The 70,917-nt window shown below is 43.5% G+C and overlaps 4 protein-coding genes, 1 long non-coding RNA gene and 1 pseudogene across 9 annotated transcripts in view; all 6 read left to right on the top strand.

Moving 5' to 3' along the window:
* The first annotated feature begins 11,087 nt into the window (after positions 1-11,087).
* CCR8 (C-C motif chemokine receptor 8) lies at positions 11,088-15,230 on the top strand. The gene is made up of 2 exons (XM_021934534.2): positions 11,088-11,428; positions 13,869-15,230. Exon 2 carries the CDS (start codon positions 13,883-13,885, stop codon positions 14,948-14,950), a length of 1,068 nt encoding a protein of 355 aa, XP_021790226.1. The 5' UTR covers positions 11,088-11,428; positions 13,869-13,882; the 3' UTR covers positions 14,951-15,230.
* A 1,186-nt stretch (positions 15,231-16,416) lies between these two features.
* LOC100997297 (heterogeneous nuclear ribonucleoprotein A1-like) lies at positions 16,417-18,358 on the top strand. Its single transcript, XM_003894647.5, has one exon. It carries the CDS (start codon positions 16,600-16,602, stop codon positions 17,563-17,565), a length of 966 nt encoding a protein of 321 aa, XP_003894696.1. The 5' UTR covers positions 16,417-16,599; the 3' UTR covers positions 17,566-18,358.
* An 8,632-nt stretch (positions 18,359-26,990) lies between these two features.
* LOC101026628 lies at positions 26,991-28,484 on the top strand (annotated as a pseudogene).
* An 11,355-nt stretch (positions 28,485-39,839) lies between these two features.
* On the top strand, positions 39,840-44,259 carry LOC103882124. The gene is made up of 2 exons (XR_004182192.1): positions 39,840-39,932; positions 44,034-44,259. It is a non-coding gene; the product is annotated as an uncharacterized LOC103882124 (long non-coding RNA).
* A 2,220-nt stretch (positions 44,260-46,479) lies between these two features.
* SLC25A38 (solute carrier family 25 member 38) lies at positions 46,480-60,937 on the top strand. 4 transcript variants are annotated; one of them, XM_009201148.4, is made up of 8 exons: positions 49,679-51,598; positions 52,541-52,568; positions 52,674-52,795; positions 53,709-53,793; positions 54,734-54,913; positions 55,147-55,315; positions 57,699-57,865; positions 60,002-60,937. In XM_009201148.4, exons 2-8 carry the CDS (start codon positions 52,554-52,556, stop codon positions 60,122-60,124), a joined length of 861 nt encoding a protein of 286 aa, XP_009199412.1. In that variant the 5' UTR covers positions 49,679-51,598; positions 52,541-52,553; the 3' UTR covers positions 60,125-60,937. The 4 variants fall into 4 exon arrangements, with proteins under 4 accessions (XP_003894691.1, XP_009199411.1, XP_009199412.1 ...); XM_003894642.5 differs by lacking the exons at positions 49,679-51,598; positions 52,541-52,568 and adding an exon at positions 46,480-46,910; XM_009201147.2 differs by lacking the exons at positions 49,679-51,598; positions 52,541-52,568 and adding an exon at positions 46,717-46,910 and having other exon boundaries at positions 55,147-55,331.
* Positions 60,938-70,288: 9,351 nt separating this feature from the next.
* The window catches only part of RPSA (ribosomal protein SA), a 6,059-nt gene continuing 5,430 nt past the window's right edge, over positions 70,289-70,917 (top strand). Inside the window, exon 1 of one of the 2 annotated variants that reach the window (XM_003894643.4) lies at positions 70,289-70,416. The gene's annotated coding sequence lies outside the window, so the exon portion shown is untranslated. The remainder of the gene's footprint in view (positions 70,417-70,917) is intronic. The other variant, XM_009201145.3, reaches the window with a different exon arrangement.

The raw sequence follows: 70,917 nt of genomic DNA, 5'->3' as shown, positions 1-70,917 counted from the left end.
TCATCTTAGAGCCATACAAATAACATATTCAATTCAGTAATGTTCATATATATAAAGAGTTCTTACATATCAATAAGAAAAAGATAACTAAGGCCGGGCGCGGTGGCTCAAGCCTGTAATCCCAGCACTTTGGGAGGCCGAGATGGGCGGATCACGAGGTCAGGAGATCGAGACCATCCTGGCTAACACAGTGAAACCCCGTCTCTACTAAAAATACAAAAAAATAGCCGGGCGTAGTGGCGGCGCCTGTAGTCCCAGCTACTCGGGAAGCTGAGGCAGGAGAATGGCGTAAACCCGGGAGGCGGAGCTTGCAGTGAGCCGAGATCGCGCCACTGCACTCCAGCCTGGGGGCGACAGAGCGAGACTCCGCCTCAAAAAAAAAAAAAAAAAAAAAAGATAACTAAATGGAAAAGTGGGCAAAAGATATGTCAGAAGAAATAGACCAGAATTATAGCTATATACACAGTTTTCCAATATGTAATATTCAAATAGATAGAAAATAAAACAATGATGTAATTGGTTGTTTCTGGTATATAGGAACCAAATAAATGTTGGCATATTTGCTTATTTTTATTTTATTTTGAGATAATCATACATTCACATGGAGTTACAAGTAGTAATTCAAAGAGATCCCATGTATTCTTTACCTAATTTCCACCAATAGAAATCTTCTATAAAACTGTAGTACAATATCACAACCAGGATGTTGACATTGATATAGTCAAGATACAGAACAGTTCAATCACCACAATGATTGTCTCATGTTGTCTTTTTATAGCCACATCCAAGAGTGTTACATAAATGAAATATGAGATTTTGAAATATGAACTTTTGAGACTGAATTTTTTTCACTCAGTCTAATTCTCTAGAAATTCATCTCACTTACTCAAGCTGAATGATGAGGAGCTCCCCTGGAAAAAAAAAAAAAAGAAAAAGAAAGAAAAAAAGTAAAAAGAGAAAGAAAGAAAAACAAAAAGAGATTCATCCCTGTTGTGATCTGTCTCAAAAGTTTGTTCCTTTTTATCTCTTTATTACTGGATAATACTGGTTGGTATGGAATTACCATAGTCTGTTTAACCATTCACCCATTGAAGAATAATTAGGTTGTTTATAGTTTTTGACTATTACAAATACAGCCACTGTGAACATTCCCATTCAGGTTTTTGTGTGAATGTAAGTTTTTATTTCGCTGGAATAAATGCCCAGAGGAACAATTGCTGGGTTATATAGTAGTTGCACATTTAACTTTTTAAAAGAAACTACCAAATTATTTTTCAGAGTGGCTGTATCATTTTACATTTTTATCAGCAGCATATAAATGACCCAGTTTCTCTGTATCCTTGCCAGTATTTTAAAACTGTAGCCATTTTAACAGGCATTATAGTAGTATCTCATTGTGGTTTTAATTTGCATTTCTTAATGGCTAGTAATGTTGACCATATTTTCTTGTGCTTATTTGCTATTTATTTTCTTTGGTGACATGTATCTTCCTGTCTTTTGTTGACTTTCTAGTTGGATTGTTTGTTTTTTCACTGTTGAGTCTTGAGAGTTCTTTTTGATTTCTCGATACTATCCTTTTGTTGGATATAGGATTTGCAATCTTTTCATTCGTTCTGTAGCATATCGTTTTTTTTTCCTCTTAACAGTATCTTTCACAGAACAAAAGTTTCTTATTTGAATAAAGTCCTGTTTATCAATTTTTCCTTTTTTATATTGTGCTTTTGGTATCATGTCTAAAAACTTCTTGCCTAATCATTAAATACTGAAGTTTTTCTCTGTTGTTTTTCCCTAAAAGTATTATAATTTTGAGTTTTACATTTACATTTGTGATTCTTGAGTTAATTTTTCATAAAGTATGAGGTTTAGGTGGGGTTTACTTTTTGCTATGGATGTTCAATTGCTCCAGCCCTATTTGTTGAAAAGGTTACCCTTTCTCCATTGAATTATTTCTGCATCTGTGTAAAAAATCAGCTGTGTATATGTAAGTGGCTCTATTTCTTGGTTATCTAGTTTGTTCCATTGACCTATTTGTCTATTCCTCCTCAGTACCACACAGTTTTCATTACTGTAGCTCTATTATAAGCTTTCAAATCATGTAGAGTTATTCTTCCCATTTTATTCTCTTTTTAAAAATTGTTTTAATTATCCTTATTCCTTTGTTTATCCACGTAAAGTTTAGAATATCAGAGTTATATAGGCTTCATAAAATGAATTGGGGAGTGTTTCCTCCCATAATCTGGAGGAGATTGTTTAGAATTGATGTTAATTCTTCTTTAAACATTTGGTAGAATTCTCCAGTGAAACCATCAGATTTCTTAGTTGAGAGTTTTTAAATTATTAATTTAATTTGCTTAATATTATATGACTATTTATTTTGGGTGACTAATATTGGGTGAGTTATGATAGTTTGTACTTTCTAGGAATTAGTCCATATCATCTAAACTGTCAAATTTATGTGTTTAGAATGGTTTGTAGTATTGTTATATTATCTTTTTGATGTCTTCAGTGTCTGTAGTGATATTCTCCATTTCATTTCTGATACTGGGAATTTGTGTACTCTCTTTTGCGGTTAGCCTAAGTAGAGGGTTGTCAATTTCATTCATCTTTTGAAAGAACGAGATTTTCTCCTTGATTTTATCTACTGTTTTTCTGTTTTCAGTATCACTGATTTCTGTTCATATCTTTATTTTTTTCCTTCTGCTTGCTTTGGGTTTATTTTGCTTTATTTTTCTAGGTTCCTGAGATGAGAACCTAGATTATTGACCCGAGACTTTTCCTCTTTTCTAACATAAACATTTATTACTTTAAATTTTCCTGGCTGGGCACAATGGCTCATTCCTATAATCCTAGCACTTTGGGAGGCTGAGGCAGAGAGATTACTTGAATCCAGGAGTCTGAGACTGTAACTGTCCAGTGGGTTCCCCCATCTCCACTGCTTGGACAGAGCTGATTTATCAGGACAGGGGAATTGCAATAGAGAAAGAGTAATTCACACAGAGCTGGCTGTGCAGAACACTGGAGTTTTATTATTACTCAAATCAGTCTACTGAAGGATTCGAGAATCAGAGATTTTTTTTTTTTTTTTTTTGAGACAAGAGTTTTGCTCTTTAGCCCAGGCTGGAATGCAGTGGTGTGATCTCAGCTCACTGCAATTTCTGCTTTCCAGTTTTCAAGTGATTCTCCTGCCTCAGCTTCCTGAGTAGCTGGGATTACAGGCACCCACCACCACACCTGGCTAATTTTTGTATTTTTAGTAGACACGGGTTTCACCATGTTGGCCAGGCTGGTCTCAAACTCCTGACCTCATGATCTGCCCGCCTTGGCCTCCCAAAGGAGGATCAGAGTTTTTAAGGACAACTTGGTGGCCAGTGAGCCAGGAGTGCTGATTGGCTAGGTCGGAGATGAAATCATGGGAAGTTGAAACTGTCCTGTTGTGCTGAGTCAGTTCCTGGGTAGGGGCCACAAGATCACATGAGCCAGTTTATCCACCTAGATGGTGCCAGCTAATCATCAAGTGCCGGTATGCAAAATATCTCAAGCACTGATCTTAGGAACAGTTTAGGGAGGATAAGAATCTTGTAGCCTCCAACTGCATGACTCCTAAACTATAATTTCTAATCTTGTGGCTAATTTGTTAGTCCTACAAAAGCAGTTTAGTCCCCAGGCAAGAAGGAGGTTTGCTTTGGGAAAGCACTATTATCGTCTTTGTTTTAAGCTATAAACTAAGTTCCTCCCAAAGTTACTTCAGCCTACATCCAGGAAGGAGCAAGAACAGTTTAAAGGTTAGAACCAAGATGGAGTCGGTGGGCCTGGTGGGTGGCTCATGCCTGTAATCCCAGCACTTTGGGAGGCCGAGGCGGGCAGATCACCTGAGGTCAGAAGTTCGATACTAGCCTGGCCAACATGGCAAAACCTCATCTCTACTAAAAATACAAAAATTAGCTGGGCGTGGTGGCAGGAGCCGGTAATCCCAGCTACTTAGGAGGCTGAGGCCGGAGGATCACTTGAACCTGGGAGGCAGAGGTTGCAGTGTGCCGAGATCATGCCACTGCACTCCAGCCTGGGCAACAGAGTGAGATTCTGTCTAAAAAAAAAAAAAAAAAAAAAGGAGTCTGTTAGGTTAGATTTATTTTACTGTTTCAGTCAGTCATAATTTTGCAAAGATGGTTTCAAGGCCAGCCTGGGCAACATGGACAACCTTGTCTCCATAAAAAGAATACAAAAAATTAGCCAGGTATTGTGGTACACAGCTGTAGTCCCAGTTACTAGGCTAAGGTGGGAGGATCACCTGAGCCTGAGAGGTCAAGGCTCCAGTGAACTGAGATCACACCACTGTACTTCAGTCTGGGTAACAGAGTAAGACCCTGTCACAAAAAAAATAATAGAAATAAAAAATATTTTCCTTTTGGCACTGCTTTAGTTGCATCCCACAAATTTTGACAGTTTGTACTTTCATCTTCAGCTCAGTTCAACTGTGTGTGTGTGTGTGTGTTAAATTTCCTGTAAGGAGGAAAAATAATTTTCTTTCTATTCTTCATAGTTCTTAGTGGAAACAAACTCCTGTACAAAAGATAAATTAGTAAGAGGAAAGCAAATAGAAGTTTTAATAATGTGTGTACCTCATGAATACCTGGAGATACCTAGGGAAAATGAGTACATCTCAAAGAAGTGACTTTGAGTTCATGTTTAACTATGATCTTCAAGTGAAACAAATAAAGAAAGGTGTTGGGGAGGTCAGTAATAGGGAGTTGGCCAGCAAAAATATAGTAAACAAGGGTAAGGTTTGCTATGGAAATTTATGCTAGAGTCTTCTCCATTGATAAGACTGTAGTAATTTAGAGTCATCTTCACTTCCTGGTACACAGAGCAGACACCCTTGCAAATGGAGATTTCCTTTATCTATTGAAACTTCTCTTGCAAAAAGAGCAATTTCTACTCTTGTTTTCAGAGCTTCTCCTGTTTGCCAAAATAATCATCTCAAAATTAATCTTTATGCCAAAAAAGGTACATTTGGAGTGGCATGTTCTGGTCTCCTTCAGTCATATTTTGGGGTGCCATGTCCTGACCTTCATCATTCCCTTGAGACCACCTCCTTGGGCCAAGACTGTACTACTGCACTCCAGCCTGGGCAACAGAATACGACTCCATCTCAAAAAATTTTTTAAAATTAAAAAGTGAAGAAAATTATCAGAAGAGCCCATCTCTGTATTTGGAAAGTGTGTGTGTCTTTGTTCTCTTGCAGGACTTCCTGTTTCTGCAGATTCTTCTTCCACCCCATGAGCTTTGGAAGCCGCTGGACACTCATGCACATCTGTTAGCTATCACAGAGCATTCTTGTTTTGTTCTCTTCTTCTCCAGAGAAGTTGCCTTTGAGACTGCTGTGTCCTGCTGGCACAGCTGACATTTCTCATAGGCTCAGCTGCGAAATTTTCTGGTGTGGCCATTGTCTTCAGGTATCCAGCAGTGGAGATATAGGGGATTCCCACTTTCATTTTATTGGACAGGCCTTCAAATATACCATCTCCACAGTAACAATTCATTATATTTTTAGGAGCAACACATTTTCCTAAGCATGTTTACACATATTATCTCATTAAATCACAATGTCCTCATGAAGGCTTCTTCTTTTTTTTGTTGTTGAGACAGGGTCTCACTCTGTTGCCCAGGCTGGAGTGCAGTGGTACGATCATGGCTCACTGCAGCTTTGATCTCCTTGGGCTTAGGTGACTCTTCCGCCTCAGCCTCCCGAACACCTAGGACTACAGGTACATGCCACCATGCCCAGCTAATTTTTTGTATTTTTTGTTGAGACAGAGTTTCACCATGTTGGCCAGGTTGGTCTCAAACTCCTGGGCTTAAGCAATTCTCCCACCTTGGCCTCCCAAAGTGCTGGGATTACAGGTGTGAGCCACTGTGCCCAACCCTCATGAAGGCTTTATTCCCGTTTTACACACGAAGATCCTAATGCCTTGTCAAAATGTGACCAGCCACACTGGCATCACCTGGGAGCTTGCTAGACTTGCAGAATCTCAGGCTCAGACCTGCTGAGTCACAATCTGCTGCTTAACATGAGTCCCAGGTGATTTGGATGCACAATAAAGTTTGAGAAGCACTGGACTAAAACTCAGAAAGATTTAGTGGCTTTCCCAGGTTTCCAGAGCAATATGGTAGCCCAGTTGGGACAAGGCTCTGGAGACTCAGAGAAATGCTTTTCTCAATGCTTCACTCCCGGCTGGAAGGCACATTCATTCTTTAGGGCCTGCTCCCTGATCTCCTCCACATTCTTACCCTGAAGACCCAGGAAGAAGAATCAGGAGTCCCTTTTACTCCTGAAGCCCTTCATGTATTCCCGTGTCACAGTAATGAATGCATTTGGCCTTGTCTCAAGACGGAGAATAAATGGGGGAATAAAACAATATTTCACAAACCCCTCTTCTATGCAGGGGAACAGGGTGAATATTATCAGAAGTGAAGAATTGACATTCTACTTTTACCCTTAACTTGGGAGCGTTTTTCCTGGGCAGGGACAAACTCTTCCAAGTTTCCTCTTAAGAGTTTTTCATGTGGCCCAGGTATTGAACATAAGATAGACTTGGAGAGGCCATTAGTTCTGGAGGCTTCACACTACTTGGCCTCATAGGTTTTTTTTTTCTTCTCCCCAACTTCATAATGATAAACTAAGGTTTCCTTTGTGTACCACTTTCGCAGTGCAGGTGCTTTTTGCAAGTCAATGGGAGAGAATTACACGTGTGGCTTATTAAATTGATCTACAATTTAATCAATAAATCATTCACAACATGAAAATGTCTTTGCTTTGAATTTGTGCTTGATAGCAATTTTCTATTTCCTAAAAACTTGTAACTGAAATGACAGCATGCCTTTATTAAGGAGAAATTTAAGAATAAAAAGAAATAACCTAATATAAGATTGTTTTAATTTCTGCCTATTTCATTCTGGATGTACCCACACTCATCCATGCTTCGCAAAGAGACAGTCACAGTATACATGCCACCTTAATCATAAAGATTTATCTGGGTTTCTACATGGTTTTCACAGTGATACTTTTTCCTTTCATTATTCATCATTCTTCAGAGAACCATCACCTCCTGGGACTCCTGTGATGCAAGTGCCATGATTGTTAAGCTCTTTAAGTGAGGAAATCATATAATTTCATTTTTTTATCCTTTCTATGGCAAAAGCAGTTCTGAGAATATGCTAGGCACTTTAGTGCTTGTAGCCTTGGAAAAAGGTGGTGAACATTTTTGTAGAAGATACATTCTGGGAACAAAGCACCATCAAAAGGCTAAGAGATTTAGCTGGGCATGGTGCAATGCACCTGTAGTCCCAGCCACTCTGGAGGCTGAGGCAGGAGAGTCGCTTGAACCTGGGAGGTGGAGGCTATAGTGAGTCGAGATCATGTCACTGCAGTCCAGCCTGGGCGACAGAGGAAGACTCTGTCTCAAAAAAAAAAAAAAAAAAAGGCTAGGCACAGTGGCTCACGCCTGTAATCCCAGCACTTTGGGAGGCTGAGGTGGGTGGATTACCTGAGGTCAGAAGTTGGAGACCAGCCTGGCCAACACGGCAAAACCCCGTTTCTACTAAAAATACCAAAAATTAGCTGGGTGTAGTGGCGGGCGCCTATAAATCCCAGCTACTCGGGAGGCTGAGACGGGAGAATCACTTGAACCCAGGAGGCAGAGGTTGCAGTGAGCCGAGATCGCACCATTTTACTCCAGCCTGGGCAACAAGAGCAAAACTCCGTCTCAAACAAAACAAAACAAACTGCTAAGAGATCTAATCAATTCTTCTGGCACACAAAGTAATATGAATTTCCTGAAAATGGAACTAAAAATATATTAACCACATTTCTCCATATTCAACCCTTCAAACCAAAATTGTGATGATACCTTTTTTGTATGCTGACAATTGTCATGATTACTCTTATGAAGGAAATAGTAGTAAAAAAAAATCTGTTTCTTGTTACTCTTTTTCTGTAATCCATATGGAAAATTAAATTATATAGACAGCAAAAACTTTCCTGATAAACTGGCTTTACCATTAATAACACACAAGCTTTTCTTAAACTCTGGCTTTGTCTAACACTTTTTGTTAAGCAAATGGGTTTTTACCCTCCAAACCACTGAGGGACTGATTTATAGTTGAAAACTACAGAAAATACAGAAAGACTTCCTCTAGTCTTATCCACAACTCTTTATAATGTTATTGCATGAGAATTTTTAATGCAGTGCAGTAAGAAAAGCACCCTCAGCTGTGCCTCGGAAGACCTAAGCTCTGGCTCTGGCTCTACTACCAAATTGCTGTGTGATTTTGGGAGAGTCACTTTGCCTCTCTGGACTTCAATATTACCACTTTGAAAGAGAGGGGGAGAGACATCAGCTGGATGACCTGAGGCCATTTTCTGCCCTAATACTCTATGACAAGTATCCGTAATAGAGGTAATTTCTACATTTACACTTAGGGTTTATTTAAATACAGTCTTTTCTTTCTCTTTATTTTGAGGGAAAGGAGGTCAAATACGCTGCTAGTCTGTTTTTCCTTCTGAAGTGAAATGCAGTCTTTTGAACTTTTGGAGCGACCCAGTGGAATTGAATTGAATCCCCAATGGATCTGATCCAGCATTTTCAGAACCCATTGAATGTGCAGCAGGAGGTAGACTTGGAGAGGCTATTGGCTCTGGAGGTGTCACACTACTTTGGCCTTGTAGTTTGGTTTTTGCTGCCTTCCCATAGAATGCCTGAATCCCTGCTGTAGGCCCAAAGGTGAGGAACCAAGGTTTGTCAGTTAACTATGTCAGTTTGCCTGTCTTCAGAGTCAGGATGTTGTGGGTTGAATAATGGTCAACCAAAGAGACAAAGTCTTAATTCCTAGAACTTGTAAACGTTACTTTACTTGGGAGAAGAGCTTCTGCAGATGTGATTAAGTCAAGGATTTTGAGATAGGGAGACTATCATGGATTACCTGGTTGGATCCTAAATCCAATCATGAGTGTCCGCATAAATTAGAAGTGGGTGAGATCTGATGCAGACACACAGTGTAGAAGGAGATGTGAAGATGGTAGAGATTAAAGTGATGTGGCCACAAGCCCCAGATTTGCTGGGGCAGCCACCAAGAGCCAGAAGTGGCAAGGAACAATTCACCCTTCAAGCACCCAGGAGGAGGCAGCCCTGCTGGATTATTGCCATCTGGCCTCCAGAACCGGGGGAGAATACACATCTGCTGCTCTAAGCCACTAAGTTGGTGGTAATTTGTTACAGCAGCCACAGAAAACAAATACACAGGTGACAGCAGGCGAGTGTCCAGTCCTGCAGGGGCCCACACCAGCCCCCAGATCTGGCCCCGGAAACACAGAAAGAGGAGCATCCTTCCATTCTGGCTGTTCAGTCCTTTCTTCCAACTCTTCACCAGACTCCCACATCTCCACCTTGCCTCATTTTGCCTGTTTAACTATTTATTAAGAAGTTGCTGTGCACCAAGCACTGTGCCAGGTATGGAGAAGCAGCTGATAAAACAATCCTCAGGAACTGAAAATAGAGACGGTTTGGGGTTTAGATCAGCTTGCACTAGAAACTGGGCTTGGGGGGAATTCCACCTTAGTCCCTCAGGCCTTGCTTAACTGGGCTTTGGAGGGGAAGGTGGCTTCCCCCACACCTGCCCACACTGATGAGGCGGTCCCATAGTTCCCACCATCATGACATGGACTAGTCATACCTGAGTTCTCCATTGGCTCACCATTGATCTTTGCTTATCACATACAAAACTCATAAAGGAACTGGGTTTTCCCCAAACTGTGTCAAAACATGAATGATGGTGAGGTGAATTTCCGAGGTATGAATTCAGGTACCAGCAGATATTTCCTTTTATTTCTTCTTTAGAGACAGGTCAGTGGCTCAATCATAGCTCACCTCAAACTGCTGGACTCAAGTGATCCTCCCACTTTAGCTTCCCAAGTAGCTAGGACTACAAGCGCATGCCACCACGCCTGGCTAATTTTATTTAAACAATTTGTAGAGATGATGTATTAGTCTGTTGTCACACTGCTATAAAGAAAGACCGAGATTGGATAATTTATAAAGGAAAGAGGTTCAATTGACTCACAGTTCTGCATTGGTGGGGAGGCCTCAAGAAACTTACAATCATGGTGGAAGGTAAAGGAGAAGCAGGCACATTTTTCACAGGTCGGCAGGATGGAGTGAGTGCAAGCAGGGAAAATGCCAGGTGTTTATAAAACCATCAGATCAGATCTGTTGAGACTCACTCACTATCACGAGAACAGCATGGGGGAAACTGCCCCATGATGCAATTAACTCCACCTGGTCCCACCCTTGACACATGTGGATTATGAGGATTATAATTCAAGATGAGATTTGGTTAGGAACACAGAGCCAAATCATGAGCTGGGGTCTTGCTATGTTGACCAGTCTGGTCTTGAACTCCTAGGCTCATGCAATCCTCTTGCCTCAGCCTCCCAAAGTGCTGGAATTATAGATGTGAGCCACCGTACCTGGCATCCAGCAGATATTTCTACTGCATTTCTCCAGGAATGAGTGGGTTGGAGATGAGGAGATTCTGGAACTTCTGTCGTTTCCTCCCAACAATTCTGGGACTCATGTTCACTCTCCTGGGATAGGGGAAATTGACTTAAAGTGATTTTCAAAGGGCATTCCTGTTGAAATAGTTAATATATGTACATGCTATGTACATGCATACCAAATACACACACATTTGTGTACGCTACATACCATGGAGGAAAGCCAGTCTTGGTATAAATTTTACAACTTCAAAATAATAATGGAATTATGATTTCATTTTAATACCATTTTCAATTTAAAATTTTAATAGACTTTTTTAGAGGTTTTAAGTTTACAGAAAATCTAGGTAGACAACACAGAAAATTCCCATTAACCCCTGTATTCGTCTGCTAGGACTTCCATAGCAAAATACTACAGGCTGAGCAGCTTAAACAACAGAAATTTGTTTTCCCACAGTTCTGGAGGCTAGAAGACCAAGGTGCCCACAAGTTTGGTTTCTGGTGATGCCTATTTACCTTCCTTGCAGATGGCCACCTTCTCCCTGTGTCCTCACATGGCCTTTCCTCTGAGCACTTGGAGGCCAGAGAGTGAGCTCTGGTGTGTATTCCTCTACCGAGGAGACACCAGTCTTACTGAATTAGGGCCTCAGCCTTATGATCTCATTTAACCCTCACTGCCTCCCTAAAGCCTTTAGGTGACTAGATGTGAGGGTGGAGCCCTCAAGAGACTGCACTGCCTTCTTTCTGTCTGCTCTTGTAGTGGGAGGACACCTCCAGAGGAGCTGCTGTTCATTGAGCTGCACTCACACATGAAGATACAGACTTTGTGAAGAAGGAATTGGCAACACTGAAACCACCAGAACAAAGGCTATCACTAAGGTATGTGCTATAAGCATCCTTGGGGAAGAAGGGCATGAGTAGGCAGGGGCATTTTTATATCTTTAGAGGATAGGCAAAGGGAAGACCACAATTTCAGAGATCTAGCACAAGAGGTAAATTTTTTTTTTTTAATCTTTGCATTTCCTCAGAGCCCACAAACATGCATGTGTATTAGTGGCTGCCCATGCTCTGGCTGAGGGGAGCAAGCCATGCCATTTTCTCTGCAGGCCTTTAGGAGAGAGTGAAAACTCCTAGAAGAGTGGGAAGGTAGACAAGAAAAGATCCTTTATAATACCGGGCATCTGGGAAGATCTGTCCTTGTGCTGGGTACAGGGCTTCTATCAGGTAACTGAAGGACACCTGGGTACTGTTCTTAAGGAAGGAAGCCAGCAAGCAAACTTTCATATAACTAAAGATGTTGCTGGTGGGTGCCTGTAGTCCCAGCTACTCAAGAGCCTGGGGCAGAAGGACTGATTGCGCCCAGGAGTTAGGGGCTGCAGTACACTGTGATCACACCTGTGTATAACCACTGCACTCCAGCTTGGGCAACATAGTGAGACCCTGTCTCTATAAAAAATAAATAAATTGCTGCTTGCTTGTGCTTTCAAATCATAGAAAGGTAGCAGAGTGCATAGGGATGTCTGAATGTAATGCAAACAAATTCCTTGGAAAAATATGTCTGGATTGAAATTGCATTGAATGTATATATCAATTTGAGAAGAATTGTCAAGTTTTATAATTTTTATGTAACTGAATTGCATTTTTATTAGGTTTATTCCTAGTAATGCTAGTAATTTTCATTGCTAGTATAATTGGGATCATTTTTCTATTGCATTTATAAAATTATTTTTTTTGGTGCTTAGGAAAGCAATTAAAAGAATAAACTGATGAATATCATGCAGATATATCTCTAAAACAGTAAGGAAAATACAAAATGAGAAACAATATATCATTTATGTAAGTTAAAAGTAAACACACAAAAATATATATTGTTTATGGATGTATATAAATATGTAAAAGTACAGGGGGAATTTGTTTGCAATGACACATACCAAATTGGTTTTAGTTGTTTATGTTATGGGGATAAGTTGTGTAGTTAAAGGGAACATTAGCTTCATCTCTATTGCATCAGAAATAAAAAAAAAGAAGAGGGATGGAAGGAAGAGAGGGTATGAGGGAGGGAGAAAATAAGGGAGAAAAAAAGGAGGAAGGAAGGAAAAAAAAGAATCCAAAGTATTGTGAGAATATGTTAACAGCTGCTAATTCTAGGTGATGGAACTACAGGTATTTACATTTTCATTGTAAGTTTTGGCTTTTCTCATCTCGGCTGACTCCCCTGTACTAGCTTGGGTTTAGATAACAAAATACAATAGACTGAGTGGCTTAAACAACAGAAAGTGTTGTTTAACATACTTCTAAAGGCTGGAAGTCCAAGATCAAACTGCCAATGCAGCTGATTTCTGGTGAGGCTTCTCTACCTGGCTTGCTGATTTCAGCCTTCTTGCTGTGTCCTCACATGGTCTTTACTCCATGCACAAGAGGAGCGAAATTTCTTGTGTCTCTTTCTCTTCTATTAAGGACATTAGTTCTATCAGATTAGGGCCCTGCCTTTTTTGGTTTCGTTTCTGTTTTCTTTCTTTTTTTTTTGAGACAGAGTCTCACTTTGTCACCCAGGCTGGAGTACAGTGGTGTGATCTTGACCCATTGCAATCCCCATTTCCTGGGTTCAAGCAATTCTCGTGCCTCAGCCTCCAAGCTAGCTTGGATTACAGGCGTGTGGCACCATACCCGGCTAATTTTTGTAATTTTAGTAGAGACAGGGTTCTGCAGTGTTGGCCAGGCTTGTCTTGAACTCTTGGCCTCAAGCGATCCGCCTACCTCGGCCTTCCATAGTGCTGGGATAAAGGTGTGAGGCACTGTGAGAGCTAGGGCCCTGCCTTTATAACCTCATCCTTTTTTTGTTTTTGTTTTTTTTGAGACAGAGTCTTACTCTGTCACCCAGGCTGGAGTACAGTGGTGCGATCTCGGCTCACGGCAACCTCCGCCTCTTGGGTTCAAGTGATTCTCCTGCCTCAGCCTCCTGAGTAGCTAGGATTACAGGCATGCACCTGCTGCGCCTGGCTAATTTTTGTATTTTTTAGTAGAGACATGGTTTCGCCATGTTTGTCAGGCTGGTCTTGAACCCCTGGCCTCAGGTGATCCGCCCACCTCGGTCTCCCAAAGTACAAGGATTACAGGCATGAGCCACAGCTCCCAGCCTATCATTTAACCTTAATTACCTCTTTAAATACCCTATCTCTAAATAGTCACACCCACACCAGGGGTTGAGCACTTCAACGTGTGAATTTGTGCAGGACACAATTCAGTCCATAACATCCCCCTAATTTTTAAAAAATAAAAATGTTTTTAAGGAGTGTCTTTTATGTGTCTCTGTGACCAGGTCCCGCTGCCTTGATGGATTATACACTTGACCCCAGCATGACAACAATGACCGACTACTACTACCCTGATAGCCTCTCAAGCCCCTGTGATGGAGAACTTATCCAGAGAAACGACAAGTTGCTCCTTGCTGTCTTTTATTGCCTCCTGTTTGTATTCAGTCTTCTGGGAAACAGCCTGGTCATCCTGGTCCTTGTGGTCTGCAAGAAGCTGAGGAACATCACAGACATATACCTCTTGAACCTGGCCCTGTCTGACCTGCTTTTTGTCTTCTCCTTCCCCTTTCAGACCTACTATCAGCTGGATCAGTGGGTGTTTGGGACTGTAATGTGCAAAGTGGTGTCTGGCTTTTATTACATTGGCTTCTACAGCAGCATGTTTTTCATCACCCTCATGAGTGTGGACAGGTACCTGGCTGTTGTCCATGCCGTGTATGCCATAAAAGTGAGGACGATCAGGATGGGCACAACCCTGAGCCTGGCAGTATGGCTAACCGCCATTATGGCTACCATCCCATTGCTAGTGTTTTACCAAGTGGCCTCTGAAGATGGTGTTCTACAGTGTTATTCATTTTACAATCAACAGACTTTGAAGTGGAAGATCTTCACCAACTTTGAAATGAACATTTTAGGCTTGTTGATCCCATTCACCATCTTTATGTTCTGCTACATTAAAATCCTGCACCAGCTGAAGAGATGTCAAAACCACAACAAGACCAAGGCCATCAGGTTGGTGCTCATTGTGGTCATTGCATCTTTACTTTTCTGGGTCCCATTCAATGTGGTTCTTTTCCTCACTTCCTTGCACAGTATGCACATCTTGGATGGATGTAGCATAAGTCAACAACTGATTTATGCCACCCATGTCACAGAAATCATTTCCTTTACTCACTGCTGTGTGAACCCTGTTATCTATGCTTTTGTAGGGGAGAAGTTCAAGAAACACCTCTCAGAAATATTTCAGAAAAGTTGCAGCCATATCTTCATCTACCTAGGAAGACAAATGCCTAGGGAGAGCTGTGAAAAGTCATCATCCTGCCAGCAGCACTCCTTCCGTTCCTCCAGCATAGACTACATTTTGTGAGGATCAATGAAGACTAAATATAAACACATTTTCTTGAATGGCATGCTAGTAGCAGTGAGCAGAGGTGTGGGTGTGAAAGGTTTCCAAAAAAAGTTCAGCATGAAGAATGCCATATATGTTGTTGCCAACACTTGGAACACAATGACTAAAGACATCGTTGTGCATGCCTGGCACAACCTCAAGCCTGTGATTGTGTTTATTGATGATGCTGAACAAGTGGTAACTTTAAAGGATTCTGTGTGCCAAGTGAAAAGAAAAGATGTCTGACCTCCTTACATATGCAAAAATATACCTCCAGAGCCTGTCGGTAGGCTGGAAGAAGTGGATATTGAAGTTTCCAGTTGTCTATTCATTGACTGATGGTGAAACAGCGGAAGTGATTCTGAATCAAGGTGATTGTGATTATAGTGACAATGAAGATGATGCTGTTAATACTGCATAAAAAGTGCCTGTCGATGACATGGTGAAAATATTTGACAGGCTTATGGAAGGACTAGAGCAGCATGCATTCATAACAGAACAAGAAATTATGTCAGCTTATAAAATCAAACAGAGACTTCTAGACAAAAACCATTGTTGATGATGCCTCTAGAGGAGACGTTTAAAAGCCATCAAACAGAATGCCTTCCCTGGAGGACCCACTTCCTCATTCCTAAACTGTGTCTGATGTTTCTTCTCATGTAAGAAATAAAAAATAAAAATAAAATAAAATATATTGGTATGTAACTACAGGAAAAAAATAAAAAATATATAGTGGATGGTAACCTTTCAATAAAAACTCAGTATCATAAGTAGAGACTGAAAGCTTACCGTTGTTGCTATTGTTTAACAGCTGATACAGGTATTCTGCTGATGCTACTGCTGCTTAGTTACCATGAACACGTTGTTTTTTCACTATTAATGGTGTGTCATGTTTTTTACTTTTAAGTACTTATGTGTGAGTAAGTGTAAGAAAATGATTGCTTATCAGTAGTATCAACGATTTACTCAATATCTGAATCACCTTGATTCAGAACCATTTCAGCCATTTCACCATCAGTCAATGAATATCAGTCTCATTATTGATGTCAAAAACTTCAATATCCATTTCTTTCAGCCTACTGCAGACTCTGGAAGTATATTTTTTTGCATATGTAAGGAGGTCAGACTTTTTTTTTTCACTTGACATACAGAATCCTTCAAAGTTACCACTAGTTCAACATCATCAGTAGACACAATCACAGGGCAGAGGTTGTGCCAGGCATGCACAACTACGTCTTTAGATTTTGTGTTCCAAGTGTTGGCAACAACATATATGGCATACTTCAGATAAGTTCAGAGTCAGGAAAGATGATGGTGCCAAACCGCCACAAATATTCTATTTGTGGGTGGCTGAGACAGTGACATCTTTGCTTTCTGATGATTCAACATACACAAACTTTGTTGCATGCACAAAAATTATTAAAAATTTTGGCTGGGCATGGTGGCTCACCCCTGTAATCCCAGCACTTTGGGAGACCAAGGCGGGTAGATCACTTGAGGTCAGGAGTTCAAGACCAACCTGGCCAATATGGTGAAATTCCATCTCTACTAAAAATACAAAAATTAGCCTTTCTGCCTGTAAATGCCACCGAAGAAGCACTGTTAGAGTCTCTCTTCTCACTGCCATCATGTCTAAGTCAGAGTCTCCTAAAGAACCTGAACAGCTGAGGAAGATCTTCATTGGAGGGTTGAGCTTTGAAACAACCGATGAGAGCCTGAGGAGCCATTTTGAGCAACGGGGAATGCTCACGGACTGTGTGGTAATGAGAGATCCAAACACCAAGCGCTCCAGGGGCTTTGGGTTTGTCACATATGCCACTGTGGAGGAGGTGGATGCAGCCATGAATGCAAGGCCACGCAAGGTAGATGGAAGAACTGTGAAACCAAAGAGAGCTGTCTCAAGAGAAGATTCTCAAAGATCAGGTGCACACTTAACTGTGAAAAAGAAATTTGTTGGTGGCATTAAAGAAGACACAGAAGAACATCACCTAAGAGATTATTTTGAACAGTATGGGAAAATTGAAGTGATTGAAATCATGACTGACCGAGGCAGTGGCAAGAAAAGGGACTTTGCCTTTATAACCTTTGACAACCATGACTCTGTGGATAAGACTGTCATTCAGAAATACCACACTGTGAATGGCCATAACTATGAAGCTAGGAAAGCTTTGTCAAAGCAAGAGATGGCTAGTGCTTCATCCAGCCAAAGAGGTCGAAGTGGTTCTGGAAACTTTGGTGGTGGTTGTGGAGGTGATTTTGGTGGGAATGGCAACTTTAGTGGTGGAGGAAACTTCAGTGGTTATGGTGGCTTTGGTGGCAGCTGTGGTGGTGGTGGATATGGTGGCAGCGGGGATGGCCATAATGGATTTGGTAATGATGGAAGCAATTTTGGAGGTGGTGGAAGCTACAATGATTTTGTCAATTATGACAATCAGTCTTCACATTTTGGACCCATGAAGGGAGGAAACTTTGGAGGCGGAAGCTCTGGCCCCTATGGTAGTGGAGGCCAATACTTGGCCAAACTACGAAACCAAGGTGGCTATGACAGTTCCAGCAGCAGCAGCAGTAGCTATGGTAGTGGCAGAAGATTTTAATTAGGAAACAAAGCTTAGCAGGAAAGGAGAGCCAGAGAAGTGATAGGGAAGCTACAGGTTACAACAGATTTGTGAACTCAACCAAGCACAGTGGTGGCAGGGCCTAGCTGCTACAAAGAAGATATGTTTTAGACAAATACTCATGTTTATGAGCAAAATATCTCGAGGACTGTATTTGTGACTAATTGTATAATGGTTATTTTAGTTTCTGTTCTGTGGAAAGTGTAAAGCATTCCAACAAAAGGTCTTAATGTAGAATTTTTTTCTTTTTTTTTTTTTTGCGCACCCATGCTGTTGGTTGCTAAATGTAATAGTCTGATCATGACGCTGGATAAATGTCTTTTATTTTTCTAATGTGCTGTGTAAAATTAGTCTACTCTGAAACCATCTTGGTAAATTTCCCCCAGCAGTGTGAAGTTAGAATTCTTTCAGGGTGATGCCAGGTTCTATTTGGAATTTATATACAACCTGCTTGGGTGGAGAAGCCATTGTCTTCAGAAACCCTAGTATAGTTGAACTGACAGTTATTATGACCTAAAGCTCACCATTGAAAGGGATTACCCAAGCAAAATCATGGAATTATTGTTTATAAAAATGATTGTTGGCACATCCTATGCAATATATCTAAATTGAATAATGGTACCAGGTAAAATTATAGATGGGAATGAAGCTTGTGTATCATCCATTATCATGTGTAATCAATAAATGATTTAATTGTTTTGAAAAATAAAAATACAAATACAAAAATTAGCAAGGTGTGGTGGTTTGTGCCTATAGTCCTGGCTACTTGGGAGGCTGAGGCAGGAGAATCACTTGAACCTGGGAGGCAGAGGTTGCAGTGAGCAGAGATCTTGCCCCTGCTCTTCAGCCTGGGCAACAGAATGAGACTCCGTCTCAATAAATAAATAAATAAAATGAAATTCATAAAACTACTGTGATGATTAATACTGAGTGTCAACTTGATTGGATTGAAGGATACAAAGTATTGATCCTGGGTGTGTCTGTGAGGGTGTTGCCAAAAGATATTAACATTTGAGTCCTTGGTCTGGGAAAGGCAGACCCACCCTTAACCTGGATGGGAACCATCTAACCAGCTGCCAGCATGGCCAGAATATAAGCAGGCAGAAAAATGTGAAAAGAGAGACTGGCCTAACCTCCCAGCTGACATCTTTCTTCCGTGCTGGATGCTACCCGCCCTTGAACATCAGACTCAAGTTCTTCAGTTTTGGAACTCGGACTGGCTCTCCTTGCTCCTCAGCCTGCAGATGGCCTACTGTGGGACCTTGGGATCATGTGAGTTAATACTTAATAAACTCATATATATATATATATATTCCATTAGTTCTGTTCCTCTAGAGAACCCTGACTAATACAACTACCTTCAGGCTATGTGTATAAGGTATATATAAAACATAAATGAATTCTGTGTTTAGACCTGGGTCCCATCCCCAAAATATCTCATTATGTATACACAAATATTCCAAAATCTAAAAAAAAAAAAAAAAAAAAAAATCTGAAACACTTCTGATCCCAAGCATTTAGGATAAGGGATATTCAACGTGTATGTTAAAATATTTAACTATGATTGGAAGTTTGTCTATTTTTCATTTTAATTATTTTAATTTTTGCAGTATATATCTTGAAGCTATGCTATTAGGTGAATGCATAAATAGTTTTGTTATGACTTTTTATTGAATTGACTCTTTTAGCATTATGAAATGCCTCTTTCTCTCCGGTAATACTTCTTGTCTTAATATCTACTATGCTTAGCATTAATATAGCCACACTGGTTTTTCTTTTGATTAGGGCATATGTTGTATAAGGACTTTGTTTAAGTTAATAAATGGAATCCAACCTCTCTAGAACCCATATAGGATAGGCCCCATATTGTAATCATGTCTACTCCCACTGCCGTTAAAGTTGCAGGCGTCACACTTTCAATTCACCATAGCTGGCTGAAACCAGCGGCAGCAGTAACTCCTAACGACGACCAGTGGATTAACAAAAAATACCCAGATCGCTCCACCCGCATAGTCCTATGGCAAAATCCATCCACTGGTAAGAAGGACAACTGCCCTACACTGACCACACCGGAAGCTGGTCAGTCTATGCATGGCTAAAGCTTGAGGATCCCGCAAGCTCTGCTCTAGTCACATCCCAGAAGCTGACTAGTCTATGACAGTCAAAGCTAAGAGGACCATCTCTGGAAAAGTAAATATAAATACAATTTATAAGCCTAGTTATAATTCTGTCAATACTGATTGTTCTGTTGTCATGTTATTACTGCAAATGCTGCAAATGTCTATGCCCAGAGGAAGGTTTGCCATGCCCATGTATAGTGTAAGCATTTTTCTATTACATACACTAATGTTCTTACCATTTCTGCCTATAGTAAAAAAGGAGAAATCTTTAGAAAGATGCCCACATTGTGTACACACTACCTGGGTAAGAAATACCATAGTTAAAACTCTACTGTACCATACCTACTATAAATGTACAGAAACCAAGTTAGGAACCTGCACATACAACCAGGCCACCTATTCAGTCTGTGACCCAGGAAATAATCAGCTATATGTATGTTATAACCCTAAACTCTTACCCTGTGAATTCTGGTTTGAGGTACCCAATAAATCAGAGGAAAAAAAAAAAAAAGGAGAGGTTATAGCTTGAACCAAAGAAACCCCTCCCTCCTATAAAAGACCTGTTTACTTGTATTTGGATGCCTGCCATGCCGCATATGTTCATAATCTTAAAAAAACCAGAAGCAGTCTGCAATGGTTTAACACAAGAGAGGCTTAGCAGCAACAGTCCTAAACATCTGTACAGAAAACCACAAATCAGATGCCCACACTGTAACATTCAGTGGTCTATGCTAACACAGCTCCAACATTTATATTCACGAAGGACTGCTCTACTAAGGAGTATGTCAACCAAACCAAATTGTAAGACAAGGACATGCAATCCTTTAAATTTTACTATCTTAAAGCTAGAGCTACCTTTTTGGTCTACAGGACAGACAGCACTATTACGAGTTGATAGACAAGAAGCAGGCCTTGAAGTTCCACTACCGATTGTCAAAAAGACTAGGAGGACTCAAATGCATCCAACCCTCCAATTGCAGGTCCACAAGTCATTCTACAAGCATTTTGATCAGCCAGTGCCTAAGCTTCCCCCATTAACCAAAAACTTATTTGCTCAACTAGCTGAAAACACAGCTGGCAGCTGAAGAATTTCCTCATGCTATGTATGTAAAAAAACTAATATGGGGAACCAGTGGCCATGGGAGGCAAAGGAATTAAAGCCATGAGATAACTTCACTTTGCCTAACCCTGCCAGTAAACCAACAGCCTCAGCCAGTGTTTGATTGTTAAAAACCTCCATAATTAAAAAGTACCGTATCGCCCAATGGGGAAAGGCTTTCACAGAAGCAATAAGAGAAACAACCTGCCCAGGGCAACAGTATTATGATAAGATCAAAAACAAAACTCTATAGAGAAACGCCCAGAATGACTCCTACTTACCAGATCCAAACCCTTTCTCTCAATTCTCTACTCTAAACCACTCTTGATATCAGCAAGAGTCTCCAAATGCTTGGAAAGCACCCTCTGGCCTATATTGAATCTGTACAACATGGGCATATCAGCAACTGCTAGCTAAATGGACAGTGGCAAGTGTGTTAGGAACAATCAAGCCATCCTTTCTAATTCCTCCAAAGCAAGGGGAACTCTTAAGATATTCAGTTTATGATAAAAATTTTTAAAAACTAGAAGCATAATCACAAAAATAGATACAGATGTTAAAAAGATGTGGACATAGAAGACTGAAAAGATAATGAATGGCCTCCTGAAAGAATCATTAAATATTATAGGCCAGCTACCTAGGTACAAGATGGGTCATGGAGATACCGCACCCCAATCTATATGCTCAACCACATTATAAAGTTGCACGTAGTCCTTGAAATTATAACCAATGAAAGATCAAGGGCATTAGATTTATTGGCAATACAAGCAACACAAATAAGAAATGCTATATATCAAAATAGATTAGCTTTAGATTAACTCTTAGCTTCAAAAAGAAGAGTATGCGGAAAATTTAATTTAACCAACTGTTGCCTAGAAATCAATGATATAATAGCCAAGCTATCATGGAAATACAGCTAGAATGCGTGAGTTGGCCCATGTTCCAGTTCAGACTTAGTCCAGGTGCTCCCCAGATTCCTTGTTAGGAAAATGGTTCTCAACTTTTAAAAGATTCAAAACCCTCATTGGTAGGTTGTTGCTTATTCTTGGCATCTGCCTCATCCTTCCTTGCCTTTTACCTCTGTTTATCAAGAGTAATTAATCAACTATAAACGCAATAGTAACCCGACACACTACGGCATAGTCAATGGCATTAACCAAATATCAGCCGCTGCCAGCAAAAGAAAAAGCTCAGCTCCACAAAGAGGTGGCAAAAAGTGATGCTTTCTATTAACACTTTTGTTATAAAAAGCACCAAGGAGAGGAATGGAGCAGGAATTAAAAGAAATTAAAGAAATTGTAAGCAGAAACTCAGTTGTATGTAGGGAAAACCCAATTCCCCCTGAGAAAAAGAAAAAACTGGAGTCCTTTAAAAATTAACTGCCTGTTTTTCTGTGGCTAGTGAGCCTTATCTCTCCTCCTTCACCAGGCATTATGAAGACCCTGTTTCTCTAGCTGTGCAGCTGCAAGGTCACTAGACAGATAAACTCAAGTCGTAAAACACGTTTTTCCTTGAAAAGAAAGAAATGATATAATGCATGGCTCAATTAATTGAATAATTGTCTCTGTTTCTCACTTCTGTAATATGCTTCCCCCTGCACAGATCTCTCCCCACCCCATTAAATGCTTAAAAGGTAACTTAACTCTTTGTTCACGGCTCAGTCCTTTGGATGTTAATCCAACTGGGCTGGTGTACCCAAATAATAAATACCCTCCTGAACTCCATCAGTCTCTCTGATTCCTTATCAATCCCACTACAGTAGGACCTCCATCTGATATCAACAAAATTAGAGTAAGGTGTCAGAAATGTGGGGAGAAAAGGGAGCTGACAGAATTTAGAACACCTAAAAATCTTAATTCAGTCCTGGATCCTCTCCTACATTCCCTCAAGATCACATCAGATGCTGGTGTGTGGGAGTTGTTGTCTCACTGGCTCCAGAATACGCAGACCTCTTGTCTTCACTAGTTCCTTCTCCCCCTCCACAGAGGGCATTCTCATTGTAGACTGGAAAAATCATTCCTACTGTCCATTTCTTTAAGATTCTTCCCTTGTAAGTTTGGAGTTGTATAAAACAAAACTCAGAAATATTTTTAGGGTCTTTCTATTTTTCTGCTCTGCAATATTCTCATGATACAGCATAAAAAGATAAAGAGTAAATTTCACTGTGTGTAAATTATAACTTAATTTTAAAATGCAACCCTTCTTACAGATCACTTGAGGTCAGGAGTTCGAGGCCAGTCTGGCCAACACGGTGAAACCCTGTCTTTACCAAAAAATAACAAAAATTAGGCAGGTGTAGTGGCACATGCCTGTAGTCCCAGCTACTGGAGAGGCTGAGGCAGGACAATCACTTGAATCCAGGAGTCAGAGGTTGCAGTGAGCCAAGATCGCACCACCGCACTCCAGCCTGGGTGACGGAGTGAGACCCTGTCTCAAAAAAATAAAACAAAAATAAATAGAAACAAACAAAAAAAATAAAATGCGACCCTCCTCTAGAAACAAAAATAAACATAAAAACTCTTCAACACAGAATATAAAACCATACAGAGCCAGCTCTGTACACCATTCCTCTTCACATTATCCCACTCCTCTCATTACCTGCATTACTTGTGACATTCCAGCCACTCTGGCTTTTCTTTAACCCTGAGAGATCTCCATTCTTTATTCAAATAGTTCTTCCTTTCCATTTCTTTCTCTCTCTGTCTCTCTCTCTCTCTTTTTCCTTGAACTTTAGTTATCTGGGTGTTAGCACTTTTACTCTCTCAACCTAAATAATAAACAGAGAGGCTCTCTAAAGGAAGATATTTATTCAGAAATAGAGCATTGCAATAGAAATACATGTGTCATAGCAAACTATGTGCATGTGCATATTCAGGGAAGTAAAGAAAGACAAAGGTTTTTAAAGGAAACATGAGGAGGATTATATAACTGTTCTGAGATAATTATCCTTGGCTACAATAATCAATAACAAGGTGATGCTAGTTTGAGGTTAAACAGGCAGTTGCTGTGCAGATATACTCAAAGACATATTTTTTGTGTGTAAAGATGTGATGGCCTTGGTGCAAGCTTGTGGTTTCTGCAGAATCTTTTGTGATAGTTTGTGATAGTTCTTTTTATCAGGGATTTATGCATGAGAACCCTCCCTTCATATTTGGCATTATTTTTCAGGGTTTTTTTTTTTTTTTTTTCTAACACAAGTGACTGCATTTTGATTCTGACAACTTTTACATTTCCCTCTTTTGATCAAGGTCTTTCTTTAAAACCATCATTGATCAATCATCCTGTAGTTAGGTTTTGATTGCCCCTTGATCCTGGAATGGATGTATCTTGGTTTGGACTGGTCTAGTGCAGTAAGCAAAGATTGCATCACTGCTCTCCAGCCTGGGTGACAGAATGAGACTCTGTCTCAAAAAAGTAAAATAAATAAATAAATAAAAATAGCGAACTGAATTCAACAATACACTAAAAAGATCATTCACCAGGATCAAGTGGTGTTTATTCCAGGGATGCAAGAATGTTTCAATGTATGTAAATAAATAAATGTGATACACCAAATTTACAGAACCAAGAACAAAAACCATATGATCATTTCAATAGATGCTGAAAAAGCATTTGCTAGAATTCAACATCCCTTTATGATAAAAACCCTCAGCAAACTGGGTATAGGAGGAACATACCTGAAACTAAAGAAGACCATATGACAAGCCCACAGCCAACATTGAACTGAACATGAGAAAATTGAAAGCCTTTCCTTTAAAATCTGGAACAGGACAAGGATGGCCACTTTCACCACTTTTATTCAACATAATACTTGAAGTCCTGGCCAGAGCTTTCAGGAAAGAGAGAGAAATAAAAGGCATCCAAATTGGAAAGGAAGATGTCAAATTAGCCTTGTACTCAGAGGGCATGATCTTATATTTAGAAAAACATAAAGACTCCAAAATTTTTTAGAACTAATACATCAATTCAGTAAAGTTGCAAAATACAAAATCATAAAATGCAGTATGAGGTGGGGTGCTGAAGTTCCTACAATTACTGTATTGCAGCCTATCTCTCCCTTTAGATCTATTAATATTTGCTTTATATACATAGGTACTCCAGTTTTGGGTGCATACATATTTATAATTGTTACATTCTCTTGCTGAATTTACCTCATTATCATTATAGCATTTATATATGGCAACAGCAATCTGAAAAAAAAATCAAGAAAGCAATCCCATTTATAATAGCTATAAAGAATAAAGCATACTATGGCCGGGCGCAGTGGCTTAAGCTGTAATCCCAGCACTTTGGGAGGCCGAGGCATGCGGATCACAAGGTCAGGAGATTGAGACCATCCTGGCTAACACGGTGAAACCCCGTCTCTACTAAAAATACAAAAAAATTAGCTGGGCGTGGCGGCGGGCGCCTGTAGTCCCAGCTACTGGGGAGGCTGAGGCAGGAGAATGGTGTGAACCCGGGGGGCGGAGCTTGCAGTGAGCAGAGATCATGCCACTGCACTCCAGCCTGGGTGACAGAGCAAGACTCCGTCTCAAAAAAAAAAAAAAAAAAAGAGTAAAGCATACTTATAAATCAATTTAACCAAAAAAATGAAAGAAAATTTTTTGCTCAGGATTGCTTTGGTGATTTGGCATCTTTTGTGGTTCCATACAAATTTTAGCACTGTTTTTTCTATTTCTGTGAAGAATATCACTGGTAATTTGATAGGGATAGCATTGAATGTGTGAATTTTCTTCTATATAAACAATTATAAAATGCTGATGAAAGAAATTGAAGAAGACACAAAAAATGAAAGGATATTCCATGTTCATGAATTGGAGGAAGAATTCATATTGTTAAAATGACAATTCTACCCCAAATGATTTACAGATTCAATGCTACCCATATCAAAATACCAGTGATTTTCTTCACAGAAAGAGAAAAAACAATGCTAAAATTTATATGGAACCACAAAAGATGTCAAATAGCCAAAGCAATCCTGAACAAAAAGAACAAAGCTGGAAGCATCACACTATCTGACTTTAAAATACACAACAACACTGTATCAGCAAGATGCTGGCTAAAAACAGATGCATAGGCCAACGGAAAAGAATGGAGAATCCAGATATAAAGCCACACACTTACAGCCAACTCATTTTTGACAAAGGCACCAAAAACATACAATGGGAAAAGGACAGTCTCTTCAATAAATGGTGCTGGGAAAACTGAATGTGCAGAAGAATGAAACTGGACCCTTATCTCTTACCATATACTGAAATCAACTCCAGATGGATTGAAAACTTAAATGTAAGACCTGAAATTATAAACCCACTACAGGGAAATATAAGAGAAACACTTGAGGACAGTTGTGTAGGCAGAGATTTTACAGTTAAGACCTCAAAAGCACCGCCAACAAAAACAAAAACAGATAAATGGAACTATATTAAACTAAAAAGTTTCTGCGCAGCAAAGGAAACAATCAACAAACGGAAGGGACAACCCACAGAATGGGAGAAAATATATGTGAACTATCCCTCAGACAAGGAATTAATAACCAAAATATATAACAAGCTCAAACAACTTAATAGGAAAAAAGCAAATAATTACATTTTAAAATGGGCAATAATCCTAGCACTTTGGGATTCTGAAGCAGAGGGATCATTTGTGCCCAGAATTTCAAGGTTACGGTGAACTATGATCATGCCACTGCCCTCAAGCCTGGGCACCAGAGTGAGACCCCATCTCTAAAAAAAAGGGGAGGAAGGCAAAAGATCTGAATAGACATTTCTCAAAAGAAGACATACAAATGGCCAAGAGGTATAGTTTTAAAATGCTGAGCATCACTAATCATGAGAGATTTGCAAATCAAAACTGCAATGAGGCTGGGCCCAGTGGCTCATGTCTGTAATCCCAGCAGTTTAGGAGGCCAAGGCAGGCGGACCACTTGAGGTTATGAGTTTAAGACCAGCCTGGCCAACATGGCGAAAGCCAGTCTCTACTAAAAATACAGAAAATACCCGGGCATGGTGGCATTCACCTGTAATCCCAGCTACTAGGGAGGCTGAGGCAGGAGAATCACTTGAATTCAGGAGGCAGAAGTTGCAGTGAGTTGAGATCACATCACTGTACTCCAGCCTTAGCAGCAGAGCAAGACTTCGGCTCAAAAAAAAAAAAAAAAAAGACAAAAAAAAAACCGTACAGTGAGATATCATCTCACCACAGTTAAAATGGCTTTTATCAAAAAGAAAGGAGCTTTTTCACACCGGATCTGCCACCAGAACACAGGTGTCATGAAAACTACCCCTAAAAGCAAAAATGGAAAAGGAGAAGACTCATATCAACATTGTTGTCATTGGACACGTAGATTTGGGCAACTCCACCACTACTGGTCATCTGATCTACAAATGTGGTGGCATCGACAAAAGAACCATTGAAAAATTTGAGAAGGAGGCTGCTGAGATGGAAAAGGCTCCGTCAAGTATGCTCGGTTCTTGGATAAGCTGAAAGCCGAGCGTGAACATGGTATCACTATTGATATCTCCTTGTGGAAATTTGATACAAGCAAGTAATATGTGACTATCATTGATGCCCCAGGACACAGAGACTTCATCAAAAACTTGATTACAGGGATGTCTCAGGCTGATTGTGCTGTCCTGATTGTTACTGCTGATGTTGGTGAATTTGAAACTGGTATCTCCAAGAACTGGCAGACCCAAGAGCCTGCCCTTCTGTCTTACACACTGGGTGTGAAACAATTAATTGTTGGTGTTAACAAAATGGATTCCACCGAGCCACCCTACAGCCAGAAGAGATATGAGAAATCATTAAGGAAGTCAGCACTTACATTAAGAAAATTGGCTACACCCCTGACACAGTAACATTTGTGCCAATTTCTAATTGGAATAGTGACAACATGCTGGAGCCAAGTAATAACATGCCTTAGTTCAAGAGATGGAAAGTCACCCAGAAGGATGGCAATGCCAGTGGAACCACGCTGCTTGAGGTTCTGGACTGCATCCTACCACCAACTCATCCAACTGACAAGCCCTCGTGCCTGCCCCTCCAGGATGTCCACAAAATTGGTGGTATTGGTACTGTTCCTGTTGGCCGAGTGGAGACTGGTGTTCTCAAACCTGGTATGGTGATCACTTTGCTCCAGTCAACGTTACAACAGAAATAAAATCTGTCAAAATGCACCATGAAGCTTTGAGTGAAGCTCTTCCTGGGCACAACGTGGGCTTCAATGCCAAGAATGTGTCTGTCAAGGATGTTCATCATGGCAACGTTGCTGGTGACAGCAAAAACGACCCACCAATGGAAGCAGCTGGCTTCACTGCTGAGGTGATTATCCTAAACCATCCAGGCCAAGTCAGCGCTGGCTATACCCCTGTGCTGGATTGCCACATGGCCCACATTGCATGCAAGATTGCTGAGCTGAAGGAAAAGATTGATCGCTGTTCTGGTAAAAAGCCAGAAGATGGCCCTAAATTCTTGAAGTCTGATGATGCTGCCATCATTGATATGGCTCCTGGCAAGCCCATGTGTGTCAAGAGCTTCTCAGACTAAACACCTCTGGGTCGCTTTGCTGTTCGTGATGTGAGACAGACAGTTGCCGTGGGTGTCATCAAAGCAGTGGACAAGAAGGCTGCTGGAACTGGCAAGGTCACCAAGTTGCCCAGAAAGCTCAGAAGGGTAAGTGAATATTATCCCTAATACCTGCCACCCGGTCTTAATCAGTGGTGGAAGAATGGTCTCAGAACTGTTTGTTTCAATTGGCTATTTAAGTTTAGCACTAAGAGACTGGTTAATGACAATAATGCATCATAAAACCTTCAGACAGAAAGGAGAATGTTGTGTGGACCACTTTGATTTTCTTTTTTGTGTGTGGCAGTTTTAAATTATTAGTTTTTAAAATCAGTACTTTTTAATGGAAACAACTTGACCAAAAATCCGTCACAGAATTTTGAGACTCATTAAAAGGTTTAATGAGGAAAAAAAAAAAAAAAAAAAGGAAGGAAGTAACAGATATTGGCATGGATGTGGAGAAAGAGGAACCCTCATACACTGTTGATGGGAAGATAAATTAGTAGAGCATTATGGAAAACTTTGTGGAGTTTCCTCAAAAAAACTAAAAAATAGACCAGGCATGGTGGCTCATGCCTGTAATCCCAGAACTTTGGGAGGCCGAGGCAGGTGGATCATCTGAGGTCAGGAGTTCAAGACCAGCCTGGCCAGCATGGTGAAACCCTGTCTCTACAAAAACTACAAAAAATTGGCTGGGCATTGTGGCAGGTGCCTGTAATCCCAGCTACTTGGGAGGCTGAGGCATGAGAATCACTTGAACCCAGCATGTGGATATTGCAGTGAGTCGAGATGGCACCATTGCACTCCATCCTGGGTGACAGAGCAAGACTCCATCTCAAAAAAGAAAAAGTAAAACAAAAACAAAAACATAGAACTACCATATGATCCAGCAATTTCACTATTGGGTATATAGCCAAAAGAAAGGAAATCAACACATCAAAGAGGTATCTGCATTCCCATGTTTATTGCAGCACCTTTCACAACAGTCAAAATATGGAATTGATCTAAGTGCTCCTTAGTGGAAAATATATATATACACACACACACACACACACACACACAATGAATCATTATTCAGCTATTAAAAAAAATGAAATCCTGTCATTTGCATCAACATGTTAAGTAAAATAAGCCAAGCACAGAAAGACATATATCACATATTCTCACTCACATGTGGGAGCTATAAAAGTGGATTTTATGCAGATAGAAAGTTGGCTGGTGGTTACCAGAGGCTGGGAAAGGTATGGTTACAGGGGGAATGAAGACAGGTTAATTAATGGATACAAATATACAGTTAGATAGAAGTAAGATGGTAGTCAATAGATCAGTGGGCGACTATAGTTAACATTAATCAATTGAACATTTCAAAATAGCTGGAAAACAATAATTTGAATGTTCATAGTAAAAAGAAAAGATAAATATTTAAGATGATAGATATCCAAGGATTCCTACAGGTAGCTGGAAAGAGACCACAGACATTGAGGGAAGCTCACTCAGGATCTGCTCCTCACCCTGTCTCTCTGGCAAAGTAGTAAGTGAGGTGCTGAGCAGAATGAGCTACTTTGTGGTTTCCACTGTGAGCAGCCCTGTCCCTTACTCAGTGGCTTGTCCTGCAGTGGTGATGGCCAAATAGAAGCAGCTGTGGCCCACAGCACTCACAGAGGTAAGGAAAGCTGCAAGTGGATACAGCACCTTCAACTGAAATATCCAGGTTCTCACAATGGGACTGACTAGACAATCAACTTGAACAGCTGAGTCGACTGAACTGTAGATATGGAAGCTGTCCCTGCCCCCTGCCCTGCCTCCACCAAGCTCCCTCCCAGGGAGAGATCAGGTCTTTATAAGCCTGGCTGGAGTAACTGAAGGCTCCCTACAGGAAGGCCCCACCCAGTGAGGAGGACTTGATCGCGGTCTGCTTAAAGAGAATTCTTAAGAATGAAGAAAAGCAGGTTGGGGAAATGGCCCACCCGGGGGGGAGCACAAAGCCAAAGAAACCCCCACCCCCAGCCAAAGGAAGTGGTGAATGATCATGCAACCCTGCCCAGGAAACCATGCTTCTCCCACAGATCTTTGCAACCCACAGATCAGGAGATCCCCTCATGAGCCCATATCTCTAGGGCCTTGGGTCCTATACAGAGAGCTGTGTGGAGTCTTGGCAGAGTAGCCACTCAGGCACTCACAGAGACCCAAGACTTTTACATACTCTAGCCCCCAAATCCCTGGTGAGGCAGCAGATCTGTTCATACATTCCCCTAGGAAGGGGGCTGAATCCAGGGAGCCAAGAAGTATCATTCTGCAGGCCTCTCTTCCACAGCACCTCACAAGTTAAGACACACTGACTTGAAATTCCAGCCAGCCAGGGGCAACAGGCTGAGCCTGCCTGAGATAGGAAGGAGTTTCCCCGGGAAGGGTGGGCACTATTTCTGTAGTGCGGTCAACTCAGTATTCCAGCCTGCCACCTCTGGAGAGTGCAGGTGGTCAGGGCAAGGAGGGGACCCCCTAATGCAGCACATTTGCCTAGCCAGATTGTGCCCAGACTGCCTCTTTAACCAGACACCAATCAAGTCCTCCTCACTGGGTGGGGCCTTCCTATGGGGACTCTGCAGTTACTCCAGCCAGGCTTATAAAGACCTGATCTCTCCCTGGAAGGGAGCTTGACTGGGGCAAGGTAAGGGGCAGGGATGGCTTCCATATCTGCAGTTCAGTCGACTCAGCTGTCCAAGCCTGCCAGCTCTGGAGAGTCTAGGCATCTGGACAAAGAGTACTCCTGCCAACACAGCAAACCTGCTCTACCAAAAAGCAGCCAGACTGCTTCTGTAAGTGTGTCCTGAATTATATTCCCCCTACTGAGTGAGACCTCCCAAAAGGGGTCTCCAAACACCTCCTACAAGAGTGTTCAGGCCAGGGAAAGGTCAGTACTGCTCTGGGATAGAGCTTTCAGAGGAAACAGCAGGCTGGCATCTTTGCTGTTTCACAGACTTCACTGATGATACTTCCAGGTACAGGAAAAGCTGAGGCAACTAGGGTCTGGAGTGGACCCCCAGAAAACCACAGCAGGCCTACGGTTGCTAAGTCAGTGCCCTGTTAAGAGAAAAACAAACAAACGGAAAACTACAACATCAACCAAAAATACCCCACAAAAAGCCCACTCAAAGGTCAGCAACCTCAAAAGTTGCAGGTAGATAAGCCCACAAAGATGACACTGAATCAATAAAACAATTCTGAAAACTCAAAAAGGTGGAGTGCCTCTTCTCCAAATGACTGCAATAACTCTACAGCAAGGGGACAGAACTGGGCAGAGTCTGAGATGGCTGAATTGACAGAAGTAGGCTTCAGAAGATGGGTAATAACAAATTTTACTGAGCTAAAGGAGCATGTTGTAACCAAACGCAAAGAAGCTAAGAATCACAATAAAAAATACAGGAGCTACTAACTAGAATAGCCAGTTTAGAGAGGAAGATAACTGACCTGATGGAGCTGAAAAACACAACATGAGAACTTCACAATGCAATCACAAGTATCAATAGCAGGATAGACCAAGCAGAGAAAAGAATCTCAGAGGTTGAACACTATCTTTCTGAAATAAGACAGACCAACAAGAATGAAGAAAAAATAATAACAAAGGATTAACAAACGATTTGAGAAATATGGGATTATGTAAAAAGACTGAATCTAGGACTGATTGTGGTACCTGAAAGAGACAGGGAGAACAGAACCAAGTTGGAAAATATACTTCAGGACATCATCCAGAAAAACTTCCCCAACCTAGCAAGACAGGCCAACATTCAAATACAGGAAACCCAGAGAACCCAGTAAGATACTCCATGAGAAGATCAACCCTAAGATATATAATCATCAAATTCTTCAAGGTCAAAATAAAGGAAAAAATGTTAAGGGCAGTCAGAGAAAAAGGCCATGTCACCTAAAAATGGAAGCCCATCAGAGTAACAGTGGGCCTCTCAGTGGAAACCCTATAAGCCAGAAGAGATTGGAGGCCAATATTTAACATTCTTTTTTTTTTTTTGAGACGAGTCTCGCTTTGTCACCCAGGCTGGAGTGCAGTGACGCAATCTCGGCTCACTGCAAGCTCTGCCTCCCGGGTTCACGCCATTCTCCTGCCTCAGCCTCCAAGTAGCTGGGACTACAGGCAAGCACCACCATGCCCGGCTAATTTTTTGTATTTTTAGTAGAGATGGGGTTTCACTGTGTTAGCCACGATCGTCTCAATCTCTTGACCTTGTGATCCGCCCACCTCGGCCTCCCAAAGTGCTGGGATTACAGGCATGAGCCACCATGCCCGGCCTAATATTTAACATTCTTAAAGAAAAGAATTACCAACCCAGAATTTAATATCTGGCCATACTAAGCTTCATAAGAGAAGGAAAAATGAGATCCTTTTCAGACAAGCAAATGCTAAGGGAATTTGTCACCACTGGGCCTGCCTTGCAAGAGCTCCTCCTGAAGGAAGCACTAAACATGAAAAGGAAAAACTGTTACCAGCCACTACAAAAACACACTAAAGGACACAGACTAGTGACACTGTGAAGCAACTACATAACTGAAATATGCAAAATAACTGAAATCATAACAGTCTCTCAGACCACAGTGAAATCAAATTAGAACTCAAGATGAAGAAATTCACTCGAAACCACACAACTACATTGAACAACCTGTTCCTGAATGACTACTGGGTAAATAATAAAATTAAGGCAGAAATCCAGAAGTTCTTTGAAACTAATGAGAACCAAGAAACAATGTACTAGAATCACAGGGATGCAGCCAAAGCAGTGTTAAGAGGGAAATTTATAGCACTATAAATAATAAACAAGTCTGTAAAATAACCAGCAGACATCATGATGACAGGATCAAATTCACACATAACAATATTAACCTTAAATGTAAATGGGCTAAATAAATGCCCCATTTAAAAGACACCGAGTGACAAGCTGGCTAAAGAGGAGACCCATTGGTATGCTGTCTTCAAGGGACCCATCTCACATGCAGACGCACATAGGCTCAAAAGAAAGGGGTGGAGGAAAATTTACCAAGCAAATGGAAAACGGAAAAAATCTGGGGCTGTAATCTTAGTTTCTGACAAAACAGACATTAAACCAAAGATCAAAAAAGACAAAGAAGGGCATCACACAATGGTAAAGGGTTTGATTCAACAAGAAGAGATAACTATCCTAAATATATATGCACCCAATACAGGAGCATCCAGATTCAATTCACAAAGCAAGTTCTTAGAGTCCTACAAAGAGATCTTGACTCCCACACAGTAATAGTGGCAAATTTTAACACCTCACTGTCAATATTAGGCAGATAATCAGGACAGAAAACTAACAAAGATATTCAGGACCCGAACTCAGCTCTGGATCAAGTGAACCTGATAAATATCTACAGAACTCTCCACCCCAAAACAACAGAATATACATTCTTCTCATTGCCACGTGGCACTCACTCTAAAATTTATCACATAATCAGAAGTAAAACATTCAGCAAATGCAAAATGACTGAAATCATAACAGTCTCTCAGACCACAGCGAAATCAAATTAGAACTTAAGATCAAGAAATTCACTTGAAACCACACAACTACATTGAACAACCTGTTCCTGAATGACTACTGGGTAAATAATAAAATTAAGGTAGAAATCAAGAAGTTCTTTGAAACTAATGAGAACCAAGAAACAATGTACCAGAATCTCAGGGATGCAGCTAAAGCAGTGTTAAGAGGGAAATTTATAGCACTAAATGCCCACATCAAAAAACTAGAAAGATATCTAATTAACAACCTAACATCACAACTAAAGAACTAGAGAACCAAGAGCAAACAAACCCTAAAGCTAGCAGAAGACAAGAAATAACTAAGATCAGAGCTGAACTGAAGGAAATAGAGACACGAAAAACTCTTCAAAAAAATCAATGAATCCAGGAGGTGTTTTTTAAAAAAATTAATCAAATAGATAGGCTGTTACCTAGACTTATAAAGAAGAAAAGAGAAAATAATCAAATAAACACAATCAGAAACAATAAGGGGGATATTACCACTGACCCCACAGAAATATAAACAAACATGGGAGAATACTATAATCACCTCTATGCACATAAACTAGAAAATCTAGAAGAAACTGATAAACACCCTCCCAAGACTGAATCAGGAAGAAATTGAATCCCTGAATAGATCAATAATGAGTTCTGAAATTGAGGCAATAATAAATAGTCTACCAACCAAAAAAAGCCCAGGACCAGATGAATTCACAGCTGAATTCTACCAGAGGTACAAAGAAGAGCTGGTACCATTTCTACTGAAACTATTTTAAACAATTAAAAAGGAGGCACTCCTTCCTCATTTATGAGGCTAGTGTCATCCTGATATCAAAACCTGGCAGAGATACCATAAAAAAAGAAAACTTCAGGCCAATATCCCTGAAGAACATTGATGCAAAAATCCTCAATAAAATACTGGCAAACCAAATCCAGACATTTATACAGTCAATAAACATATGAAAAAAAAAAAAGCTCAACATCACTGATCATTAGAGAAATGCAAATCAAAACCACATTGAGATACCATCCTATGACAGTCAGAATGGCAATTATTAAAAAGCCAAAAACAACAGATGCTGGTGAGGTTGTAGAGAAACAGAAACACATTTGTACTGTCAGTGGGAGTATAAATTAGTTCAACCATTGTTGAAGACCGTGTGGCAACTCCTCAAATATCTAGAGGTAGAAGTACCATTTGACCCAGCAATCCCTTTACTGGGTATGTACCCAAAAGGAATGTAAATCATTCTATAATAAAGATACATGCATGCATATGTTCACTCCAGCACTATTCCCAATAGCAAAGACATGGAATCAGCCCAAATGCCCATCAATGATAGACTAAGGAAAATTTAGTACAAACACACCATGGAATACTATGCAGCCATAAAAAGGAACAAGATCATGTCTTTTGCAAGGACATGGATGGAGCTGGAAGCTGTTATCTTCAGCAAACTAACACAGGAACAGAAAACCAAATACCACATGTCCTCACTTATAAGTGGGAGCTGAATGATAAGAAGACAAGGACACATGGGGGGAACAACACCTACTAGGGCCCATTGGGGGTGGGAGGTGGGGGAGGGAGAAGATCAGGAAGAATAGCTAATGGACGCTGGGCTTAACACCTAGGTGATGAGATGATCTGTGCAGCAAACCGCCATGGCACACGTTTACCTATGTAACAAACCTGCACATCCTGCACATGTACCCCGAACTTCAAATAAAGTTGAAGAAAAAAAAAGATTATAGATATCCCATCAACCTTGATTCGATTCTGTGAATGTATCAAATTATCGCACATACTCCAAAAATATGTACATCTATTATGTATCAATAAAACAAATACTGAGTTGAAACGATGAGAGTAGGAGGAATATGTGGAAAGGAAGAAAGGAACACTCACATTTTTAGACACCTACTGTGAGCTAGGCACCTATTCAGCATTTTCTCACTTAATCTTGAAAGAATCTTTCCAGATTATTATTGTTAACCCAGGAGGCTGTCAAATTAGAAATGAATCTGCGCCTCAAAAGTTAACAAAACCAGTAACTTATAGAAATAATTGAGTTTGCAGGATGGCAGATAAGAAAAGAAATAATTTGTTGTTAACACTGAAACTCTCTCTGCTTATGAGATAAAGTAACTGACTAACATCAGTTGGAATCAATATGGCCAGTGCAAGTCTATGCAGAACCAGCTTGCTAACATCACCAGCCTGAATTTACATGACATGTTTCATACTAACTCCCCTCGAATTTTCACATGTGATCCACGAGGTATCATGAAGAGACAACTGCGCATGCCCAGAGACTTTTCAGCCCTCCACTTTTCTTCCACCAATCACCTAATCTCAAAATCCACCCCCTGAACCTTTTCTAATAAAAATACTGCTTTGAAGCCAGCACAGAGAGACAGATTTGAGCCTCACACTCCTGTCACCTTGCGAGTTAACTTCCAATAAGAAGGCTTTCTTCTCTCAAAATCTGGTATCATAGTATTGGCTTGTAGTGCATTGGGCAGCAAGCTCCCTTTAGCTTGATAACAGAGTCTCAGAGTAGAATGTCTTTCAAATCATCTCTACCCTGCCTCCTGCATCAGCCAGCTAGTCCATGCTTACACATGTCCTCTGCTTTCTCAGCTTTGCTGATCCACTGCCTGGCCTACAGCAGTCCATGCCCTGGAAGATTCAATTCTGAGGGCAGCCAGCCCTGTGAGAGGGCCCACCATACTGGGCACAACAGGATTGGATCAGCTCTGTGGCTGGGGTGAGATTTGAAGAGAGGTCTCCTCCACCTTTTGCCAGACTGCTGCCTGTCAGGACTCTCCTCTCTCTGACCCTAGCAAAGACTATTTGGAATAGCCAACACTTGTGAAGTGGAACATATTGCTGGATCTTGAATCATTCCAAGTTTTCCTTAGGGGACACTGCAAGGGATATATTGGAAGACCTGTCCTGGACCCTGCTCCTTTACTTACAAGCCAGCCTGAACTAACCTCATTGAGGTTAGTCATTGGTAAGATAGGGATGATGAGGATGGTGATGATATGCCATCTCTCCTGTCTATTCTATAGAATGGCCTGATATCCAATCTGTAACCCGCAAAACCCTTTGCACACATACAAAGGTAATTAATAAAATAAACAGCATGTAGCCTTCTACTGGTAGTATAACTTTGGGAAACTTATTTAAACTTTTCTGGGCTTCAGTTTCCTTACATGTAAAATTGGGATAGTAATAATGTATTCCTCTGGTCTATGTGTTCAGGGTTATGAAGTGGTGTTCTAACATTACCTACTATTCACTGGCTAGCAGTACCACTACTTGCCTACAGTAGAACAGAAAGAATTGGAGTTCATTCCTGTGTGTATCTGTGTGTATATATACATGGTATGTTATGAATATGTCTGTCAAAGAAAGGCTAAAAGCACTGGTCCAGATTAAAGGAAACTAAAAAGGCATGATATCTCACTGAAATATTAATATGTAATTCTAAATTGGATTCTGGATTGGGGAGAAAATGCTATGAAGGACAGTTTGAGGACAATTGGTGAAATTCAAATTTGGACTGTATATGAGATCTTATAAGTATTAAAAGAAATAAAGCAGAAACATTTGTAACAGTACCTGGGGTGTAGAAACCACAACAATTAGTCATTACCTACAGGATGTAAGCCCTGTTTTGTTCACTACCATATCCCCAGAACCTAGAGCACATAATATGTGCTTAACTAATATTTTTTGAATGAATGAAGAAACTGGGCTCCTACAAGACAGAGCTAAGAACTAGGGTGAGGTGCCCAGGGCCAACTGCCCTTACACACAGGGACTGATTGTCCTTGTTGGTTCCTAGACATTGTTGGTTACCTTAGTGACCCTTGGCATGGAAAACATTCTAAGATTGATCCAATTATTCCAAGTACCTGGTTAACACAACCAAAATTCCTGGCAGCTCTACACATCGAATGCATTTGTAATTTACTAACTTACGATTGCTTAGTGTTTTGCCTGGCAAGGGAAGTGGGGTGGATTTTGCTGCTGTCCCCTGCTTCTCAGGAGACAAAGACAGGCTCTGCTTGGCTGAGGAAGAACGTCAGGCCAATGCTCATCTAATAGGAGGGAAGCTAGCCTTTGTGAGGAGGTTCAGTAGGCAGATCTCAGCTGGACGTCGTGCTGCAGAGCGGTCTCAGATGGCTGGTGGGGCGCCGACATGCAGCACCCCTTCTCCAAGCTCTGGCTGGCTAGCACCTGCCACCTAGATCAGCCTGGATGCTGGTCCAGCTCATCACTGTGAGTATCCTCATCGCCAGATGCTGGGCAGCCGAGGCTGGTCATAGAGCCCAGAATGAGAGAGCTGATACCTTAGATAGTATTCGATCTGCTGCTCTCCTTTGACAGATGAGGAAACAAAGGCCTGGAAATGCAAGTTGGCCTGCCCAAGGCCACAGCAGATATTGGTAAAATGAAGACTTAGGGCCAAGGCTCCTGATTCTTAGAAGATGCTCATTACACTTGGCTCTGTTAGCCTATTTTGAGGAGTAAGGCTCTCAAACTGAGGCCACCAAGGGCTAAGAGACAGTACCTAGAGGTCCCTTCACTCTTACTGACTCTGTAGCCATCCTCTAGTTTCTCTTGAACATTTCTGATGTGGGAAAGTTGAATTGCCAAACCCTAGTGTGGGTAGAATTGGGGAAAGCAAATCTGAGCAGTAGCACCTGGGGGGAAAGCAGCAGTTACATTTTAATAAGATATTTTCTAGGCCGGGCACAGTGGCTCATGCCTGTAATCCCAGTACTTTGGGAGGCTGAGGCAGGCAGATGACCTGAGGTCAGGAGTTCAAGACCAGCCTGGTTAACACGGTGAAACTCCATCTCTACAAAAATACAAAAATTAGCCGGGCATGATGGCAGGTGTCTGTAATCCCAGCTACTCGGGAGGCTGAAGCTGGAGAATTGCTTGAACTCAGGAGGTGGAGGTTGCAGTGAGCCAAGATCACGCCACTGCGCTCCAGTGTGGGGAACAAGAGCGAGACTCATCCCGTAAAAGAAGAAAAAAGATATTTGGATGGAAAAAAAAAAAGTAGGCACTTAAAAAGGAATTAGGTGAATTTTAAGTGCTATGGCACAACAACCGGATGCCAACCTTTTCATTTCTTTTTTTTGAGACAGTTCTTGTGCTCATCACCAGCTTTGAGGCCCCATCTCAAGCCCACGTGTTTTGGCCTCCTGGGTTCACTTTACTCCTCCTGCCTCCCAGCCCAGTAGTTTGACTACAGGCGCTCTCGCCACCCGCCCCGCTAATTTTTGTATTTTGGTGAGATTTAGCTCAATCAAGAATTTCTAGATTGTCCCTCCTGATCTCGGATCCCACCTGCTCCCACCCAGCTGGATTTGGTAGGGCTGGAGTCACTGCTGTCATGACATGAGTAACTTCATCCCAAAAAAGATTTCAGTCCAGGCTTCGTTAATATAATCATTGCTAAAAAAATTCTTTGGGCTCAAACTGGAGAAGTTTTGTTGATCAGATGAACAAGTGATCTTAATGCTTGCCTGGCAGGTATTGAGCCAGTGGTCCTATCTCATATTTAACTGAGAAACAGTTGTCTCCCTGCAGTTTGCACAGCAATCTGCAGGGAGGGTGGTGTTGCCTCGAATTTACATTCTAGAAACATTTGATATTCTAGAGATGGTTATGATACAGTGAAAGTGGGTGATATTATCAGAAAAAAGTTTTAAGAGACTGACCAAATACCCTACCGTATCCACTTACTAGTTCTACAGAATCCTGTAGAATGGCAATGACCTGGCCGATCATTCTTCACCCTTTAATCCTCATTCTTTGGTGAGCTTGTCTGTTTATGCGGCACTTAAGAAGTTTTTCATGTTTTTCCATCTTCATGCTGTAGGAAGATATGGCAGAGGAATTGTGAGTGCTGATTAATGCACCAGAAAAAGTAGAAACTGTACCAGGAACAGGAAGGACGGATTGGCACCAGTGAATTCAAACAATAACCAGGTAGAAGATAAAAAACAAGGTGTTGTCATATAATGGATTATCCAAAATTCCCAGTGGGGAGGGCTAGCTATCTGGACTCAATCATCTACTCTGTCTCCCAGAAAAGGGAGTCTCTGGTTGAGCCTTCTGATTGTAATAGGAAAGTAAGTAGATAAAATAAACCACATAGTCAAACAAGGTGAACCATCTTAGAAGCAGAACCTGAAGGACCTGGGGAGCAGGAGAGGGAGGCATAGAGGAGCTGGAAGCTGAAAGGAAACAGGCAGGGGAAAGAATGTGACTTTGAATTGTATATTAGCAAGGCTCCTCCTTGACCAGTTTGTAACTTCCCGTGTGCAGAAATCCTTCTAACATGCCAAACTGACCCTTTCATTCTCCTGCTTAAACCTCTTCGCATAAAGCCTACATACTCCTACATGGTTGATGGAGGGCCCCAGGCTCTCCCTCTGGCCTCCTCCCTTCCATTCCTTCCCTCCTACTAGACATTTCCACATTTACAGTTCTAGGAATCTGACATGCTCTCTCTTACCTCTGGGCATTTGTACCTGCTCTGAGAGATGAAAACAGACTCATCTATTAGGTAAATGCTTGAATGAATGAGTCAAATTGGAATACCGGGGACAGTCCACCACCTCTTTTGGACTTATCAGGTCTCAAGCAGTAGCCACCTCCAGTCTGATACAAAGGATTACTCCCTCCTCAATGCCAGCTAGAGCCCCATCATGGTGAGGCTATATAATGAGTTTATGGAGAAGACTGTGGATGGGTCATGGACAAGACTTCCAGGTTGTTGGTGCTCTGTGCAATTCCTTAAAGAAGCAGACCTTGCTAAGATTGCTAAAGCTGTCCCTGGTATGTTGAAACCCCCTACATCAGTAGTGTTTAACTGGGCTTGCAGGGGTGCTCTAAAGAATACAGAACTGTTGGCAAAACTTTGTTTATGCATATGCATTTTCCTCAATGCAATCTGTGCCCCAGTCTATCTCCTATATCTCCTCTGTGGCTTGCATTAGCCTGAAAGTCAGGACCAAGGGAGTCTGGAGATCATGATCTCAGATTCATATGATATTAGCCCAGAAAAGGAACTTGGAGTCACTTAGTTCAAGGCCCTCATCTTACACATGAGAAAGCTGAGGCCTAGAGAGGTGACAATGATTTTTTTGTCAAGATATTGGACAATCATCAGAAACTCCTGACTTTTAGTTCAGTGTTCTCTCCACTTCTATCTGAAGCCACTCCTGGCATCTCCTTATACTTTCCCATCACAGCTGGTCTCCTGTATAGACCAGACAGATAAAGCATAACTGAGAAACTGGAAAGGGGCAGCATCTGGGACTAAGGAACAGTGCCTTCACCCTGGTATGCCCAAGGCCAGTAGCTCAGTGACAATGCCAGTGGGACTATCAGGTAATTTATAGACAACTGAGGCCAGGACCCAGAACCCTGTTGGGGACAGGACACATGTTCCCTCTAGTGGTCAGTTTGAGCGAAGCTTCTGACTGGGTGAAAGAGAGTGGATGGGAAAGAATGGCAGATGATGGAGTGCCACGCATTAAGAGACAAAGGGGCTAGCGGGAAGACTTCTAATTTACATACCTAATCTGTCATTAGAAATCCTGCTTTGAGATTTTTCGTAAAAATGCAGATGTTTGGTAAGTATGTGGAATTAAAAAAAAAAAAAAAAAAACAGACACAGGGTCTTGCTGTGTCACCCAGCCTGGAGTGCAGTCAAGAGTTTGCTGCAGCCTGGAACTCCTGGGTTCAAGAGACTGTCCTGCCTCCACCTTCTGAGTAGCTGGGACTACAGGCTCATTCCACCATACCCGGCTACTATTTTTATTTTTGTAGAGATAAGGTCTTGTTACGTTGCCCAAGCTGGTCTTGAACTCCTGGGCTCAAGAGATCCTCCTGCCTCATCCTCCCAAAATGCTGGGATTACAAGCCTGAGCCACTGAATCTACCCTAAATATTTAATTTTATATATGGGAGGCTTCACTTTTGACCTCTAATGAAGGCCCATAAACTGGCCAGGCACAGTGGCTCACATCTGTAATCCCAGCACTTTGGGAGGCCAAGGCAGGCAATCACCTGAGGTCAGGAGTTCGAGACCAGCCTGGAGAACATGGTGAAACCCCATCTCTAACTAAAAATACAAAAATTAGCTGGGCGTGGTGGCGTGCACCTGTAATCCCAGCTACTCAGGAGGCTGAGGCATGAGAATCGCTTGAGCCCAGGAGGCGGTGGTTGCAGTGAGCTGAGATTACACCATTGTACTCCAGCCTGGGCAATAGCACAAGACTTATCTCAAAACAAACAAACAAGAAAGTTGAGGTGAATACACAGCTAGCAGGTGACAAAGCCAGGATCAAATACAGAATCAGTGCCTGATTCCAAAGTCCACTTTCTTTTTACAGCATTACTCTGCCTCAGTGGTCTCTCAAGGACACACAGAAAAGAGCAGGAGATAGCCTCTACCCTTTAAGGAGGGAAAACAAGGTGTATCTGTCAGGGAAATATGTGTCCTGATTATCTTTCATCTGGATTATGAAAGATAATCTCCTTTACTTAAAGTCAACTGATTATAGAGGTTAACCACATCTACAAAATACCTTCAGAGCAACACCTGGATTATTGTTTAATTGAAAACTGGGCATTATAGCCTAGCCAAGCTGACACATAAAACTGACTGTTACACAAGATGCTTGCTTATAAATAACGTCATTCTGCCAAAGGTAAAGAAAACCTGGCCGGGCGCGACGGCTCATGCCTGGAATCCCAGCACTTTGGGAGGCTGAGGCGGGCGGATCACCTGAGGTCGGGAGTTTGACACCAGCCTGACCAACATGGAGAAACCTTGTCTCTACTAAAAATACAAAATTAGCCGGGCGTGGTGGCACATGCCTGTAATCCCAGCTACTCAGGAGGCCGAGGCAGGAGAATTGCATGAATCTGGCAGGCAGAGGTCGTGGTGAGCTGGGATCACAGCATTGCACTCCAGCCTGGGCAACGAGAGTGAAACTCCATCTCAATAAAAAAGAAAAGAAAACCTTCCACATATGGATAGAGCTATAAGCAAACCACAAGTGGGTCCTGCTCACCCCTGTGGGAAATTCAGATCAATCAGGACCTAGAAGATTTGTGACCAGAAAATATGTGCTTATGTTTATAAACTTTTAGCCAAAATGTTGCCCATTTCCTCATTGTGAAGAAAGGAAGAAAACAAGAAGAGTTTGATTTTTTCCAGAAGATGGGGAACTGGTTTGTCAAAATATTGACGGAGTGACTTGTGGCTTCCATATGACAAAACACAAAACACCACACCACCTGGGCACGCACAATGGCTCCTCTCCCTTCCACTGGCCCTGACTACTTGGTCCTTGGAGTAGAATGTGAAGACCCCATTCCTGCAGGAACACAGTCCACCCCACAGAGCCACCTGCCCGTCCCTCGGATACCAGCTTGTAAGCCGCCCTAACTTACTGTTCTCTCGCAGACCATCACCCTTGGCTCAGGGGTAAGGTTACAGGCAACATTCACTGGCACAGAAGGAAGAAAAGCGTTTCCTTCTTGTGAAGCCCAAAGCAGTGACAGGATCATCCTCTTTGCAGAAGCTTCCGGGTAAAGCCATTAGAATTCCCTTTTTTCTGCAGTATTCACCCATCCTTGTGATCAGGCAGAGAGTGGCTTCCCCCACTGGTGAAGACAGTGCCCTTGGAGACTCTTAAGGCTTCTCTTTCAGGTTGTATGTGTTTAGGATGGGAGCAGATGTTCAGATAGAGAGGAGCCTCCATTAGTTATAGGACAAAGACCATCATAAGATGCCCATTAGACCTGAGAGGCCAGTACGCATAGAGACTGATGAAGATGGGTGGTGAGGGAGGTTGTGGTAGAGAGAATGCATGGTATCTCCCCTCTCAATCCCCTATTGGTTTCCAAAAGGCAAAGACTGGACTCATTGTTTTGGCATCAGTAGAAGAGAAAATTTAGATATTTCCAGAAGCAGCTTTGGCTCTAGGCAGGTAGAAAGATCTTGCTGAGCTGGTCTGCTGGAAACATGGGGGTGGGGGCAGCGATTTACCTGTGTGCTCTTCACTATTTCAGTCATCTTCTTACAAATGAAGCGACACAGATGCAAGGCGCTGCAAGGCCCACCTCCTCCTGCTCTGACAGGCAGACAGGAAACCAAAGCTGCTATTTGGGCAGCCTCTGTCCCTCCCATTCACCTCCAGCTTCCCATGTGGACCTTAGTCTTTTCCTTCTTGGATGGTAGAAACTCCTCCAGATGTCAAGACTTGCTGTGAATAAAGTTTTAAGAGGAGGTCATGTATCCAAACTGATACATGTGTATTTCTTCCTGGGTAGAGGGTGTCTACAATATCATGTAACCTGATCATACAATACAGAAAACAAGGGCCACTTTGGGTCTTTCAGGGACCAGTGTGTAACTGGGGGAAGTTAGGTCATAAGAGCCAAATCACCTTCCCTTGACTGTAGATAAATCCACTAAGGCTTGCCTTATGCTAATGACCTTGTTTTGAATTAAAGTCACACACAATGTTTTCTTTTTTAAAAAAATTCACTCCAACCTTACCATTAAGTAAGTACTACTCCAAAACCCCCACTCATCTGCCAATGGGTGATGCTTTTTCCCCATGATCATTATATATCTCTGCATCCCCACAAACATCCAGGGGAGGAGATGTGGGAAAAGAAGGGCCTGTGGGCTTTAGAGTTATGAGTAAGCATGGCAGGAGCAGATACAGAGGAGGGAAATCTGCCAGCTACCACCCTTGAAAGCTAGCCCATTTCTTCTGAGCCCATAGCCAAGCAGGCATACCTGGAAGGGTGAGGGAGTGGAGGGCCGGCTTTCACTCTAGATCCCACCTGTGTTCCCACACCCAGAGTGGCCAAGAGCAGTCTCTAAAATACGCCAACCCATGATATCTCAAAAGTAGGAATTCTTGTCTTATGGAATCAGTGAAGCAGGGACTGGTGTCGGGGTGGAATTAGGTCTTCCTTTAAAAAGAAGTTTCAGTGCACAGTTATCAACATCAACATTGCACAAAGAAAATGAGCCTTGCAGTTTAGAACAAAGGGTAGCAAAGTATTCAATCACCAGGCAGGTTTATAATTTTGTTTTGTTTTGTTTTGTTTTTTGAGATGGAGTCTCGCTCTGTCATCCAGGCTGGAGTGCAGTGGTGGACCTCAGCTCACTGAAAGCTCCACCTCCCAGGTTCACGCCATTCTCCTGCCTCAGCCTCCTCAGTAGCTGGGACTACAGGCGCCCGCCACCACATCCGGCTAATTTTTTGTATTTTTAGTAGAGACAGGGTTTCACCGTGTTAGCCAGGATGGTCTCACTCTCCTGACCTCATGATCCGCCCGCCTCGCCTCGGGCTTCCAAAGTGCTGGGATCACGGGCATGAGCCACCGTGCCCGGCCTGTGAATTTTTTTTTTTTTTAAATGTTTATACTTTCCTTAATACTCTCTGGGAATAATCTCCTCTGGGACCCCTTTCTTGCCTGTTCTATGTACCTCAGCAGCACAGGAATGAAGCCTCAAAAAATATTATATTGCTCCCTAAGTCATCAGTTTCTTTTCTGATCTAGTTCTTGGGTAATGAATGAATGTGGAAAGTAGCGAAGGTTGCCATGAAAAGCTTGGACTTTATTCTGCACATTACCAGGGCCACTGAAAGTGTATGCCTGCATTTTCAACAGGAGTGTCAGGATCCCAGCAGTAATGCTTTTCCATGGATCAGCCAGACAGGCATAACGGAAAGTTGGGAGACCAAAAAAGCCATTGACAGATTCCAGGTGAGCAATAAACCAGAATTTTAACCAACTAGACCAGCGCTGTCCTACGGAAATGTAATGGGAGCCATGTGTTAAAGTTTAAATGTTTTACTAGCCACATTTAAAAAGAACTTACGTGAAGTTATTATTATTTGTTTTACAGACGGGGGCCTTGCTTTGTTGCCCATGCTGGTCTCGAACTCCTTGGCTCCCTCAAGCAATCCTCCAGACTAGGCCTCACAAAGTGCTGAGATTACAGGCCTGGGCCACTGCCCCCTGCCTGAAGTTAATTTTAATAATATATTTCATATAACCCGATATATCCAAAATATAATTCCAACATATAAAAATTGAGATTTTACCTCACCAGTCTTAGATATCCAGCGTGTGGTTTATGCATACAGTACATATCAATTCCTACACTAAATTTTCAGCATTTAAAGGGAAATATGGTCCTGAAAAGAAAACAAAAGCCTGTTTAAGGAGAAAGCATTCCACACTACGGTTTTTAACATAAAATAATTAAAATTAATGTATCAATTAATAAATCAATAGCCCCCGTTGGCTAGTGGCTGCCTTACTGGGTAGACCAAGTCTGGATTGTAAATACATTCAGATCTTCCACGCAAAAGCAAAGTTCCCCGCGGACGCCCCATTAAGCTCTGGGTTCAGGGAAGCGCGGACCCTGCAGTTCTGGGCGTTTTCACCAGGTAGCGCTCAGAACACCCTCACGTGACTAGCGTCCCACCCGGAAGCGAAATCTCCTCTTCTACAGAGTTCCTCCGGCGCTTCCTCCATCCCCGGATACACAGAACCTCATCTCCTGCGGCGGGGCAGGATGGGCAGGAGAGCAGAGCCGCGGAGTGTGCGGCGCCGGTGAAGGGCGGCGCGTAATTCCCGCGGCGGGATTGTTCCGCGCCCGCAGCTCCTGGACTAGCAAGCTCTGAACCCCGGCGGCTGCGTGCTTACAGGCGCAGACGTAAGAGAGCCCTCGGCTTAAAGCGCTTCGCCGGGCTAGCGCCATCCCCTCGCCTTCTTCAAGGCCTCCAGGGCTGGGCCCAAGCTCCCGTCGACGGCACCCTGGGCCCAGAGCACTCGCGGGCCCCATCTCCAATGATTCAGAACTCACGTCAGTCGCTGCTGCAACCCCAAGATGTCGGAGACACGGTGGAAACGCTTATGGTGAGGGCACTGCGGGGAAGGGCAGGGGACCGAACCGCGAGCTCTGGCAGGAGAATTCGGGGCTTTACTAAGCCTCGCGACCCTTTTCCGCGCCCCAAGGTGCGCTCAGGGTTGAGGATGGGGCAGGAGAGGAGTTTTGACTAATGGGATTGCGAAGGGGGCGGGGAGTGAGGAGAGGCCAGGAGCTGCGGGCAGGGCCGATGTCCCGGTAGAGGGAGGAATTGCCGAGGCCTAGGCGGGGCGCGTGCCGGGGAGTGTGTCCGCGCGGCCCCTACAAGGTGCGAGTAGGCTGCCAGGAGTGGCGGAGGTGGGAGGGCACCCGGGCAGATTTGGGACCGTCACAAGGCCTGGTAATAGCGCTGAAGCTGAGAAGCCGTTGATGCCGCCGCAAGCTGCCCGGTATGGCTGTGCTCCCGCAGGCCGCGGCGCTAATACCTGCCGGCCAGGCGTGGCGGCACCTCTGAGTGCCAACTTTCCGGTCCGTTGGGACAGCGCGTGGTCACCTGGCGACCCCACGGTTCCTCCGGCGTTCGATTGGTCGCCGTGGCCGGGCCGCCGGGCCGCTATTGGTGGAGGCGGAGGCGGGGCTGGCGGAGTGGTTGCCTGGTGGGTGGAGTCGGGGTGCAGCCCGGCCTTAGACGCTGAAGGCCTGGGGCCCAGGCAGAAGCCGCGGCTCTCCCTCTGAGGTCTTGCGCCCGAGGTAGGGGCAAAATGCGACGTTTTTTTTTGTTTTTTTTTGTTTTTTTTTTTTTTATCCTTAAAGGCGGAGACGGCGGCAGTGGCGACTTAACGTTGACGTCTTTGAAAACCTGCTTATCTTTTTCAGGGCTCTCCAGCCCTCGCCTCCAGAAGTGAATTGGACTTAGGATACTTTTATCAGGGCAGTAGGAATTGCTTGTGGATCCAGTTCGCACTCTTATGTGCTACTTATTTCCTTTGTGTGCGTATTATTGTTTTTGCCCTCTTCTTTCTCCCCTTAAAAAGAAACTACTTTTTTATTTGCCTTGAATATCCTTGAGGTGTTGTGTTTTTTTTGTTTTTTTGAGACGGAGTCCTGCCCTGTCGCCCAGGCTGGAGTGCAGTGGCGCCATCTCGGCTCAACTGCAACCTCTGACTCCCGGGTTCAAGCATTTCTCCTGTCTCAGTCTCCCAAGTTGCTGGGATTAGAGGCGTGAGCCACCACGCCTCGCTAATTTTTGTATTTTTAGTAGAGGGGGTGATGTTGGCCAGGCTGGTCTTGAACTGCTTACCTCGAGTGACCCTCCCGCCTCGGTCTCTCAAAGTGCTGGGATTACAAGTGTGAGCCACCGCGCCTGGCCTTGAGCTACTTTTTGAAAATTAAGTTCACTTGCAAAGGATGTGTGCCATTCACCATTGACAAAAATCTTAAGACCATTCAATATTACCTGTTGGAATGGTTTTTGTTGTTGTTGTTGTCTTGTCTTGTTTTTGCCTATTAGAGGTTGATCTGTACTGCTAGTATAAATAACATCTGCTCTGTGCTAATGGACTTGGAAAAGTACAAAGTAACATGTCTAATCACTGTGCTGTGAAATAAAAGATGTTAGGAAGATATTTCCTGCAATCAAGGGTGGGAAGGTGAAGGACAGCAGCAAATTTGTTTTAAAACAAATTCCACACAACACCTGTGTGAGCACTGGGGCAGCAGCCCCTAGGAGAACTGCCCAGAAACTAACTGCAGGTCATTCCTATGGCCTTGCTGGAGCAAGAGGCCTGGAGAGAGGTGGAGGAGATTAACCTATCCTGGGATGAGCCATGCAGGACCCACCGAGCCCTATCCTGTGGGATTGCACTCAAAGGGAGAGCTTTAGGTTTCCTGTTAGGTGGCAAGATTCATTCTGTTGTCACTGCTGAACACCTACTGTGCACCAGGCTCCAAGGTCAGTTCTTGAGATATCACCATGAACAAGACAGGCAGGAGTTGTGACCATTCTGTCTTGGACACGCAGTCATAAGGGAGCTGGGGACAGGTGCTGCTGCAGAAGCCGGAAGGAGAGGCACTGAACTTGGACGTGGGGGAGTTGGGGAGCTAGAGGGGAGCTAGGGCATAACTACATGTCAGTTTTCAGAGGTGAAAGTAAGGTGGAGTCCTCCAGTATGGCTGCAGAGTGTGTTAGTGGGAAGGTGAGAACATAGGCCAAAACAAAACAGTAAGCAGGAGCCCTGTGATACATGAAAGGCCTTGCAACCAGCAGTTTGGACTTTATCCTGAGAGGAATATGAACCAATTAAAGGGTGTTGGTTTGGTTGGGCTTTTTAAAATTATAATTCAATGAGTATTAATGACAAATTTGTGGGATACTCTGTAGCTCCTAATACGTTTGTCATTACTTGTATTTTTATTCCATCTTTTGTTTTTTTTTTTTTTTTTGGTCTTGTTTTTAAGCTAGTAACTTCAGATTTCACAAAACATTATCTTTCATTGAAGGGTTTTATTCCTGAAAGCAGTGTGATCAAATTTGTAGTATTAAAAGCTGACTCAGGCTGGGCACAGTGACTCACACCTGTAATGCTAACACTTTGGGAGGCAGAGGTGGGCAGATTGCTTGAGTCCAGGAGTTTGAGACCAGCCTGTGCAACATAGCGAAACCCCATCTCTACAAAAAAATTAGCTGGGCATGGTGACACACACCCGTAGTCCCAGCTGTTCGTGAGGTTGAGGTGGGAGGATCACCTGAGCCTGAGAGGTCATGGTTGGCAGTGAGCCATGATTGTGCCACTACACTCCAGCCTAAGCATCAGAGCAAGACCTTGTCTCTAAATAAGTAAATAAATAGTAAAACAAAAGATGACTCTGGCTGCAGGGTAAAGAGTGGATTAGAGGGGTCATATAGATGACAAATGAGTAAAAAAGTAATGGCAGTCACCAAGGCAGGAGATAACAGGATTCTCAGCTGGAATGGATTGGTGGATTTGAGAGCTGTTTTGGAGGTAGAGTGAGCAAGTGTGGAGAGGCCAAGTCCAAGGATAGTGCTCAGGTTTCTGGCTGGGTGGCTCGAGAAATGGCAGGGCATTCACTGGGACAGGGCACCTTGAAGGAGGAGCTGGTTGGAGGTGTGGGAGAAAAGTTCAGGTTTGGAAGTGTCATCTGAGGTGGCCGTGGGACATCTGAGTAAGTGACTGTGTGAGACTGAGCTCCAGTGAGAGGTTGAGAGTGTGGAGGGGGGTGGAAATGGAACCCCTGGAAGTGGATAAAGAGCCATGGAAGTATGGTTCATTTAAGGGAGAGGCCAGAGAAGTGGGAGGAAAACCAGGACAGTATTAATCTCTGAAGCCAAAGGAAGAGAGCATTGCAAGGAGGGAGTGATGGTGAATAGTGGAATGCCCTGAGTGGCCTAAGTGTCCTGGATTTTCACTTTAGACTGGGTGGTATGGTGAAAAGAGTATGAACTTTAAGTCCTGGCCAGTGGCTTCAATCCCTGTGACATAGGACACATTTGTAACTTCTGTGAGCTCCAGTTTAATCTGTAAAATGAGTTTAAAATACCTAGCTCATAAGATGCTATGAGATTTTGAGGTGGTGTCTATAGATGCCTTGCCCAGTGCTACTCTGGGAGTAGAGTTGAGGGTGGGTTGGCATAGTTGAGGTTGGAGACTGCTGCAGAGGTCATTAGGATGGATCAGTGGAGGCCAGACTGGGAAGACTGAGGGCGTGGTCAGTGGGACTTGGTCATGAAGCAGCAGGCTGGTGAGTTTTATGTGTCTCTGAGGTTTCCAACCTGGATTCCTGGAGTATCCCCGTGTGGACTGGAGAAGAGGCAAGTGCAGAAGAACTGTTGACCAGGTTTCCATTTTGGACATGTTGAATTTGAGATGCCTGTGGGCCATTTGAGGGAAAACAAGGAGACATTAGCAGAGTCCGGGGAGAGGCTGACCTGAGCTGGTGATGTGGGCGTAACTAGCATGTGTGTGAAGCCTGGGTATGGGTGAGGTTACTCTGAAAGGAGATAAGAGGAGCAGTCCTATGTGAAGGGCAGGCCAAGGAGGAGAAGGAGAGAGAAACCAGAAACTGCGAGGAGAGGCACTCAGCCATATGGCATGTACCAGAGAGGCCAAGTAAGATAAGGACAGGGACAGGAATGGGGTCCTGGGGTACAGCAGGTGCTTGGTGAGCCCTCAGAGGCTGTGTTAGTGGAGGAGATTTAGCTGGATAGCAAACCGGGGGGGGGCCTGCGGAGGGACTGGCACAGAGCAAGTGGAGATGGTGTAGCATCAGGCTGGAAAGATGGACGCTTTGGAGCCTGTTGCCTGGCAGAAGAGGAGATGCCAGTGGGAGCGAGAGGCCCAGTGTGTGAAGAAACGGGGCTCATTAATGCCACAAAGTCTTGGGAGAGACTAGAAACACAGAACTCATAGGAATATTGGTTGGCAGAACAGCGGGACACCTCTTGGGGAGAGGGAGTCGATGTGGATACAGACTTGCTGAAATATGCACACCTTACTTGGTTTTACCTGTTGTCTTATCAGACTACCCTTTGGTACTTCACAAGTTATTGGATCGTGGTTGTAAACTCCAGTTTTTAATGACCTGACTTAGTTCCCCCCACCCTCTGCCTCCAACAGTCTTATGAGGAATTCCAGTTATAACTGGCTCCTTTGGTGGAATTTGAGATGCACTCTCTTCTCTGTTAAGCAAATACCGCAGATTACACACATTTCAGTTTCAGGTAAATAGTTATGTGATGTGTATAATGGAAACTTTATATATATTCATCTTAATGTTTTAGGGCCACAAAGTATCACTTATTTAAAAATAATAGTGCAGATGCCACTTAATAAAGGAAGAGTCTTTGGGGATGAATTTGCCAAGCATTTTCGGAGAAGATAGCTATTTATTTATTTATTTATTTTAGGGAAGGGGAAGTAAGGGGAAGAAGGTCACTGGTTGGATTTTAAGTACTTTTTCCACAGTCATTTGTGATACTACTGGGTTCTAGGGGTCTACAAAGAGGATGCTGTCCTGTAATGGTAACGCCGGTGCTGGAAGCTGCGTCTCCTGGAACATGCAGCTCCTGGAACACGCTTAAGGGAGATGCATTTAGTCTTTGAAGGAGTTCCACCCTTCCAGGTGGTGTCTGTAGATTAGCCAGTGTGTATGATGATTCATGGGTTGAAGGAGAGGCAGCAAAGCCAGGAGAGGCTACTGGTCTGTAGGACTGTGTGATCTGTGTAGGGCCCAGTGAGCTGGATGGTTTAAGAGAAGGGGAAAGTTTTAAATGAAGGAAATACTAGGTTCTACAGGAAGTGGCACTTAATTTTACACAGTGGTTGAGCTTAAGGTTTCATTTGCTTTGGCTTGGTCCTATAAATTGTTTTGGTCCTATAAATACCTATAGGTCTTACAGTGAAGGGAGCCTGCACATCATCAGTTCAAAGTGAAAGCACTACATTCAATTGACTTTGCTTTTGCAAACATAGGGAGATGACCAGTAACTTTTTGAGTCAGAAGAAATAGGGAAGAGCGGTCAGTGGCATGGAAATAGTTTTGCTCCCACTGAGCAATATGTGTATCAGCAATACTAAGACCAGAGATACCTCTTGCAGCCTACAGTGTCCTCAACAACATTCCAGTATTTTAAATTTCTGGCTATACTTTTCCCTTCTCCGAGGTATGAAGAAAACATGAAGCACCACCAGGTAAGTTTCGAAGAGACCATTATAAAGGAATTCGCTGATCAGGTGTGGAGAAAGGTGAGGCTCACACAGGCAGAGCTACTGACACAATATTGTCTTGTCCTGCAGTTACATCCAGTGATCAAGGCTTTCCTGTGTGGCTCCATCAGTGGGACCTGTTCTACCCTCCTTTTCCAACCTCTGGATCTCCTTAAAACACGCCTGCAAACCCTCCAGCCCTCAGATCATGGGTAGGCCCTGCATTTCATTGGGGGAGCTGATTTCAGCAACTTTTCAGACACAGGAATATCTCTACTGTGTTAAGTCAACTTCCATTCTGTTGGATGTTCAGAGAGAAACACAGGCCATGCCCAATCATATGTTCTCTGAATTGTTTTTATATTTGACATTTCTTTTTAATTAAATGGGGTCCTTTCCTGAGCAGCTTCCTGGAATCTGCCTCAGTGACATTTACACTTCATTGTGTTAGCTTGTGTTATTGTGTTATAACTAGATTGCCTGGCATTAGAGTAGCAGGGGATTTTCTGGAAATAACATCAGTATTATCTGGGTTTTTTTTGTTTGTTTTTGTTTGGTTTTTGAGGCAGAGTCTCACTCTGTTGCCCAGGTTGGAGTACAGTGGTGCGATCTCGGCTCACTGCAACCTCTGCCTCACAGGTTCAAGTGATTCTCCTGCCTCAGTCTCCCAAGTAGCTGGGATTGAGGTGCTCACCACCATACCCAGCTAATTTTTATATTTTTGGTAGAGATGGGGTTTTGCCATGTTGGCCAGGCTGGTCTCAAACTTCTGGCCTCGAGTGATCTGCCCACTTCAGCCTTCCAAAGTGCTGAGATTATAGGCATGAGCCACTGCACCCAGCCTGTATTGTCTGTTTTGTGCCCGGATATTGAGCTCTGTGCTGTGGGAAGTATGCAAAATGTACATAAAAAAAGGAGGTAATCCCACTCCTTGCAGTATAAATGGATAAGCAAATATGTGTGTGCCAACCTAGGAACACATAGAGTATCTCCAAGGTGCATTGTAGAGATTGTTAAGTGTCCTAAAAATGAATCTATAAAGGAAGTCTTTGAGTGGGAAATTGTTTTATGAGGAAGTGATCTGAGTGATTTTTTCCTTCCTGTCTCCATTTTGTCTGCTTTCAGGTCTAGACGTGTTGGGATGTTGGCTGTACTCTTGAAGGTGGTTCGCACGGAGAGTCTTTTGGGCCTTTGGAAAGGGATGTCCCCTGTAAGCTGCCATCTGGATCTAGGTTCTCTTGCACCCACTCCTTGATAACCAGCCATTTCTCATCCACCTTACCAGCTCTTAAGAATATGTGAGAGTCAGAAGTGGAGGGAGTACCTACATGATCTTCCTACCCATCTCTCATACTACCACTAACTTCTGTTTGAAGGCTCAGGGATATGTTGCATCTGCACATTATGCTTAGATGTGATTTATTAGGGCAGCATAGTCTCTACAGCAGAGGTACCTAATGTCCCACCTGTCAGAATGCCCTTGCCCTAATCGCTTCAGTAAAAGTGGGATGGTACCTCCACACCAGCATTTCTTTGCTCAAAGGCTTTTTCTGGCCTTAGGGACCCACACTAAGGAATTAGTGCCCAGCCCAAACCCAAATCAGAAATCTATATACTGATTTCTCTATTATCCCAGTAGTGTACTTCAGAATAATTTTATGTTTTGTTTTCAAGAGTATAGGCCAGTTATATAACTCACTGTGGGTTTCTTTGCAGTTTCTTTGTGATTAGATTTAGTTCTACATTTTTAGCAAGGAGATCACAGAAGTGATATTGATTTCCTAACCCAAAGCAGTGTGTATTTCCAAACCCACAGAGTCCTCAACCACTGAAAGACGAGAGTTGGTGTTTAAAATCCCATGTCCCTCCCCGCTCAGTTGGAGGAGTAACTCTGAGGTGTGTTCTACACTGATTCCCAGAGTTCCTCAGTGGGATTTAGTTGCCCATAGAAGTAACTGGCTTTATAACATCCTTTATTGACTGCCTTCTCTCCTGTCTTATGTCCCCCACTTCCCTATTGGTGTTCCTTCCATACCTTAAACAAAGTACTTACATGCGAATCATCTTGGGGTCTTTTGGGAAAACCCAGCTGAGACAATACTTAAAGTGTTTGGTCTTTGATTTTCTTTTCTTTCTGACCTTCTCTGCAGTCCATTGTGAGATGTGTCCCTGGCGTTGGAATCTACTTTGGCACTCTCTACTCTCTGAAGCAGTATTTCTTGCGAGGCCATCCCCCAACCGCCCTGGAGTCGATCATGCTGGGGGTGGGCTCTCGCTCTGTTGCAGGGGTCTGTATGTCACCTATCACGGTAATCAAGACGCGCTATGAGGTAAGTTCAGACTGCTTTAGGGCCTCAGGATAGTTCAGCTTAGCCGTTGGGCTCCTGGGGAGTGACCACCAATGTCAACTCCTGATTTGTAATCTAACATACACTCTGATGTGGTCAGCCAAGCCATATGTGAATTAGAGCCCACAGTAATGCCCCATAACCTGCAGTCTGCTTGTTCAGTGCTCAAATGGAGCGCCTCCATGTGAGTCACTGGTTCTGTGCTCTCTTTGCAGAGTGGGAAATATGGCTATGAGAGTATCTACGCTGCCCTGAGGAGCATCTATCGCAGCGAGGGGCACCGGGGCCTCTTCAGTGGCCTGACAGCAACTCTCCTTCGAGATGCGCCCTTTTCAGGAATCTACCTGATGTTTTACAACCAGACCAAAAACATAGTGCCCCATGGTAGGGATAAAGCAAGGTGTGGGGAAGAGCTATCCTTGAGCTATCAGATCCTCACCGTTTTCTCTGGGATATGGGACTATGTGTTTCTCTTAGCAGAGTGTTAGGAACTGAGCCATATCATGATTGTGTCAGGAACTGGGATGCAAAGGTGGATATGACAAACTTGATCCCTGCCGTTTGGAGTTTACATCCTATTAAGGCAAACAGTATTTACACCACTATAATTTGGGGGGTGAAGATAGGGTGGGTGGGAAGGAAATAAAGCATGCTTTGCAGAGTTTCTGCAACAATATTTCCCATATTTGATCTTAAGATTGCTGGGTCCCATCCAAGGCCTCTTAGATGAGAAACCTTGGGGTACGACCTAGGAATCTGTATTTTTCAAGAAGCACTTGATGTGATTCTTGTTAAAGTCTGGGAAACAGTAGTAAGTTAGGAGTTTGAAGAAAAATAACATTTTCATCTCCCTTGCTGTGTTCCCAGTTAACATAGTTTTGAGCCCTCCATTTAGGTGGAGAGGAAGGTGCCAAACTTCAGTCACTGGGGGAGGCCCACCCCACCCCACCCCACCCCACCAGTTAGGTCAGGTTGGGCTAGACATGAACAAAATTGGTGGACAGTAAACATCGACCCAAGTAGAACAAGGTATTGCTAGAAACACATCCATAGAATGAACCTGCATGCAGTAAAGTGTCTATGGATAATTTGAGCAAGGAATTGCAACCAAGGTCCTTTAATTAGGAATGCCAGAATGCCCGCCATCATGACGTGGTAACCAGCTACAGCTGGAGTGCCTTGGGAGATTTGCTGCTTCTACCCAGGCACCAGAAGGTGTAACCCTGCAGGTCAGAGCCTTATTTTGTGACAGAAAATTAAGGCGATAAGGAAGCATAGATGGGCAATTTTTAACTTCTCAATCCATCTTTAAAAATTTCTGAGGCCCATCACTCAAAATCAGAATATCAGAATACGGACTGTAGGTTAAAGAATTGGGCCACATGCCTGTAATCCCAGCACTTTGGGAGGCCGAGGTGGGCAGATCTCTTGAGGTCAGGAGTTCGAGACCAGCCTGGCCAACGTGGCGAAACCTGGTCTCTACTAAAAATACAAAAATTAGCTGGGCATGGGTGGCACATGCCTGTAATGCCAGCTGCTTGGGAGGCTGAGGCACGAGAATCGCTTGAGCCTGGGAGATGGAGGTTGCGGTGAACTGAGATCACACCACTGCACTCCAGCACCCCAGCCTGGGTGACAAAGCGAGACTCCGTTTCAAAAAAAAAAAAAATCGATCTGGTATTTGGAAATAAACTTGCAAAAATAGCCACAAGAATAGTACAATGTACATATTTTTTTCCTGCCCTTTGAGGGTAAGTTGGAAACGTGATGCCCTTTTACTTTTGAGTACTGCAGTGTCTATTTCCTACGAATAAGGACATCCTGTCATATAACCATCTTAGGAAACTCAGGAAGTTTAACCTAGATAACTTTTTTTTTTTTTTGAGACAGAGTCTTGCCCTGTCACTCAGGCTGGAGTGCAGCAATGTGATCTTGGTTCACGGCAATCTCCTCCTCCCTGGTGCAAGTGATTCTTGTGCCTCAACCTCTGGAGTAGCTGGGATTACAGGTGCATGCCACCATGCCTGGCTAATTTTGTATTTTTAGTAGAGACAGGGTTGTACCATGTTGCCCAGGCTGGTCTTGAACTCCCAGGCTCAAGTGATCCACCCGCCTCGGCCTCCCAAAGTGTTGGGATTACAGGCATGTGGCCCAATTCTTTAACCTACAGTCCGTATTCTCATTTCTCTAATTGTCCCAATAATGTACTTCGTAGTAATCCTGTGTTTTATTTTCAAGAGTATAGGCCAGTTGCATACCTCATTGTGGGTTTATCTGCAATTTCTTCTTGATTAGATTTTTAGCAAGAGGACCACATAAGTGATGTTGTATCCTCATTGCCTTATATCGGGAGGGTCGTAACATCAATTTGACCTATTATGAGTGATAGTAACACTTTATCACTTGGATAAGATACTGACAGGTATCTTCCCGGAAAAGTCACCTGTTTTTCCCATTGTAATGTCTAAGTATCTTTGTGGGAAGATAACTTTGAATCTGTATAAACATCCTTTTTCCCACGTTTTAAAATCAGTCAATGATTCTTGCCTGAGTCAATTATTGTGATGGTGCTTTGAAAAAGGTGCTTTTCTAACTCCATCATTCCATCTACATAAATTTACTAGTTGCACCTTTAAGTTTTCAATCTGTAGCCTTATTTGAATCCAGACCTTTCTTGGTTTGGGGAAGAATTAATGGGCAACTTGCACTGACCTTTATCTGATTAATGTAAGATCCATAACCACATGTTACCTTTGTTCTATTTCAGACCAGGTGGATGCAACCCTTATTCCTATTACAAATTTCAGCTGTGGGATATTTGCTGGTATTCTGGCCTCACTGGTAACTCAACCTGCAGATGTTATCAAAACTCATATGCAGCTTTACCCACTGAAGTTTCAATGGATTGGTCAAGCAGTGACACTTATTTTCAAAGTAAGACTACAGAATAAGTACTGGTTCTTGTGGTGGTTAAGGATCTCTTTCTAGAGCAGTAGTTCTTACCCTTCACTCACATTAAAATTGCCTAGAGAGCTTTAAAAAGTCCCCATGCCCAGGTTAAAATCTAGGCCAACTATATCAGAATGTCTAGGGGCATGAAACCCCAGCATATTTTTTCTTCTTTTTTTAATGTTTCCCAGTGATTTTAATATGTATGTTTTAAGGTTGAGAACCACAAAACTGATGTTTTTTTGAGGGGCAGAGACATTTACATTAGGAACACCTGTGATATTTGTTAAACATTGCAGATTGCTGAACTCTACCCCAGACTTACTGAATCAGGAAATCGGGGTGAAATTAGTACTCTAATTGAGGACCTAGAGTACCTAGGGTAAAGTACTATTTAGTCAGAGGGTAAAAAAACCACACAAACACATTGTTTTATTCTAGCAGTTTGCTCTAATATACAGGTGTCCAGTCCTTTGACTTCCCGGGGCCACATTGGAAGAAGAATTGTCTTGGGCCACACATAAAATACACTAACACTAATGATAACTAATGAGCTAAAGAAAAAATGTCACCAAAAAAATCTTAGAATGTTTTAAGAAAGTTTACGAATTTGTGTTGGGCTGCATTCCAAGCTGTCCTGGGCCACATGCGACCTGTGGGCTGCGGGTTGAACAAGCTTGCTCTAATATAAATGGACAAATGGTATTATTGAAGATAAAAAGTATGGTAGAGGCTGGGTACGGTGGCTCATGCTGGTAATCCCAGCATTTTGGGAGGCTGAAGCAGAAGGATCCCTCGAGCCTAGGAGTTCAAAACCAGCATGGGCAATGTAAGGAAACCCTATTTAAATTAAAAAAAAAAATTACAGTAGCTGTATACTATCCATAAGCCACTGGGTTGGCTCTTTTAGAACATGTGTACATGTGTTGTTATCACAAAGCAGATATTCTTGCTAAAGGTAAATGTGAATTTGTGTTCTTTTTTTTTTTTTTTTGAGATGGAGTCTGGCTCTGTCGCCCAGGCTGGAGTGCAGTGGCTGGATCTCAGCTCAAGCTCCGCCTCTCGGGTTTACGCCATTCTCCTGCCTCAGCCTCCCGAGTAGCTGGGACTCTAGGTGCCCGCCACCTCGCCCGGCTAGTTTCTTTTTTGTATTTTTTAGTAGAGACGGGGTTTCACCGTGTTCGCCAGGATGGTCTCAATCTCCCGACCTCGTGATCCGCCCGTCTCGGCCTCCCAAAGTGTGTGTTCTTATCTCTATATCTAAAATCATAAAGTTTTAAAATAATATTTTCTATGTGAAATTTCAAATCAACCCAGATTATGAGGGAGGAGGAAGGGGCATTTTTTCTTTAATTCATATGAAGACAGGGCCACCAAGAGCATACAGTGAATTACAAAAGGATACTCCCTCCTGATAGACAAATGATAAGAAGGCACCTTTTCCTTCAGCCTGGATCCAGGATCCCGGGCTTGGCAAGCAGGTTTCTGCCTGGATTTCATTTTCTACTTGGGGCTTAGTGCTTCTGTACAGTATACAAACTGCATAAGTACACAGCAACCCTGCATAAAGATTTTCAGCTAAGAAATTCCCCTAGAGCAGGCCTAAAAAGGTAAGCCCAGCAACTACAAAAAAAAAAAAAAGGCTTTTGGCCAGGTGCGGTAGCGCACGCCTGTAATCCTAGCACTTTGGGAGGTTTAGGTGGGCAGATTACAAGGTCAGTAGTTTGAGACCAGCCTGGCCAATATGGTGAAAACCCCATCTCAACTAAAAATACAAAAATTAGCCGGGCGTGGTGGTAGGCACCTATAGTCCCAGCTACTCGGAAGGCTGAGGTAGGAGAATTGCTTGAACCCGGGAGACAGAGGTTGCAGTGAGCTGAGTTCACGCCACTGCACTCCAGCCTGGGCGACAGAGCAAGACTCTGTCTCAAAAAAAAAAAAGAAAAAACACTTTTAAGTTCTTTGGTTGTGTTCTTGGACCCATTATTCTTACTTTGGGCATAAAGTTTAGAAACTAAGTCTTAAACATGGGGTAACAGAGACCCTCACTCTGATACCAAGTGGATAATTAATTGTATTGCTACTTCGCTTCCAGAGTTTTGACATTTATTTTCACCATAGGACTATGGACTACGTGGCTTCTTCCAAGGTGGCATCCCCCGAGCCCTCCGCAGAACTCTAATGGCAGCAATGGCGTGGACAGTGTATGAAGAGATGATGGCCAAGATGGGGCTGAAGTCCTGACCAACAGAGGTCTGGGAAAGGGTGAAATCTATTGCCCTGCTTGGTTTCTGCCAAGGGCTGCTGCTGCTGCTTACTATTCTGCAGTAAGATGACGTCCTACCTGGAAAGCCAGGCAGAAATTGTGTTGCCTTTGCCTTCGGTAATCCCTTTAAGGAGAAAATATATGGACCTGATTTGAGCCTTCAGAATCTCCAAAAGAGATGTCACCAATACATAGAGCACACTGGGGTGTTAGGAGAGACCTCTGCATACCCTGAGAGGCTACTTGGAAAGGCATTTTCCCAGGAGAGCTCTGTTAGGTGGCTGCACTTCAGCCCCGCACCTACACCACAGTGTCTCCTTGGGTATGTTCTCGGGCAAGGAATCTCAAAGCCAGAGAAGCTGTAAGCTGCCTGCCGGGCCTGAGGAGCTCCAGCCAGGGAAGACTGGATGTGAGGAGACGAGTCACTGTCACCAGGTCACAGAATGACTGAGGTGATGGTAGGATGAGAGGAACAGATGCCCTTCTTTAATTGGTTCTCAATCAACTTCTCAGAGGCTCTGGAGAATGGGACAGTGGCTTTCTAGCCTCTGAATGTCCAGATAAAATTTTTTGGTCTTGGCCCCTGTACTGTTTTACCTCTAAATTCTGGCATTTTTTTTTTCCCTGCAATTAAAGTGTTTTACTTTATTTATTGAACTTTATCATTGAAAGCTGTTTGGAAAACCTAAAAGGTGTTGTCACAGTTCTTTTTTCTTTACCTGTGCCTTGTAAAAATGGACTGAACCCTTTTCTAAAATAAAATAGTTCTAGCGTGGCTGGTTCTTGACCTATGTAGGTCCCTGAAACCTAATTTCTTTTAAGAAAAAAACAGCTTTACTGAATGATGCGACCACTACTATAAATCACTTTTTTAAGAACATTTTTATTCCCCAAACAGATCTCTCATGCCATTTGTAATTAATCCTCATTCCCAGCCTCAGGCCGCCACTAATAGGCTTTCTGTCTTCATAAATTTGCCTTTTCTGGATACTTCATATAAATGCAGTCTGTAGGCCACACGTGGTGGCTCAAGCCTGTAACCCCAGCACTCTGGGAGGCGAAAGCGGGTGGATCACATGAGGTCAGGAGTTCAAGACCAGCCTGGCCAACATGGTGAAACCTCGTCTCTACTAAAAATACAAAAATTAGCTGGACGTGGTGGCACGTGCCTGTAATCCCAGCTACTTAGGAGGCTGAGGCATGAGTATCACTTGAACCCAGGAGGCAGAGGTTGCAGTGAGCTGAAATCATGCCACTGCACTCCAGCCTGGATGACAGAGTAAGACCCTGTCACCTGGATGACAAAGTGACTATACCATTTTCCATTCTTAGCCACAGTATATGAGAGTTCCAGTTTCTCCACATCCTTGTCAACACTTGTTATTATCTCTTTTATAGCTATTCTTATTGTGTACTCAAATCTTTTCTTTAAAATTCAGGAAAGATGGCCAGGCACGGTGGCTCCTGCCTGTAATTCCAACATTTTGGGAGGCTGAGGCAGGCAGATTACTTGAGGCCAGGAGTTCAACATCAGCCTGGCCAAAACAGCGAAACCCCATCTCTACTAAAAATACAAAAATTAGCTGGGCATCATGGGGCACACCTGTAATCCCAGCTACTCAGGAGGCTGAGGCAGGAGAATCACTTGAACCCAGGAGACGCAGGTTGCAGATCACGCCACTGCCCTCCAGTCTGGATGACAACATGAGACTCTGTATCAGGGGGAAAAAAAACCCAGGAAACAGCCATTACTTTATACAAGAAGCAGAAGTTGGGGGGATATTTAGTCTTGTGGTTAAGAACATGGGCTCTAATCCATGCAGCCCAGGTTGAAAGCTCTTCGCTCTCCACTATTTAGGCATGGCACTGAAATTGCCTAGGAAATGGGGTTAGTTTGTTTTGGGGGTTTTTTAGGGGGCGGGGAACAAAGTGTGGTTCTGTTGCCCAGGCTGGAGTGCAATGGTGCAATCTCAGCTGACTGCAACCTCCGCTCCTGGGTTCAAGCAATTCTCTCACCTCGGCCTTCTGAGTAGCTGGAACTACAGGTATGCGCCACCACGCTGGGTTAATTTTTTGTATTTTTTGTAGAGACGGGGTTTCACCATCCTGGCCAGGCTGGTCTTGAACTCCTGACCTCAAGTGATCCACCCACCTCAGCCTCCCAAAGTGCTGGGATTACAGGTGTGAGCCAGTGCCCCCAGCCGGAAATAGGGGTAGTAATGTTTACTGCCTCAGGTGGTGGTGAGGGTTAATGAATAAATGTTTCTGAAATGTGGTATTAGCTTCATAGGACAGCCACAACAAATTGCCACAGTCTGAATGGTTTATAACTCTCAATCTGGAGGCCAGAAGTCTGAAATCAACGTGTCAGCAGCATTGCACCTCTGAAGGCTCAAGGGGAGTCATGCTTTGCCTGTTGCACCTTCTAGTGGTGGCTGGCATTCCTTGGCTTGTAAATATATCACTCCAATCTCTGCCTCTGTCTTCACATGCCTTTTCCCTTGTGTATGTTTCTATGTCCAAATTTCTCTCTTAAGGACACTAGGTATTGGCTTAGGACTCATCCTAATCCAGTATGACTTCATTTTAATTTGATTACATCTGTTAGACCCTATTTCCAAATAGGGTCACATTTGCAGGTATTAGGGGTTAGAACACCAATATATTTTTTGGGGGGACACGATTCAACCCATAACACAGATTAAGTTGATGTATACGTTAAAATGTTTATACTTTAGGTTTTAGGTTAAAACACCATATTTAAAATAGTAATTTGGGTAGAGGTATGGGAAAGGATGAAGCAGGGTCCTAAGCTTATAGTGGCACACAAGCCTCCAATGCTGTGACCTGTGTGTTGTGAGGCCTCGTGCTGTGGGAAGCAGGGGAGGTCAGGATGGGAAAGGAGAGAAGGGAGGACAGTTGGATGGAGTGGCTGCTTCCTAAGAACTTAGACTCTAGAGCAGGTGTTCCATGTCCCTTGCCTCCTCAGCCTCGTTTGACTCTCATCCTGAGTGCAGGGAACCTAATGCCACTGAGGCCTCTTAGGGAGGAGGGACAGAGATAAGGCCGAGAGAGATGGGCTTCTTACCAATACGAATTTCCTGGCCTTACATTGGCAGGTGAATTTCCGCCACCAGATTCCCCTCATATTTTCTTCATTTGTTTTTTAGGGGAGCAAATAAATATGATAAAATCAGGAGAAATCATCTAGTTTTCTCTAAACATGAGGTAGAAAATTTGTCTTTGTGAATCCCAAGTCCTGTGGCAAGTAGCCTGTTGTTTCCTCTCTCACAGTCTCACTATTAAAGTTCGGAAGGGAATTGGCTAGTGAGCGTTAGCTGGCTTTGGAAACATTGCCCATTGCCTTTTTTTTGTTGTTTTAATGGTTCCTTCTTGGCTGCCTTAGACTTAAAGCACATTAGAGGTAGGGCTCTGTGGGAGGAAAATAGTCATATGGTGACTAAAGATAAGGCAGTGTAGGGCTAGAGCCAAAAGAAGACACAGAAGCAAAGGTTTCAAGCTATATTACACTCGCTTTCTAAGAATACATGATTATGAAATCTTTCAAGCCATCACAATAGGAGAGCCAATGGTCTACTGGCCCTTCATTCACATCGCTCAGATGGAGCAATTGCCAAGATTTTGTCACACTTGCTTCTCTCCCCAAACTCTGTCCCCTGCCCCTGCCACTCCTTTTTCGTTTTTTTTTTTCTTTTTTCTTTTTTGAGACGGAGTCTCGCTGTGTTGCGCAGGCTGCTGGAGTGCGGTGGCGCGATCTTGGCTCACTGCAAGCTCCATCTCCTGGGTTCACGCCATTCTCTTCCTCAGCCTCTCGAGTAGCTGGGACTACAGGCGCCCGCCATCATGCCTGGCTAATTTTTTGTATTTTCAGTAGAGATGGGGTTTCACCGTGTTAACCAGGATGGTCTTGATCTCCTGACCTCATGATCCACCTGCCTTGGCTTCCCAAAGTGCTGGGATTATAGACGTGAGCCACCACGCCTGGCCTCCTTTTTCTTTTATGAAGCTTTTAGAGACAGATCCCAGACATCACATCATTTCACCCTTGCATACTTCAGTATGCATCTCTAAAAATTATGGACTTTTTTTTAGCATAAGTACTATGTCACTACCCCACCTGGAAAAGTTTAACACATTTTTTGCATATCATCCATATTCACATTTCCCAGACTGTCTCAAAAATGATTTTTTACAGTTGGTTTATTTCAATTAGAATTCAAACAAGGTCCATACAAGGCATTTGGTTTTTTATTTATTTATGTTTTAGAGACAGGGTCTTGCTCTCACCCAGGATGCAGTGCAGTGGTATGATCATGGTTCACTGCAACCTTGAACTTCTAGGCTCAAGCAATCCTCCCACCTCAGCCTCCCAAGTAGCTGGGACTACAGGTGCACGCCACCACACCCAGCCAATTTAAAAAAATTTTTTTTGCAGAGACAAGATCTCGCAATTTGCCCAGACTGCTCTCAAACTCCTAGCCTCAAGTGATCCTCCTGCCTCAGCCTCCCAAAGGGTTGGTATTACAGGTATGAGCCACCACACTTTGCTGGCAGTTGGTTTTAAAAATCTCTACGCTGGGCACAATGGCTCATGCCTGTAGGCCCAGCCCTTTGAAAAGCCAAGGCTGATAGATCGCTTGAGCCCAGTAGTTTGAGACCAGCCTAGGCAACATAGTCAAACTCTGTCTCTACGGAAAAATAAAAAAAATCAGCCAGGTGTGGTGAGACACATCTGCAGTCCCAGCTACTCAGAAGGCTGAGGCAGGAGAATCACTTAAGCCCTGAAAGTGAAGGCTGCAGTTAGCCGTGATCAGGCTCACTCCAGCCCAGGTGACAGAGCAAGGCCCTGTCTCAAAAAAAAGAAAAAAAAAAAAAAACCAAAAACTATTCCAGGACACCACCATTCTCCCCACTTTTGTTGTTCTACATTGTCTTTGTAGGGACTGAGGGGATGGGAGAACAAGACAAAGTTAGAGGAACCTTGATTCTGAAGCAGCGTCTAAGGCCTCTCTAGGCGTATCAAAGGGCCAGTCTTTGAGGTAATGCTTTCTCAGCCCCAGTATCCTGTAAGATGTCCCATTTTCTGAGTTTGTTTTCTGATGGTTTTAGCTCATTTCTCCGTTTCACACATGTTCTGTAAACTGGATGTTACCTTGGATGGCTTCATTACATTTAGGTCTATCCAATTTCTGAGACAAAGGAAAGACCAGAGCTATAGATTCTAAGCGATGGAAAGTCTGAAAAGATATATAAGGGTTTCTCACTTAGCAAATGTGAGTGCAAATGAAATGTTCGATTCACTTCATTCAGTTGCTTCCTCCCAAGAGAAATGAGGAGAGGCTGAAATTTCTTTAACCAGCAGTTAGAAAGGACACATAATTTTGAGGCAAACTGAGGTTAGAGTGAGTCAGTTCTGAGGGCCCAATCAAGACAGGGAACCCAGCAGTGACTCTGGGAGGTTGCAAAACTGAAACCTGCTCACCAAGGTTATGCCTTATACCTCTTCCATATACTTCTGGCTGAGCAGTGTGCATTTATAACTTGTTGGTTTTTTTGGTTTTTTTTTGAGACAGGGTCTCACTCTATTCCACAGGCTGGAGTACAGTGGCACAATCTTAGCCCATTGAAGCCTCTACCTCCCAGGCTCAAGCAGTCCTCCCACCTCAGCCTCCCAAGTAGCTGGGACTACAGGCATGCATTACCACACCAGCTAATATTTTTGTATTTTTAGTAGAGACAGGGTTTTACCATGTTGCCCAGGCTAGTCTCGAATGCCTGGGCTCAAGGGATCTGCCCACCTCAGCCTCCCAAAGTGCTGGGATTACATGTGTGTACCACCACGCTGGGCCTTCTAACTTATTGTTGATATTAAATGTAATAACCAGGCTGGGCGTGGTAGCTCACGCCTGTAATCCTAACACTCTGGGAGGCCGAGGCAGGTGGATCACCTGAGGTCAGCAGTTCGAGACCAGCTTGACCAACATGGTGAAAACCCATCTCTACTAAAAATACAAAAATTAGCTAGGCATGGTGGAACGCACCTGTAATTCCAGCTACTTGGGAGGTTGAGGCAGGAGAATCCAGGGGAATCACTTGAACCTAGGAGGTGGAGGTTGCAGTGAGCTGAGATGGCGCCATTGCACTCCAGAGGGAGACTCTCTTCAAAAAACAAATAAATAAATGTAACAACCAGCAGGGCACGGTGGCTCACACCTATAATCCCAGCACTAGGGGAGGCCAAGGCGGGTGAGATACTTGAGGTCAGGAGTTCAAGACCAGCCTGGCCAACATGGCAAAGCCCTGTCTTTACTAAAATTACAAAAACTTATCCAGATATAGTGGTGTGCACCTGTAGTCCCAGGTATTTGGGTAGCTGAGGCACAAGAATTGCTTGAATGTGGAAGTTAGAGGCTGCAGTGAATAGCAATTGCACCACTGCACTCCAGCCTGGGAGATAGCAACTCTGTCTCAAAAAAAAAAAAAAAAATTAACAATCCACTGTGTCTTAAATTTCAGCTTTTGTCACCACTCCCTCCAAAAAAAGCTGCCTCAATGCAACAGCCTCTAGATAGAACTAGCTTCTAAGTTCTCCTTCTCTGCTCCCGGGAGCCATTAGCTTAGGTAGTCAAGAAATACCCTAGGCCGGGTGCAGTGGCTCATGCCTCTAATCCTAGCACTTTGGGAGGCCAAGGCGGGCTGATCACTTGAGGCTAGGAGTTCAAGACCAGCCTGGCCAACAAAGCGAAACTCTATCTCTACCAAAAATACAAAAATTGGCCAGATGTGGTGGTGCGGGCCTGTAGTCCCAGCTACTCAGGAGGCTGAAGCTGGAGAATTGCTTGAGCCTGGGAGACGGAGGTTGCAGTAAGCCGAGATCACACCACCGCACTCCAGCCTGGGTGACAGAATGAGACTCTGTCTCAAAAAAAAAAAAAAAATACAATAAAGAAGAAATACTCTAGAGTCTAGGATCGTGGTTTTTAAACTCAATATGGCTGCACACTGGAATCATTTGGAAAATGTTGGGGCTCAGAAAATGATACCCCTGACTGAATAGGGCACTTTGGCATGCTGAGTGCTTTGAATTAAAGAAAACAAAGGCTTCTGAAATAGCGTCAGAACCAAGGTTTCTTTCTGACCTTCCCCTAACCCCATCTCTCAATCCCCTCTTTTCCCAAAGCATAGGGAGGGGCTTTGTCTGAAGTTCCCTTATCTGAATAAGGTAAGTTCCTCCAGAATAAATACAATAGTCTTAAAACTTCCTCCCTAGGAATCTCATCAGGTAACCAGGAAATATTAACCACTGGGAAGAGAAAAGACTAAAAGTCATCACCATGCCCACACAGACTCTTCATCTATTTTTCTGAGCGCAGCTCTGAGAGATTTTCCAGGAAACATTATCTGCCTAATAAGGCAATCTTTGGTCACAGTGAAGTTCCTCCCCTTACCCCACCGTAATTTGCTGCTGTTTCCCCCAGAGCTCAGAGGAACTCTGTCTCAGGCAAATTTTCTGTTCTTTGAACTCATTCCTATCCTTCCCAAAATCACTTACTAGCCCTCTAAATTGTTTACCATCCCATCTTCCTTCCCTGTGAAGTAGATGCTATTTAAGCTTCAGCCATCTGGCCCTTGAGTCTTATATTTTGTATGGCTCCTGTGCATAAGCACATTAATAAATGTGTATATTTGGCCTGGCACGGTGGCTCATGCCTGTAATCCTAGCACTTTGGGAGGCTGAGATGGGCAGATAACCTGAGGTTTGGAGTTCAAGACCAGCCTGACCAACATGGAGAAACCCCATCTCTACTAAAAATACGAAATTAGCCAGGTATGGTGGCACATGCCTATAATCCCAGCTACTCGGGAGGCTGAGGCAGGAGAATCACTTGAACCCGAGAGGCAGAGGTTTTGGTGAGCCGAGATTGAGCCATTGCACTCCAGACTGGGCAACAAGAGTGAAACTCCATCTCAAAAAAAAAAAAAAAAAAAAAAAAAAGCATATGTTTCTTCTCCTGTTAATTTGCCTATTGTCAGTTCATTTTAGCAGTGAATGTTCAGAGGGTGGTGGGGAAGCCCCTACAAGAGCTTTAAAAGCTACTGATGCTTGGGTCTCACTCAGAAATTCTGATATGTTCAGCCTAGATACAAGACTTTAAAAGCTCCCTAGGTGATTCTAATGCCAAGGCTGAGACCCCTGGAGGAACCCTGCAGAGCTGCATTCACTACTCAACAATCCCAATCTACACTTGAAGGGTTAAGCAGGAGTATATTTGGGCGCAGGGGGCAGGGCATTGTTCTGGGAGTCAGGGGCCTTGCTCTGAGGAGGGCTGTGGCCTGAGTTTGTGCCAACAAACTGAATGCATCCTCTTTCCAAAACAAAGAGAGTAGAAGTGGGAGGCATTTGCAGCAAGGGGCTGTGACTTCACTGAATTTGTCCCTCAAGCCCCAGGTGCTCCAGCCTGTGGGTGATGAAGCAGAGCAGCCTGGGGGTGACCGGTGCTAGGGTCCAAGGGTTTCCAAGCTCCTCAGAAAATCATACTGGCCTCAGTGGAGCTGCAGAGTCACTTGCAGGAGAACCTGGATGTGCTGTCCTATGGAAGAGTGGCCATAAGGGTCTACGAGTTCATTTTGGGGTGGGCTCAGAAATCAGATTGACTCAGCAGGCCACAGAGAGGAATCTGCATTTTTTTTTTTTTTTGAGACGGAGTCATGCTCTGTCACCCAGGCTGGAGTGCAGTGGCGCAATCTCGGCTCATTGCAAGCTCTGCCTCCCGGGTTCACGGCATTCTCCTGCCTCAGCCTCCCGAGTAGCTGGGACTACAGGCGCCTGCCACCACGCCCGGCTAAGTTTTGTATTTTTAGTTGAGACGGGGTTTCACCGTGTTAGCCAGGATGGTCTCGATCTCCTGACCTCATGATCCGCCCGCCTCGGCCTCCCCAAGTGCTGGGATTACAGGCTTGAGCCACCGTGCCCGGCGATTTTATTTTATTTATTTATTTATTTTTGACGGAATCTTGCTCTGTCGCCCAGGCTGGAGTGCGAATGGCGCAATCTCTGCTCACCGCAACCTCTGCCTCCTGGGTTCAAGCAATTCTCCCGCCTCAGCGTCCCCCCCCCCCCCCCCCCCCCGCCCCCGGTAGCTGGGATTACAGGCATGCACCACCATGCCCGGCTAAGTTTTGAATTTTTACTAGATACCGGGTTTCGCCATGTTGGCCAGGCTGGTCTCCTGAACTCCTGGCCTCAAGAGATCAGCCTCCCAAAGTGCTGGGATTACGCGCCCCTTCAATTAACTCCTATTTTTTGTTTGTTTTTTGGAGACAGGATTTCACTCTGTTGCCCAGGCTGCAGTGCAGCGCTGCAATCATATTCACTGCAGCCTTGACCTCTGGGCTCAAGCTATCCTCCCGCCTCAGCCTCCTGAGTAGCTGGGACTACAGGCACGCACCACCATGCTTGGTTAATTTTTGTATTTTTTGTGGAGACGGGGTCTCCTCATGTTTCCCAGGCTAGTGTTGAACTTCTGAGCTCAGGCAATCCACTTCGGCCTCCCAAAGTGCTGGGATTACAGGCACAAGCCACCGCGCCCAGCAAACTTATCTCCTACTGATAGATATTGCAAAAATTTTTCTTCGACCAAAAAAAAAAAAAAAATGATAGGTAGGTGACAGATACAATCCATACCATCTGTTCAATCTTGTCCTTTTTAACTTTTTCAGGGAAACTTCCCCTAAGTGAACATTTAAATCTGAATTACTTCCTGTTAAACTGTTCTCCAGGAAAATCAAATAAATCTTCACGTTTTTGTTTACTTAACAGTTTGTTGTGTCGAACAAACCTTCCTACGTTTCAGGTAAGGAAACAGCAGCTTAGGCGAGAAAGCCGCTCAAATTCGCAGGTACAAGGAGCTGGGTAAGAACGCCCCGCCTGGCTGGCTAGCCTCAGTTCCGCGCTCTGGACAGGAATTATGCACAGGGCGCCGCTGTGGCACTAGAAACCCCGAAGTCATAAGCTCCCCAGATCCTACCAGGCCGCGGCTACCAGCTACAGCCCAGAAGTCCGCGCCTGCGCCGCAAGCCCGCCTTCCTGAAGAAGGAGCCCAGTCCCGGCAGCGCTCTTCTCCGGCTCCGCCCTCCTTCCGCTCGACTTTCTTTGCCATTGGCTGACAACGGAGTATATAAGAACGTCATTTCCTTCGCCTGTCCTTTCCGCGCTACCTACAGAGGGGTCCATACGGCGTTGTTCTGGGTGAGTTCCGTGTGGTGTCCCTGGCGCCTCCCAAGGCTAGAAAAATGAGCTTTTCCCGCTCAAATGAAGGGTGCGAAGACTAGTTATGAAAGCCGGTCAGACCGGGTCTGTCTCCCGCCCGGCGCGCCCCACCTTAGGCCTGCGGCCTGCACGTGGCTAGGCTTGGGCCCGCGGGTTCCCACAGTGCCCCGGGAGCGGGTGGAGGTCGCCCTCCAGCGGAGGCTCGGAGCTGGGGTTCGGGCCAGGCCACCGGTGCGAGGGAGTTCAGAAAGCGGGCCAACATTCCGTATTGCTATCCCTTCGGACGCCCACACGGCGGAGAGTGGAGACCCAGGCCCTGATTTACACCGTCGACTTGGGCTGGTTGGGTTTTCCCATTTGCGCCGTGTGGGTCAGGAGTTAAGGTTCTTGGGTTTTGAGACAAACAAGTGGTGACGGCACAGCGAAGTAATTCCAAAGCACCCGCCTACTATCCGCTTGAAAATATCTGAAACCAGTTCA

This window comes from Papio anubis, chromosome 2, assembly GCF_008728515.1.
Source record: "Papio anubis isolate 15944 chromosome 2, Panubis1.0, whole genome shotgun sequence".
NCBI lineage: Eukaryota > Metazoa > Chordata > Mammalia > Primates > Cercopithecidae > Papio > Papio anubis.
The sequence above is the reverse complement of the archived record's forward strand: the minus strand, read 5'-3'. Positions and strand labels throughout refer to the sequence as shown.

Excerpts from the sequence above, each read along its gene's own strand:
- LOC100997297 (XM_003894647.5), top strand. The coding sequence starts at position 16,600 with ATGTCTAAGTCAGAGTCTCCTAAAGAACCTGAACAGCTGAGGAAGATC.
- CCR8 (XM_021934534.2), top strand. The coding sequence starts at position 13,883 with ATGGATTATACACTTGACCCCAGCATGACAACAATGACCGACTACTAC.
- SLC25A38 (XM_003894642.5), top strand. The coding sequence starts at position 46,842 with ATGATTCAGAACTCACGTCAGTCGCTGCTGCAACCCCAAGATGTCGGA. Across the intron at positions 54,914-55,146 it reads TAATCAAGACGCGCTATGAG|AGTGGGAAATATGGCTATGA; the intron begins GTAAGTTCAGAC and ends CTCTCTTTGCAG. Across the intron at positions 57,866-60,001 it reads CAGTGACACTTATTTTCAAA|GACTATGGACTACGTGGCTT; the intron begins GTAAGACTACAG and ends TTTTCACCATAG.